Source organism: Molossus molossus, unplaced genomic scaffold (assembly GCF_014108415.1).
Source record: "Molossus molossus isolate mMolMol1 unplaced genomic scaffold, mMolMol1.p scaffold_m16_p_2, whole genome shotgun sequence".
In the NCBI taxonomy this organism is placed as follows: Eukaryota; Metazoa; Chordata; class Mammalia; order Chiroptera; family Molossidae; genus Molossus; species Molossus molossus.
In genome coordinates this window covers 46,848,393-46,920,481 of record NW_023425355.1, presented here as the reverse complement: position 1 = coordinate 46,920,481, position 72,089 = coordinate 46,848,393, and positions in this window count along the sequence as shown.

Genomic DNA, 72,089 nt, shown 5'->3' with positions numbered 1-72,089 from the left:
TCTTATAGACACTTTTTTCAGGATGGACTGAAGCCTTTCCCACCAAGTCAGAGATGGCTCAGAGCGTCGCTAGAGAATTAATTTTGGAAATAGTTCCCCAATTCGGCCTTCCCTTAGCAATGTGGTCTGACAATGACCTGGCATTTATCGCCCAAATTACAAAAACAGTAGCTAAAATCTTAAACATAACTTGGAAACCCCACTGTATATGTAGACCATAGAGCTCAGGACAGGTAGAAAGGATGAATCAAACATTAAAAGAAACCTTCACTGAACTAAAACTAGAGACAGGAGAAAATTGGGTGAGTCTCCTTCCTTTTGCCTTGCTAAGAACTAGATGTTCTCCTTATATTCAGGGTCTGTATTCCTATGAAATAATATATGGGAGACTTCCACCTCTCCTCTCCAAGACAGGGGAGGAGACATTAGCTGAATTGAATAATCATTCTCTTCTTAAGTCCTTACAGGCTCTGCAACTCGTCCAATGGAGAAATCATCAGATAATAAAGGATTCTCTTCCTAAGACTTCTCTTCTAGATAATCAGACCCCCACAATATTCAACCAGGAGATTGGATCTGGGTCAAGAAAATTCAACCTTCTTCTCTCGAACCCAGATGAACTGGACCATTGCCAGTGATCCTCACCACTCCAACGGCTTTTAAGGTGGAAGGCTGCTGATTCTGGATTCACCATACTCAAGTAAAGAAGGCACACCCTGACCAGATACCAGAGAGATGGACCATACATCCTACAGAGGATCCCTTAAAGGTAAAACTCTCTTGATCCTGATTATCCTGATTGGGACCACTGTAATTCAAGGAAATCCCCACCAGCCAACCCAACATATTTGGACCCTCACCTGAACCACTGATAGACAAAACATCTCTACCTACCCCACTTATGGAGCTCCCCAATTTTGATTTGTTATGCGAAACCTCTTTGGACTAAAATGGAATATTAAACATAGGGACATATAGGGGTTACAGCCTAGGATAATGATACTATCTTCTTAGAAAAAGGGATATGACATTCTCAGCACTATACTTACCCTGCTGAGGGGAGCCCAGACTACCAGAGGCAAGATGAATATCACTGTGCTTCTTGGGGATGTGAAACCTTAGCCCCCTGTACCTCCCAGGACCCAGATATTCAATTTCTATGTCAAATTTAGCCCCCACCAGAAAAATGTACAACACAAGGGACTTGCAGCCCTGTCATAATAACTGTAAAAATTGAGATAACCCCATTTGGCTGACAGGAAGGACTTGGGGCCTACACCTATATACAACAGGAAGAGATTCCAGTACTACTCTTACTATTCCAAAGACTACCATTTAGCATGTTACTAAGCCAATAGGCCCTAACTTGGTTCTTAACCCTATTTTGGACACTCTTGAAGCAGTCTACAGATTTGAAAACCAGACTAACCTCAATGCCACCTTAGATTGTTAGTTCTGTCTAGGTCCATTTCCTCTTTATTATGTAGGGATTGGGACAAATGGATCCATAGGTTCCTCTATGAATCAGATTAGAAATATTTTCATCAAAAATATCATGCAGGACATGAGTCTTTGTTGCTGGGGACAGGAACCAAAACTAACTTTGGGAGACTTTCAAGGACAGGGAATTTGTCTCATATCCAAGGGTTACTGGTTGCATAACTCAGCATATTGACACTCTTGTCTAGGAATAGTATCTGTTGAAGAACCCAAGAACTCCAATGAGGGCCCCTTTTTCTTGGAAGCCCCTGGAGGCACTTGGTTTGCTTATACTACTCGTCTCACCCCTTGCATCAACCCTCACACTATGACTAAAGTTAGCCTCTGTATACTAACCCATATTATTCCACAGGTTTATTTCTACCCCACAGAAGGAGGATACAAACATTTTGGATTACAGATGCAGCAAACCAAAAGAGCCCCTATCCTTGTGCCCCTCCTAGTAGGCATAGGGTTGACAGGCTTCACTGTGGTAGGGATTGCTGCTCTTATAACTGGTGACAAACTTCACAACTCTAAGTTATCAAATAGATCTAGATGTACAAGATCTGGAAAAGTCAGTCTCCCATTTAGAAAATTTATTAAATTTCTTGGCAGAGATAGTCCTCCAGAACCAGCAAGGACTCAACATACTCTTTCTAAAACAAGGGAGATTATTCCTGGCCCTAGGGGAAACCTGCTGTTTCTATGCCAATCATTTTGGCATTATCAAAGACAGCCTATCTATGGTGAGACAAAGACTGAAAGAGAGAGAGGAACAACAAAAAAATGGTGACAACTGGTTTGAGGGATTATATAACTGGTCCCCATGGCTAACTACTCTCTTATCTGCTGCTGCAGGTCCCCTAAGACTGTTTTTTAGACCTTGTATAATAAATTGCTTCACTGCATATGTTAGAAAAATAATCCAGGCTGTGAAACTTATAGTCTTATGGGCCCATTATCAACATATCTGTACTGAAAATGATGAGGAAACAATGATTTTATTTCTCAAAAAAAAAAAAAAAAACATTGTGGAATATGCTGGCATATTTATAACCCCATAATTAATAATTGGTAAATTATTGTGCTGACTTGTTTATAGCTCCACAATCAATGATTGGGAAAGTCACTGTGTGCCCTCTAGCTGAAACTGTTTTGTAAAGACCCCATGAACCAAGAAATTGTCGGGAGCTGGCTACATGTTTGATAGAGTCCACAGAGCCTAGAGGTCTTGAGTCAGAGACTTGACCTTTCCCACAATCTCAAAGAATTGGGTTTGCATTAAGTTTGTGTATCTTGAGGCTGAGTGTGACCCAATGTATCTTAAAATACCTGAAATACCTGAGTGTTCCTGTTATCCATAAGGCAAACTAATTTTATACAGCATTGCTGTGGCCCTGGGCATTGTATCAAGGAGATCCTATTCTCTGTAAGGTATAAAAGGCATGTAATAAAGCATATAGGGGTTGATTCCGAAGACTTTGTCACAGGGGTGTTTGGAATCAGATGCCTGCCGGCTAATAAATGGCTCTTATTTGGGCTTCAATTCTCTAGTGGTCTTTCTTTGACTCTGTCATGCCACAACATTTGGATGCCCCAGGGCTGGTCTCTGACAACTTGGGATCAGTCGCTGTCTGGCTTTGCTTTCTGTTTGGCTTAAATTTGGCTCTGGTGGTATCTTGGTTCTCTGGCACCACAACAGTTTTTGAAGCCAAAAATTATAAAAACTTTTCTTTCTGATTCTGGAATTCTGATATGAGGTCTTGGTGTGGGGCTGGAGCCCCGCACTCCTCAGAAAAACCTCTGTAGGTGAGATATCCCTCCTGATTTTTAACCACTACAAGTGCCTGTGGAGCAAGCTTGTTTCATGTCTCTGTCCCTCCTACCAGTCTAGTATCAACATGGCCTCTTTAAAAAATTTCTTTAGGTGTAAAAAAAAGGTGGCAAAGTGAATGGAAGCTACACTGACTATCTCCCAGAACAAACTGGAATTACAACTAAAATAAAGTAATCTGGAATAACCAACTGAAAAGCAGCTGGAGAGAACCCTTTTCACCAAGGATGTAAAGAGCAGCCTAAATCAAGACTGGTAGAAGGTGCAGGGGTGCGAGAAGGCTGGGCTTCAATATCCAGCAGCTGAGGGTTATCTTAGATGTGAGAAGTTTCCTATGAGAAGTCTGGTATTTAAACCCCTAGCTGGCTTTTAAGCACAGTGATGAAACAGCAAGAGGCACCCACATACCTCCTGGCTATGAAAAAACACCAGAGCAGAGGTTCTACCTGACAGGAAGAGACACCCACCTGAAGGGCCAGTACACTAAATTACAGCTACAGCCACTCACCTTGTGCTCCTGAAGAGGAAGAGCAGACTGGACTGGAGTTGCAGGAGGAAAGTTGGGGGTTCATGGCATGGGGGAGGGAGCTGAGAAGGAGGCCATCAGAATCCCTATGCTGAGTTATTCCCCCATGTTACAGAAAACATTTTTCTCAGGCAGTCTTTTCCCACAAAAAGTAGCCTTAGCTCTGGGAGGGAGCAACTGCCCCACCCTTTGGAATTTGACCCTGCCCAGCTGGGAGATAAAAACCCTGAGGCTCATTAACTATCAGAAACTACCAGCCATCCCACAGGTGGATGAGTCTCTGGGCGCATTGAGCCTTGAGCTCAATTCACAGTCATTGGTTTTTGTGGCACTGGGGACTGAGCTGTGAAAGTTGAGGCCTGGTTTCCTGTGCTGACCCATTAACCCATCCTGCAGAAATCATTCTTCTCAGGTAGAGTTCTCACATTAAAGCAGCTATTGCTTGGGGGGGGGGGGAGGATGACAACTCCCCCATCGATTGGAATTTAACCCCACCCAGACTGGAGGAGTCAGTACCTAGCACATAACTGTAACCTGAGGCTTATTAACTGTCAGAGATTATTAACCAATTTGTAAGTGATGATGAATCTCTAGGTGATTTAAACTGTTGTAACCCAAGAGAATCAACCTCACTTGGACACAAAGTAATTTTGAATATTGGGAGCTTTATTACTTGTGCAGGGACTGCAACCAACCTTCGCAGAGGAGAACTGCAGCACCCCGTAGCAGACTTTCAGCCCTTTTATAATTAGGGTTAAACAAACACTAATTAGTAAATTTGTGACAGAGAGTTAGCCAGGTGTAGTACATATATTCTTATAAAGGAAGCTTCAGTTTCTCCTTAATTACAGCTGAAGAATGTTACTTTTCAAATTTCCAGTGGAGGTCAAACTCTGGTTAATTTCTCATGAGGCTAAAGCCGCCTATAACTGCCCACCCTTTGGAATTTGACCCTGCCCAGCTGGGAGACAAAAAGCCTGAAGCTCATTAACTGTCAGAAACTACCAGCCATCCCACAGGTGGATGAATCTCTGGGTGCATTGAGCCTTGAGATCAGCTCACAGTCATTGGTTTTTGTGGCTCTGGGGACTGAGCTGTGAAAGTTGAGGCCTGGTTTCCTGTGCTGACCCATTAACCCATCCTGCAGAAATCATTCTTCTCAGGTAGAGTTCTCACATTAAAGCAGCTATTGCTTGGGGGGGGGGGATGACAACTCCCCCATCGATTGGAATTTAACCCCACCCAGACTGGAGGAGTCAGTACCTAGCACATGGCTGTAACCTGAGGCTCATTAACTGTCAGTGATGATGAGTCTCTAGGTGATTTAAACCTTGGGCCCACTTCATGGTCATTGGGCTACAAGGCTCTGGGGTCAGAGCTGTAAAGGCAGCTGCCTGGGCCCCTGTGCTGAGTCATAATTAAAATGCCAAAAATTAAAGACAAAGAGAAAATTTTGGCAGCAAAAGAAAAGCAACAGTTTACCTACAAAGGAGCTTCCATGAGTCTATCAGCTGATTCTCAACAGAAACACTACAGGCCAGAAGAAATGTCATGAAGTATTCAAGGTAATGAGAAACAAGAATCTGATCCAAGACTACTCTATCCAGCAAGGTTAACATTCAAAATAGAAGGTGATACAAAGAGCTTCCCAGATGAAAAAAGTCTAAGGGAATATATTAGCACCAAACTGTTATAACCCAGTAATTCTCCATCCACTAGAAGAAGGAACCATTCCTGGGTTCCTTGAACCCAAGTTGTTTTTGCAAAAATTCTTGAAGAGGAAGGTATGCATCAGCCATGACGACAAGGGTATTGACCATGAGTTTAACTAATCAGGAGATGCCAGACGGGACAATGAGACGTTCAAGGCTGGGATCTAATAAATGTTAAGAAATATAAAATAAACAACTTGTGCAGCTACTAACTGCTGATATCTGCTTCTGTAGACGTAGCTTGCTTGCTCTGTTTAACTCTTGAGTAACCCCTGTCCTATATAAGCAACCCTCCCCCTGAGCTCGGGGCTGCAGTTCTCCTTGGTGTAGGTTGGCTGCAGTCCCTGCGCAGGTAATAAAGCTCCTAATATTCAAAATTACTTGGTGTCTGAGTGAGGTTGACTCTCCTGGATTACAACACAAACAAGCATTGCAAGACAAGCTAAAGGGACTGCTATAATAAGCAGAAGAAATAGGGAGAGAAACATAGTCATAATAAATAAAAATGACAATAAATAAGTGCATATCAATAATAACCTTAAATGTAAATGGAATGAATGCTCCCATAAAAAGACACAGAGTAGCTTAATGGATAAAAAAGCATGACTCAACAGAGATTCCAAAATGGCGGCAGAATAAATGGAAGCTACACAGATCATCTCCCAGGATCAAACTGGAATTACAACTAAAATAAAGACAAATCATTGAGAAAAAGCAACAGAAAAGCAGCTGGAGAGGACCCATATAACCAGGGACAGAAAAATAAAGACACTGGCTCGAGCCTGGTAGGTCTGCCGAGGCACAACAGGGTGGGCTGGGAGCCCACAGACAGCAGTTGTTTTAGCTCTGAGCAGCTCCCTCAGGGTTAAAATCCCAAGCAGGCTTCCCAGCAGAGAGGGCTGGGACACAGCACTAAATTATCCACAGCCATTCACCTTGGGTTCTAGCAGAGGGAGGGTGGACTAAACTGAAACTGTGTGGGGACACTCTGGATTTGAGGGGTGCTTAGAATCTTTGCTGAATCATGGCCATCTTGCTCAGGGAGCCTCTTCCAGGAGCTCTGGGGAAAAGCAGCAGCCTCTCTCTTGGAGAATTAACCCCACCCAGATGGGCAAGAGAAATAAAAACTGAGGCTCATTAACAACCAGCATCTGCCCCACCCTCTGGAAATCCTCTTACATTGAACACCAGAGGAAGTTTTTTATTCAGCTAAGGGCTACAACCCAAGGCTCAACTGAGACTAATAGCCTTCAGGAAAAAAGCTAGAGGATAACTGTACCTTTCCTGGGCTTGCAAATCTACCCAGGAAAGTAAAACTTGGTAGTGGTGTTTAACATGGATCCTCCTGAGAAGACAAGGTGTATAAAACCCCCTGCCCCTGTCCCTGTCAGACACAGATGGCCCCCTTATCTCTCAGTGCAATGACCCCCGCCCCTGGCTTCTGTGAGAAAGCAAGCCAGGTTCAGCCCCTTAGGCAATACGGCGACCCCGCCCTTGGCTTTTGTAATTCCCATACATCTGCCAATAGCTTAAACTACAGTGGAACTAGACAACCCCCAAATGCCTGGAGGCTCATCCTGTATAAAAGTAGCTGGAACCTAGGCTTGGGGCTCAGCTTTTGGATGTGAATTCCCTGAGACAATACTGGTGCACATTAAACAGTCCTTTTCTAAACCTCTGAGTCCATTGAGTCTGTCTCTTCCCACTGACTGAATTTCTGCCACAACATTTGGTGCATTGGCCAGGAAGCCGACAGCCACTCTGGCCCTTTGAACCACTATTGTTGGAAGCTGGCAGGAAGAAGCCACTAACTTTGGGCCCCTGAGATGGGAAAGAAGGTGCACCACTGGTGATTTCACTGGAACCTGACCCTTGTCAGGCCCGGCTGTAGTCGGTTACCACTCTGCTCCATCAGCCTTCAGGGAGGATTGAAAAATTTGCCATGACATCGGATTGGTAAGTGTCCCTGGGGACCCAGGACCAGGTTCAGACCCACCTCTAAGGTGGAAAGGGAGTTTGATCACCTCTCAAGTGGCATAGACACTGCACAGAATAGGGAATTCCTGGGTGGAAGTTTAAATTCTGTGTAGTTGTGTGTATGAGTGACTGTGCTCCACAACGATTGTTACGGAGCCTGCATGAGTCCCAACCTGCACATTCGTAGTGACCTCATATGATTAAGGGCAGTATCAGGTTCTTGGGGACATTTGTCTCCACTAGAGAACCTGAACTGAGTCAAGGATTTATACCAACTTACCAATGCCAAGAGGCACCAAATCCCCACGAGAGGAGCAACCAAGCAGATGAAATGAGAGTTTCCTCCTTTTTGTCTTGTGACACTGTTCACTGGAAGGTTTGCTTAACAATATTAGATATTATTATGGGTGGAAGTTCCTTTAAACCCACTGTCCTGAAATGTATAATAAAGAATTTTATAGCTCTGGTGGGTTTGTCTCAGGGGTTAGAGCATCAGCCCACAGACCAATGAGTCTTGGGTTAGATTCTGGTCAAGGGCATGTACCTTGGTTGCAGTTCATCCCCAGCCCTGGACAGGTCATGCAGGAGTCAACCAGTCTTATGATAAATAGAAAAGTATCCTTGGGTGAAGAAAAAAAAAGAGAGAGAGAGAGTTTTATAGAGGGTCTTCAGGAGATTATGGGGTTAAATTGACCTCCTGGAAAATTTTGCACCCTCTTTTTATTAGAATGTCCCACCTTTGGAGTCAAATATCCCTCTGAAGGCACCCTTGATGTTCCCACAGTCCAGGTCGTGTATAGGGTAGTTACTAGAGAATCAAGCCATTCAACCAATTTTTCTACATAGACCACTGGTTGGAAATAGCCCACATCAGGCCTCCTTGGGTCTGATTCTGTGTTAACAGTCAGGGACAGTGTAAAGTCCTCATGGCACAAGGTGAAAGAAAGACTTCACAGCAAAATAAGTGTCCTCCTATATTACAAGGGGATTCAGAAGAGACTCCATCACTGCCACAGCCATATGCCTTGCTACCTAAGGATGGGAAACCTCACCTGCCCAACAGCCCACCTCCATCCATTTCACCCCCACCACCAGCCACTGTGCCCCTTGAGCCAGGGACCCTGGAGCCAGTGGGAAGATGTCTCAGGTCAGTTACCCAGGGACTCTAAACCCAGCAACAATGCAGTTACCACTGCAGGAGACAAACGGTCCACAAGAATGGGCTTTGATCAGACCCTACAAGAGGGGGGAGCAGTCCTCCAGATGCATCGCCTCACATGGGTCAACTGTAGCAGATTCTCACAGAAGCCAGAAAGTGGCTCCAGAGCCAGGTGCCAGCTGGACATCTGGACATAGAAGCCTGGGCACGAGAGGCCTTAATTGATAAGGAACCCTCAGGGAGACCTGAAGACACAGAGACATGGGAGGGGGCAGGAGAGAGACAGACAGAGGCACAGAGGTAAAACCAGAGTTTGGGGCAGACAGAGAGAGCCCAGAGAAGCTGTGGGAGACAGAGGCAGGGAGAAACAAAGATTCAGGAGAAGAGTTTGCAGGAGCTGGGACACAAGGCACCTCTCCCAAGCCAAGGGAAAAGTTTTCTCCATCTTGCATGAAGGTCCCCAGCCTCTCTGAAACTCTGCCTCTGACTCAGGTGCTAATCTGAGCCCCAGGCTGCAGAGAGGAGCTTTCCACAAAGTCAGGGTATGAAGGACGTGGTACCCAGCAGCACCCTACCATATTCCAGATAGGCCCACATCCCAGGAGGGGCTGGGTAGGCAGCTGACTGTGGAGAGCCCAAACCCATCTGCTGCTCCCCAATATGACTTTCCCTGGGCTGTTGTGGCTGTTTTAGCTGCTTCTGGCCTTCTTCCTGCCCTCAGCTCAACTGGTGTGGCTCAATGGGTTGAGCATTGTTTCATGGACTGAGAAGTCCTGGTTTGATTCCAGTCAGGGCACATGCCTAGGTTGTGGGCCCAATCCCTGTGGGGAGCATGCATAAGGTGGAAAAATGAGTGCCCCATCTGTCAGTAGAAAAGCTATAAACTTCTGTTCCACCCAGCTGCTACCTGCCAGACTTAGGTTTCAAGATCACCCAAGGCAAATGAATGCTAGGGGCTGAAAGGTAATGGGCAGTCTGCGCTATTCTGGTTCCCACTTTCTATCAACAGATTTGAGAATTCCTGGGAACAGCAGAGTCTGTTGAATATGGGTACCTGGATTTTCAGAACTGGTAAAACCCTTATATGTGGCCCTGAAAGGAAAACAATAGGTGCCCCTTTTCTGGGGCCCCAATCAAGAAAGCATTTACCAAGTTCATGGAGGCACCAGCCTTAGAACTCCTGGACATCCCTGGAAGTACTAACCCAGGAATTTGGGCCTTGGCAAAAACCAGTAGCTTACCTTTCAAAGCAAATTGACCTAGTTGCAGCAGGTTGGCTGGCCCCTCCCCCCCCTCCCAGGAGGAGGAGATAATGTTTCCCAAGAAACTCAGCAGCACCATCCTGCCTGGTTTGGACATCCCTGTTAGGCTCTGGTACTGTTTGCCTGCCTTTTGGGAGACACTGCTGCTAGAGCTGGAGCAAGACCTGGGCATGCAGGTCAAGGGGTTGACAGTGCAGTACCTACCTGGTCCAGGTGCCTGAACTGCTGGGATGGGTGGAGCTGGGCATCTACCAGGGAGCCCTGTTAAGAGTGATGCAGTACTGGGGAACCAAACTCCACATCCAGCCCCTGGAGGGAGACACCACCCCTAACTCTGCAGGGGTCCTGAGGCTCATATCCTATGCAAAAAGAGCCACACCAGTGGCCAGGGCCCCATGTGTGGCATCAAGACTCCTCCTTGGAACCCCAGGCCCAGCCCCCAAAGAGCTAAGTGCTTTGCTTCCCTGAGTAGATTTGTGAACACCCTGGTGGTGGCAGATTACAAGATGGCAACATTTCACAGTGCAGGACTGAAGTGCTACCTGTTCACAGTCATGGCGACCACAGCCAAGACCTTCAAGCATCTGAGCATCCACAACCCTGTCAACTTGGTGGTGACTCAGCTAGTGGATCCAGGGCCATGAAAGGAAGGGCCCCAGGTGAGACCCAGTGCCGCCGAGACCCTGTACAGTTTCTGTTCCAGGCAGTGAGGACTCAACACTCCTGAGGACTTGGATCCAGATTACTTTGCTGTTTACCTGTCATGACCTCTGTGAGGTCTCACCTGTAATTCCCTGGGAATAGCTGACATGGGCAATGTATGTGACTCGGCTTGAAGCTGTGCTCCATGTGTCAGTCTGAACAGGCCAGGGAGCACCTCTCATCATGTCATGGCTCCTGTGATGGCCCACTTGGATCCCTAGGAGTCCTGGTCCCCCTGCAGTACCTGCTTTATCATGGAATTTCTGGCTTAGACAAGCCAGAGGCTTCCCTGCACCTGCCTGTGACTTTCCCCGGCAAAGACTATGACACAGAACTATGGGCCCTGGTGATGGAATTAGAACTCAGCCAGAATAATTGAGCCAACAAATATACTGACTCGTGCTATGCCTTTGGCACTCTACATATACATGGGCTATATACAAGGAAAGAGGGCTCCTTACTGCAGGGGGTGAAGAAATAAAACACCAAGGTGAAATCCTAAAGTTGTTTTCTGGGAACCAAGAAAGTTAGCAGTCATCCACTGCAAGGGACACCAAAAGAAAAGAGGCTCAGTGTCAGAAAAAAACTGTTGGGCAGATGTTGCAGCTAAACAAGTTTCAAGAGAACAAACAGTTCCATCAAAAATCATGCTGGCTACAGAACTACCTACAACCCCAAAATACATGGCCCAGGAAGAAGAAGGGGTACACCAGGATGGGGGCAATATAACAAAGGAAGGATAGTGGATCATCCCAGACCACAGAATCTATGTGCCAGAACAATTAGTCCATTGGCTAGTCCACCAACAACATGAACTAACACATCTGGAAAAAAACACCCGAGAAGCCTCATTAAGCCAGTACTACCTGATTGTTCAACTTCCATCCCTCTGATCCTCAATCTCCCAACGCTGTCTCCTCTCTGCTCAAAACAACACCAGACAAGGCCCCACCAGACCTGGCAGAATCCAGGACTGAAGCCAAGCACCCTTTGAAGATCTAGAGGTAGACTTCTCAGAAACAGGACCCAGCTGAGAAAGTAAATATCTCCTGGTTTTCATCTGTACTTCCTCAGGCTAGGTTGAAGCTTTGCACATGGCCTACCAGCCCCACAGATCAGAGAAAGTAGAACACATGAATTGGACCCTTAAACCAACCTGCCTGGACTGATATACTTCCCTTAACTCTCCTACAAGTACATTGTATCCCTCAGGCAAAGATAGGGTTCTCCCCTTCTGAAATCTTATTCAGGAGACTTCCCCCACGGATTAAATACAAAGGGGATATAAAATAACAGAAATTTGGAAATCCAGAAACAACTACAAGGGCTATAAAAATCCATTCTTGAGGTACATAAGTGGGTAACTGATAGAATATCCATCTCCCTGGGAATAACTACACCCCCACAGACCAGGGGACCAAGTCTGGATAAAGGACTGGAAAAGGGAACCTCTAAAACCAACCTGGAAAGGGCCCTATTTAGTTATACTAACCACTTCCACAGCTCTCAAGGTTGCAGGTCTGAATACTTGGATCCATCACTCACGGATAAAGTAAGCTCACCTGCCATATGACAACCAACCTGCCTAGAGAGTGACTACCAGTCAGAACAATCCTCTGCATGTCACCCTTAAGAGGAAAGGCAAACCTACTGATCAGTCTATGGCAAGCGCCTGAGAAGAATCAAGGGTTGTCACCTGCTGGACTGATCCCAGGACTGGACTATGTGTCCTTAGTAGCCTTACAGGACAAAATAGAAGGGGGTTAAACCTACTGATTGCTGAAAAACGAGAAATATGCCTCTTTTTCAAAAATAGAAACATGCCTCAGCACTTGAAGGAAAAAATACTGAGCATCTTGGGTACTCCTGTTAACTGGTCCTTTCTTAATTTTTATAGCACTCCTGTTTGGCCCTTGTATTCTCAACATGCTAACCCATTTCATTTCCTCTCACGTAGGCCCCCAAGGACTCTCCTCTGGACAGAGAAGAACTCTAGTTGCTGCATGCGTCCTCTTCAACACCCCTATTTCAGCCCAAAGCAGTCAAAGAGATTGTCCCTTTTCCTCACGTAACACTAAGAAAACTCCCTGTCCAAGATGTTCTCCAAGTCTGCTAGGAGCAGCTTGAAAATCAAGATGGGTGCCCTGGCGGGTTTGGCTCAGTGGTTCGAACATCGGCCTGTGGACCAGAGGGTCCTGGATTTGATTCCTGCTAGAAGCACGTACTCGGTTGTGATTTGTCCCCAGCACTGGTTGGGGTCATGTAGGTGGAAGCCACATGATGTTTCTCTCTCTCTCTTCCTCCTTTACTCTTAAAAAAAAAAAAAAAGAATCAGGAGGGGTGAGTGAGAAAGCAAAGCAGATAAGACCCTTGCCCCTGCCAGACACAAATGATTCTATTATCTGAGTGCAAAGACCCCTGCCCCTGGCTTTTGTGAGAAGGCAAACCAAGTGCAGCCCCTTAATGCACCCTTGGCTATTTTAATTCCCATACATCTTCCAACAACTTAAACTACAGCAAAACAAGAAGTCGCTAAATGCCCAGAGGCTCATCATGTATAAAAGCAGCTGAAACCCAGGCTTGGGCTCAGCCTTTGGAGGTGACTACACTAAAACAGAACTGGTGTGCATTAAACAGTCATTTTCTAATCCTTCAAGTGTGTTGCAGTCTGTCTCTTCATGCCGACTGCATTTCTGCCACAACACTCACCCAAATGCAGTAGACGGAACCACAAACAAAAGACCAACACCCACAGAGAAAATTTGAAAGGCTACAAAACACCCTGAGATAGCCAAAATGGTGAAACAAACAAACAAGCAAATCCTGAATGAAAGAACAAGAGAACTCTATGGAAGATAAGATAAATGAAATGCAATTAAGCAGGTTATCAGAGGTAAAATTCAGAGCCATGATCTTGAGGAAGCCCAACAGCATGAGTAAGGAGCTCAACACCATGAGTAAAGATATAGAACCATTGAATCTCAACCAAATAGAAATAAAAATACACCAAGACCAAATGAATAATGACATAACAGAAATAAATAACTCATTAGAAAGAATAACCAGTAGAGTACAAGAACTTGAGAACTGGATCAGTGAATTAGAAGACAGGGTAAAAAAAAAAAAAAAAAAAAATCAACCAATCAGAAAACCAATAAAAAATTAAAAAAAAAACAAAAAAAAAAACAGTAAGAGAACTTAAGAGAACAGTGAGACAACTGTAAATGTAACAACATCTGCATCAAAACAGTTACAGAAGAAAAAGAAAATGAGCAAGGGCTAGAAAATGTATTTAAAGAAATAGTGACAGAAAACTTTCCTAACTAGTTGAAGGAAGAAGGCATTTAAGTTTAAGAAGCTCAGAGAGCCCCAAGTAAAAAGAACCCAAAGAGGCTCAAACCAAGACACATAATACTTAAAAAGCCAAAAATTAAACGAGGAGAGAATCCTAAAGTCAGCAAGTGATAAAACAACCAGTTACATACAAAGGAACCCCCATAAGGCTCTCAACCGACTTCTCAACAGAAACACTACAGGCCAGAAGGGAATGGTATGAAGTAATCAATGTAATAAAAAAAAACAAGGACCTGAATCCAAGACTACTCTATCTAACAAGTCTATAATTCAAAATAGGTCAGATAAAAAGCATCATAGACAAAAAATAAAAAGGTCAAGGACATATATTAGCACCAAAACAACACTGCAAGAAATGATAAAAGGACTGCTATAATTAGTAGTAGAAAGAAGCAGAAAAATATAATCAAAATAAACAAAAATGGCAATAAACATGTACATATCAATAATCACTTTAAATGTAAATGTATTGAATGCTCTGATGAAAAGACACAGAGTAGCTGATTGGATAAGAAAGCATGACTCATCCATATGTTGATTATGAGACACCCATCTCACAAAACAATTCACATAGGTTGAAAGTAAAGACATGAAAAGAAATCATTTAAGGAAACAAACAAACAAAAAAGCTTGGGTAGTAATACTAATATCTGATAAAATAGATTTTAAAATAAAGGCCATAACTAGAGACAAAGAAGGCCACTACATAATATTAAAATGATCTATCCAACAGGAAGATATAACCTTGATAAACATATGTGCACCCAAGATAGGCGCACCAAAATATATAAAAATCTTCTGGAGGACTTCAAAGGAGAAATTGTCAGCAATAAAAACAGCACTGGACTTCAACACCACACTGACATCACTGGATAGATCTTCCAGACAAAAAATTAACAAGGAAACAGAGATTCTAAATGATGCACTAGATCAAATGGATTTAATATCTACAGATAATTATACCCCAAAACTGCAAAATTTACATTATTCTCAAGTGCACACAGGGCATTCTCAAAAACAGACCACATGTTAGGAAACAAACTAAATCTCTATAAGTTCAAGAAGATTAAAATCATCAAACATTTTCTCAGATCATAATGGCATGGAACTAGAAATTAATTGCATCAAGAATATGCAAACACATTTAAACATATGGAAAATAAATGGCATGTAATTAAACAATGAATGGGTTATGAAAGAGATCAAGTAATACATTAAAAACCTCCTGGAAACTAATGACAAAGAACACACAACCACACAATATCTATGGGATGCAGCAAAAGTAGTTCTAAGAGGGAAGTTCATAGCACTACAGGCCTATCTCAAGAAACAAGAAAAAATTCTAATTGACTATTTAACCTCACAACTTAAAGAAATCAAAAGAAAAAAGAAAAAAGAAAAAAAGAAAGCCCCAGATCAAGTATAAGGAAAGAAATACTAAAAATTGAAGCAGAAATAAACTACATAAAGACCAAAAAAAAAAAAAAAAAATTCAAAGAATAAATAAAACAAAGAGCTGGTTCTTCGAAAAGGTAAACATAAACACGATTAATAGATTCTTAGCTAGACTCACCAAGGAACAAAGGCAGAGTATCCAAATACACAAAATAAAAAATAAAAGAAAAGAAGTAACAACTGACACCACAGAAATACAAAGGGTCATTAACAAACACTATGAACAATTATATGACAACAAATTGGACAATCTAAGGCAAAATGGACACATTTCAAGAAACACATAGTCTCCCAAAACTGAACCGGGAAAAGATAGAAAACTTGAACAGATTCATAACAACTAAGGAAATTGAAGATGTAATCAAGACTCTCCCAGCAAACAAAAGCCCAGGACTGGTCAATTTCACGGGGGAATTTTACTGAACATTCTAAGAACTAACACCCATTCTCCTCAAACTATTCCAAAAAATTCAAGAAGGAAGACTTTCAAACTCACTTTATGAGGCCAGCATGATTCTAATTCAAAAGCCAGATAAAGACACTACAAAGAATAAAAACTACAGGCCAATATCACTGATGAACATAGATGCCAAAATCCTGAACAAAATACCAGCAAGTTGGATCCAGCAATACAATAAGAAAATTATTTACCATGACCAAGTGGGATCCATCCCATGGAGGCAAAGCTGGTACAATATTTCCAAATCAATAAATGTGGTACACAATATAAACAAAATAAAAAATAAAAATCATATGATCATAACAATAGACAGTAAAAAAAGCCTTTGACAAAATCCCGCACCCATTTCTGATAAAAATGCTCAGCAATGTGGGAATAAAGGGATCATATGTCGACATAATAAAGACCATATATAAAAAACCTACAGCCAACATAATGCTCAATGGGCAAAAACTAAAGCATATCTCTTCAGAAAAGTAACAAGACAGAGATGCCCACATTCAACACTTTTATTTAACATAATACTGCAAGGTTTAGCCACAGCTATCAGACATGAAAAAAAAAAATAAAAGGAATTCAAATTGGAAAGAAGAAATTGAAACTGTTATTATGTGCAAATGACATGATATGGTAAATATAAACCCTAAATACTCCACCGAAAGTTTGCTAAACTTAATAAATGAACTTTTCAAAGTAGCAAGATACAAAATTAATGTCAAGAAATTGATGGCATTCTTGTACACCAATGATGAACTCACAGAAAGAGAAACTAAAAAAACAATCCCATTTACCATAATGGCAAAATATTGAGATACCTAGGAATAAACTTAACCAAAGAAGTAAAGAACCTCTTCACAGAAAACTACAGAACATTGAAAAAAAAAAAAGAGAGAAAGATAAAAAAGTGGAAGTACATACCTTGTTCATAGATTGGAAGAATTTAACATTATTAAAATGTTTATACTACCCAAAGCAATTTATAGATTCAATGCAAACCCCATTAAAATAACGACGACATAGTCAACAGAACTAGACCAAATACTTCAAAAGTTAATATGGAACCAAATATGACCCCAGATAGTCACAGTAATCTTGAAAAAGGACAAAGTAGGTGGAATCACAATACAAGATATCAGGTTATACTACAAAGCCACTGTAATCAGAACAGCCTGGTACTGGCATACAAACAGGCATATAGAACAATGGAACAGAACACAGAGCATGTTTTTTGTTTTTTGGTTTTTTTTTTTAATCCACCTGGACTCCTGGATATATAAAAGTCCAACCTCAACAAGGACAAAGATGGTCTATAAGAACTGACTGAGAAGAAGATGGTGATGAACTCATATGACCAAACCTGTAAGTTGCACATGAAAATTAACTTCATTAAATTAGTGTTAAAAAGAGCAGAGGAGGGAAAAAAAAATGATGGCGGAGTGAATGGAAGCTACACAGACCATCTCCGAGGACCAAACTGAAATTCCAACAAAAATAAAGACAAATCGTCAGGAAAAAGCAACAGAAAAGCAGCTTGGAGAACCATATAACCTGAGACACTGACTTGATTCTGGTAGGCTTGCGAAGGTGCAATAGGGGGGCCAGGAGCCCACAGATGGCAGCGGCCTTAGCTGTGAGCAGAAGCCTTAGCTAGGAGCAGTGCCCTCGGGTTAAACTCCCAAGCAGCTCCACAGCACAGAGCAAGACAGAGGCTAAAATAGCCACAGACACATACCTTGGGCTCTGGAAGAGGGAGGGCAGACCGGAATGGAACTGTGTGGGGACACTCAGAAATGGGAGGGCACTCAGAGTTTTTGCTGAGTTGCAGCCACTCAGGACAGTGGTCATTTTACACCTTTCCACGGCTCTGGGGAGAAGCTGCAGCCCCTCCCTCAGAGATTCAATCCCACCCAGTGGGCATTGAAATGCAAATTCAGGCCCATTAACAAAGAGCATCAGCCCCACCCTTGGGAAATACCCTTACCCTGAGCATCTGAGGAAGATTTTTATTCTACTGACAACCCAAAACTCTTTAATTAACTGCTACTGATAGCCTCCAGGTAAAAAGCTAGAGGATAATTGTATCATTCCTGGGCAAGCAACTCTAACCAAAAAAGTAACACTTGACAGTGGTGTTTAACATGGGTCCTCCCTGGCTCATCCAAACCCAGGAGAGGGAGCCACACACAGCAGAACACCAACACCCACAGGAAAAATTTGGCAGGCTCCAAAGTCCACTGTGACAGCCAAAATGGTGAAACACAAAAACAAAGGCCAAATGAAACAACAAGAAACCTCTACCAAAGATGAGATAAAAGAGATGCAGATAAGCAAGTTTCCAGAATTAGAATTCAGAGTCATGATATTGAGGAAGCTCAACAGCATGTGTAAGGACATGAGCACCATGAGTAAAGACATAGAAATGTTGAAAATCAACCAGTTGGGAATTAAAACCACCAAGAAGAAAAGAAAAATTACATATCAAAAACAAAGAACACATTGGAAGGTCTAAATAGCAGAGTAGAAGAAACTGTGGACCAGATCAGTGGATTAGAAGACAGGGTAGAAAAAATCAACCAATCAGATAACCAAAATGAAAAAATGATTAAAAAACAGGAAAAAAACTTAAGAGAACTGTGGGACAACTGGAAACATAATAATATTTTTATCATAGGAGTCCCCGAAGAAGAAGAAAATGAGCAAGGGTTAGAGAATATATTTGAAGAAAGAGTGACAGAAAACATTCCTAATTTGGGGAAGGAAGAAGGTATTCAAGTTCAAGAAGCACAGAGAGCTCCAAATAAGAAGAACCCACACAGGCCCACACCAAGACACATAGTAATCAAAATGCCAAAAATTAAAGACAAAGAGAGACTCCTAAAAGCAGCAAGAGATAAGCAACAGGTTACCTACAAAGAAAACCCATAAGGCTCTTAGCTTACTTTTCAACAGAAACACTACAGGCCAGAGGGGAATGGCATGAGGTAATCAATGTCATGAAAAACAAGGATCTGAATCCAAGAATACTCTAGCCAGCAAGGCTGACATTCAAAATAGAAGGTCAAATAAAGAGCTTCCAAGACAATAAAAAAAAAAAAAAAGGCTAAGGGAATACATTAGCACTAAACCAACCCTGCAAGAAATGTTAAAAGGACTGCTGTAATTAGCAGGGGAAATAGGAAGAAAAATATAACCACAGTAAACAAAAATGGCAATAAATAAGTACATATCAATAATCACCTTAAATGTAAATGGATTGAATGCTCTGATAAAAAGACATAGAGTAGCTTATTAGATAAGAAAGCATAAGTCACATATATATGATGTTTACAAGAGACCCACCTCAAAACAAAAGACTCTCATAGGTTGAAAGTGCAGGGATGGAAACATATCTTTCAAGCAAATGAAAAGGAAAAAAAAAAAAAAAAAAAACCTGGGGTAGTAATACTTATAACTGTTAAAATAGATTTCAAAATGAAGGCCATCACTAGAGACAAAGAAGGCCACTACGTAATATTGAAAGGATCTATTTAACAGGAAGATATAACCTTGAAAAATATATATACAACCAATATGGAAGCACCAAAATATATTAAAAATCTTCTGGAAGACTTCAAAGGAGAAATCAATAACAATACAATCGTAACAGGGGACTTTAACACCCCGATGACATCATTGGATAGATCCTCTAGACAAAAAATCAGCAAGGAAACAGAGACTCTGAATGAGGCACTAGACCAAATGGATTTCATAAATAGCTACAGAGAATTACACCCCAAAACTACAGAATTCACATTCTTCTCAAGTGTAAATGGGTCATTCTCAAAGATAGACCACATGTTAGGACACAAACTAAGTCTCTACAAGTTCAAGAAGACTGAAATCATATCAAACATCTACTCAGATCACAGTGGCATAAAAGTAGAAATCGATTGCAACAAGAACATGCAAATACATTTGAACACATGGAGGCTAAATAGCCTGTCATTAAAAAATGAATGGGTCACCAAGGAGATCAAGGAAGGAATTAAAAACTTCCTGGAAACCAATGAAAATAAACACACAAAAACACAAAATCTATGGGATGCAGTGAAAGCAGTTCTGACAGGGAAGTTTATAGCACTACAGGCCTACCTTAGGAAAGAAGAAAAATCTCTAATAGAGTATCTAACCACACAACTTAAAGAAATAGAGAGCAAACAAACAAACAAACAAAAAAAACCAGAGCAAGTTAAAGGAACAAAGTAGTAAAGATCAGAGTAGAAATAAATGACAGTGTTATAATCCAGTAATTCTCCATCCGCTAGAAGAAGGAACCTCTCCTGGGTTCCTAGAACCGAGTTGTTTTTGCAAAAATTGTTGAAGAGGAAGGTATGCATCAGCCATGACCACAAGGGTATTTACCATGAGCTTAACTAATCAGGAGATGCCAGATGGGACAATGAGACATTCAAGGCTGGGATCTAATAAATGTTAAGAAATATAAAATAAACAACTTGTGCAGCTACTAACTGCTACTATCTGCTTCTGTACACATAGCCTGCTTGTTCTGTTTAACTCTTGAGTAACCCCTGTCCTATATAAGCAACCCTCCCCCTGAGCTCAGGGCTGCAGTTCTCCTCTGTGTAGGTTGGCTGCAGTCCTTGCACAGGTAATAAAGCTCCTAATATTCAAAACTACTTTGTGTCTGAGTGAGGTTGATTCTCCTGGGTTGCAACAACAGAATAAAAAAAAAAAAAAAAAAAAAAAACTATTCAAAGGATCAATGAAACAAAGAGCTGGTTTTTGGAAAAGATAAACAAGATTGATGAACCCTTAACTAGACTCACCAAAAAACAAACAGAAAGAACCCAAACAGAGAAAATCAAAAATGAAAGAGAAGTAACAACTGACACCACAGAAATACAAAAGATTGTGAACAACTATGAACAATTATACGGCAACAAATTTGACAATCTAAGCAAAATAGACAAATTTCTAGAAACACATAGTCTCCCAAAGCTGAACTGGAAAGAGATAGAAAACTTGAACAGACCAATAACAACAGAAAAATTAAAGGTGAAATCAAGACTCTCCCAGCAAACATAAGCCCAAGCACGGATGGCTTCACGGGGGAGTTTTACCAAACACTCAAAAAAGAACTAAAACCCATTCTCCTCAAACTATTTCAAAAAATTCAAGAAGAAGGAAGACTTACAAACTCGTATTATGAAGCCAGCATAATTCTAATTCCAAAACCAGAAACAGATATTACAAAAAAAGAAACTACAGACCAATATTCCTGATGAACATAGATGCCAAAATCCTGAACAAAATACTAGCAAATCGGATCCAGCAATATATCAAAAAAAGAAATATTCACCCTAGCCAAGTGTGATTCATCCCAGGAATGCAAGGCCGGTACAATTCTCAAATTAATAAATGTGATACACTACATAAAAAAAAATAAAGAATAAAAACCACATTATCATATCAATAAATGCCGAAAGAGCCTTCGACAAAATCCAGCATAAAAACGCTCAGCAATGTGGGAATAAAGAGATCATATCTCGACATAATGAAGGCCATATATGAAAGACCTACAGCCAACATCATACCCAATGAGCAAAAGCTAAAAGCATTTTCCTTAAGAACAGGAACAAGACAAGGATGCCTACTTTCACCACTCTTATTTAACATAGTACTGGGAGTCTTAGAAACAGAAATCAGACAGGAAGAAAAAATAAAAGGGATCCAAATAGGAAAGGAGGAAGTGAAACTGTCATTATTAACAGATTACATGATACTATACATAGAAAATCCCAAAGACTCCATAAAAAATTTACTAGACTTAATAAAAAAATTTGGCAAAGCAGCAGGATACAAAATTAACATCATGAAATTGATAGCATTCTTATACACCAATGATGAACTCACAAAAAGAGAAACTAAGAAAACAATCCCATTTATCATTGCAGCTAAAAAATTAAGAAACCTAGGAATAAACTTAACCAGAGAAATCAAAGACCTATTTGTAGAAAACAACAGGTCTTTGAAAAAAGAAATAGAGAAAGATATAAAAAGTGGAAGCATATTCCCTGTTCATGGATTGGAAGAATTAACATCATTAAAATATCCATACTACCCAAAGCAATCTATAGATTCAATGCAATCGCCATCAAAATACCACTGACATACTTCACAGAACTAGAACAAATACTTGAAAAGTTCATATGAAACCAAAAAAGACCTCGAATAGCCACAGCAATCTTGAAAACGAAGAACAAAGTTGGAGAGATCACAATTCCAGATTTCAGGTAATACTACAAAGCCACTGTAATCAAAACAGCCTGGTACTGGTACAAGAATAGGCATATAGACTAGTAGAACAGAACAAAGATCCCAGGAATGGACCTAAGGCAAGATGCTCAATTAATATTTGACAAAGGTAAAAAGAGCATACAAAGGAGTAAAGACAGCCTCTTTAATAAATGGTGTTGGCCAATCAGAAAGAATGTATGTACCCCCATCTTTGTAGCAGCACTATTTACAATCGCTAAGATCTGGAAACAGCCCAAGTGCCCATCAGTAGACGAATGGATCAAAAAGCTGTGGTACATATACACAATGGAGTACTACATAGCGGTAAGAAAGAAAGATCTCTTATCCTTTGAGACTACATGGAGGGACCTGGAAAGTATCATCCTAAGTGAAACAAGCCAAACAGAGAAAGACAAATTTCATATGATCTCACTGATTTGTGGAATATAATGAACATAACAGTTGAGGACATTCCCCTAAGGAGTGGGGAGGTGGGAGAGGGATGAACCACAAAACTTATATGCATGTATGCATGAACAGTGGACATGGACAACAATCTGGGGAAGGGGCAGGGAGGGAAGGGGGAGGGGGGAATCAGTGGGGGAAAAAAGGAGAATCATTTGTAACAAAAATTAATCAATAAAAAAAATAAAATAAAAATAAAAAATAAACAATAAAAATAAATAAATAAATGGTGTTGGGAAGATTGGACAACTACATGCAGAAAAAAAAAAAAAAATGAAACTAGACCATCAACTTACCCCATACACAAGAATAATCTCAAAATGGATAAAAGACTTAAATGGGACTCACGATTCCATAAAAATCCTAGAAGAAACTGTAGGGAACAAAATTTCAGACATCATACACAGCACAATTTTCACTGATTCATCACATAAGGCAACAGAAACAAAGGAGAAAATGAACACATGACACTACATAACACTCAAAAGGTTCTGCACAGCAAAAAATACAATCATCAAAATGGAAAGGCAACCCACTGTATGGGAGAGCATAATTGCCAATGACATATCAGATAAGAGTTTAATTTTCAATATATATATAGAGTGTTCATACAACTCAACAAAAGGAAGACAAAGAACCCAATTAAAGAATGGGTAGAGGAACTTAATAGATATCTCTCCAAAAAGGACATACAAATGGCTAAGAGACATATGAAGAAATGCTCAACATCACTAATCATCAGAGAGATGCAAATTAAAATAACAATGAGGTATCACCTCACACCTGTCAGAATGGCTGCCATCAACAAATCATCAAACAACAAGTGTTGGCGATTGTGTGGAGAATAGGGGACTCTAGTACACTGCTGGTGGGAATGCAGACTGGTGCAGCCAGTATGGAAAACAATATTGTGTTACCTCAAAAAATTCAAAATTGAACTGCCATTTGATCCAGTTACCCCACTTCTAGGGATATACATTAAGAAGCCTGAAACACCAATCAGAAAGAATATATGTCTTCCATGTTTTTAGCAGCACTATTTATAATAGCTAAGATCTGGAAACAGCCCAAGTGCCCATCAATAGACGAATGGATAAATAACCGGTGGTACATATACACAATGGAGTACTATGCAGGTGTATAAAAAATATCTTTTATTTTTTGAGACGACATGGAGGGATCTGGAAAGTGTCATCCTAAGCAAATCAAGCCAAACAGAGAAAGACACGTTTCATATGATCTCACTTATTTGTGGAATATAATGAACATATTAGTCTGTGGATTGGGGTAGTCCCAGAGACGTGGAAGTGGGGTCCAGAATGACAATCGCCAGAAGAGGGCGTGGTGGGGGAGAGATAAGCCACAGAACTTATATGCATGTGTGCATGAACAATGCAGATGGACAACAACGCTTGGGACAGGGCAGGGAGTGTTGGGTGGGGGGAATCAGTTGGGGAAAAAGAGAATCATCTGTAACAAAAATAAATTAATTAATTAAATTAAAAAAAGGACACAGAGCATGAAAATTGACTGAAGACATTATACTCAATTAATATTTGACAAAGGTGGCAAAAGCATACAATGCAGTAATGACAGCCCCTTTAATAAATGATGTTGAGTAATAAGGGAAGATGGCAGCAGGCAGGACTGGTGGAAAGGTGATTGTGTGAGAGAGTGAACTAGTGTGTGAAAGAGTGTTAGTGAATGTGAAGCAGGAGGACCAAACTAATTTGGTGCAGAGACACAGAGCAGAAGGTTTCTGTGCTGTGGATGGCAGCAGCCAGCTTACATGGTAAGAGTCTATTCAGGGCGCTTCTCCCTGTGCTGCCAGGAGTTCCCACCATTTTGGAAGATCCTGGGTGTTCTCTGGGTTGAGGCCGTTGGAGTGCCTAGGACCCAGCAACATCAGCTCACCAGTGCACCTTGCACCATCGGACCAGTGGACACTCTGTCAACACAGACCAGTGCACAGTAGTGGAGCTGCCAAGGTGTTAGTTGCAGAAATTGCAGATGGCCAGGAGCCCAGCACCATTCCCCACAGTAGCAGCCTGATCAGAGTCAAGATATACCCCCAGCAACAGAGGCTTTGGAGCAGACATCCATCCCCAGGCAACAGAAGCACAGAACAGCAGTTGACACCAATCCTCCAAAACTACAGCAAAGGCTGAGCAAGAGTTGAGATCCATGGCACAGCAGCACTCCACAGCTGCTGGCGGCAGGACCTGGGGCTGCACAGAGAACTGTGTGACCCGGCGGCCAACAAGAACTGTGGGGAGCCGAGGCTTGAGAGGGCCCAGTGTGATCCAACTGCCCATGGGACCTGTGGGGTCCTGGGGCACCAGAGAGGCCTGCGCGACCCAGCAGCCCACAAGATAGGCATAGAGCCAGCTCTCCAAAGGGACTGTGCTATCCAGTAACCCATGGGACCTGCATGGTGCTGAGGCACCAGAGAGGCCTGTGCAACCCAGCAGCCCACAAGATAGGTTTAGAGCCAGGTCTCCAAAGAGACGGTGCAATCCAGTTACCCACAAGACCTGTGGGGTGCTGAGGCACCAGAGAGGCCTGTGTGAACCAGCAGCCCACAAGACAGGCTTAGAGACAGGTCTCCAAAAGCACTGTGTGATTTAGCTGCCCATGGTACAGGCAGGGAGTGCTGCTCCATCCAACAAGACCTGAGCTATACAGCTATATGTGTCACCAGCTACCAGATGGGAACACGCTACAGAGGGGCCCACATGATCCAGCAGCAGCACCTACCAGGACACACCAATGCCAGACCCCAGAGTCAATTGTCCAGGATCCACAGCAGGCAAGAGGCGACACGCAACAAAGCAGTCTGGGAAACACAGTAGCCTTATTAGATATACTAATCTAAAATTGGATGAGCTACATACACATCCAAACATCCCTCAGTGGGTCTAGAGCTACCAGATTGCTAAAATGGGGAGACAAAGAAACAACACCCAAAGAAAAGAAAAAGAGGAATCACCAAAAAATAATACAGAAAATGGAAGATAGCAACTAGTTAGATACAGAATTCAAAGCAATGATTTTAAGGGTGCTCAAATAATTTGGTGAGAACTACAAGCAACTTAAAAAGAGTTATGAAGAGCTCACTGGGAACTACTTCAGCTTAAAAAATGAGGTAGAACCTACACATAAAGATGTAGAGCTATGCATAAAAATCAAGAGGAAATAAAGAATGACATAGTTGTTATGAAAAATAATTTAGAAGGGTTTAATAGTAGATGAGAAGAAGCTGAAGACTAAAAAAGTGACTTAGAAGACAAGGTATAGAAAAATACTAAAATGAAGCAGCAAATGGAAAAAAATTAAAAAGCAGAAGAAAAGTTTAAGGTAGCTGTGGGACAATACAAAATGTAACAACATTCACATTATAAGGATACTGGAAGGAGAGGAATTAGAGAAATAAATAGAAACCCTGTGTGAAGAAATAATGACAGAATACTTCCCTAAATGAATGAAGAAAAAAGTCACACAAATCCAGGAAACACAGAGTGTCCCAAGCAAGATAAACCCCAGAAGACCCACATCTAGACATATCATAATAAAAATGGCAAACATTAAAGACAATGAGAGAATCTTAAAGGAAGCAAGAGAGACAAATGTTATCTACAAGGGAGCTCCCATTAGACTGTCAGCTGATATCTCAATACAAAGGGTGCAGGCCAGAAGGGAGTGACATGAAGTATACAAAGTAATACAATGCAAGGGTCGGAATCCAAGACTACTCTATCCAACAAGGCTATCATTCAAAATTGAAGGAGAAATAAAGAGCTTCACAGATAAAAAACAAAATACTAAAGGAATTTACCACCACCAAGCCAGCACTGCAAGAAATGATGAGGGACTGTTGTAAGAAGAAAAGAGAGAGAGAGAGAGAGAGAGAGAGAGAGAGAGAGAGAGAGAGAGAGAGAGAGAGGAGCACAGGCATAAAATTAAAATGGCAAATAATAACTATCTATAGATAATTACCTTAAATGTAAATAGCTTAAATGCTCCCATTAAAGTACACAAGGTGACAAGAGCAGTTGGAAGCCGGAGCGCTAGAGAGACTGGTGAAATACAGCTGCCTGCCCACAAGACCTGCAAGGTGCGAGGGGACAAGAGAGGCCTGTGGGACCCAGCAGGGACTGTACAATCTAGTTACCCATGAGACATGCAGGGTGCTGAAACACCAGAGAGGCCTGTGCAATGCAGCAGGGACTGTGTGATCTAGTTACCTGCAGGACCTGGGTGGTACTTAAGCAACAGAGAGGCCTGTGCAACCCAGCAGCCCATAACATAGGCATAGAACCGGGTCCCCCCAAAAAACTGTGCAATCCAGTTGCCCACAAGACTTGCAGGGCTCAGAGGCACAAGAGAGGTCTGTGGGACCCAAATGCGCACAAGATAGGTGTAGAGGATGTGAAAATGGAGGTGGAGTAAATAGAAGCTACACAGAGAATCTTCCAGGACCAAACAGGAATTACAACTAAAATAAAGACAAATCCTCAGAAAAAAGCAAGAGTAAAGCAGGAGTACAGGACCATATAACTAGGGACAATGGTAGGATGTGCAGAGGCGCAAGAGGGTGGCAGGCTGGAAGCCCACAGACAGCAGCTGTCTTAGCTGTGAGCAGGGCCTTGGGGAATAGAGACCAAGCCCGCTCCACAGCACAGAGCCAACACAGAACTCTAAAAGAGCTATAGACACTCAACTGGGGGCTATGACAGAGGAAGAGCAGATGGGCTGCAACTCTGTGAGGACAACCAGGATTGGGAGGGCACTTAGAGTTTTACTGAGTTGCAACCACAAAGTACTGTGGCCAGTGTGCTCCTTCCCAGAGCTGTGGGGAAAAACAGCAGCCCCCTTCAAAAATTCAGCCTTTCCCAGGTAAGGCAAAGGAATGCAATTTGAGGTTCATTAACAACCAGCATCTCTCCCACCCTCCACAAAATCTCTTATGCAGAACACCAGGGTTACATTCCAAGGCAATGAGTAACTGAGGCTACTGGCCACCAGGAAAAAGCTAGAGGAAGACTGAACCTTTCCTGGGATTGCAAAACTATTCAGGAAAGTAAGGCTTGACAGTGGTGTTTAACGTGGGCACACCCAGGTTCATCCAAACCCAGTAGAGGGAGCCAAAAACAGCAGAACACCAACACCCACTGGGAAAATATGGCAGGCTCCAAAACCCACTGAGATAGCTGAATAGTAAAACAAAGAAACAAATCCCATGATCTTGAGGAAGCTCAACAGCATGAGTAAGGACATCAGCACCATGAGTAAAGATATAGAAACATTGAAAACCAAGCAAGTGGAAATGAAGAATAACATAGCAAGAATCAAGAACATATTGGAAGGACTAACCAGCAGAGTAGAGGAAGCTGAGGAGTGGATCAGTGAATTAGAAGACAGGGTAGAAAAAAATCAACCAATCAGACAATCAAAAGAAAAAAAAACCAATTAAAAACCAGGAAGATAGCTTAAGAGAACTGTGGGACAACTGGAAACATAATAACATTTGCATGATAGGAGTCCCCGAAGAGGAAGAAAATGGGCAAGGGTTACAAATTATATTTGAAGAAATAGTGACGGAAAATTTTCCTAATTTGGTGAAGAAAGAAGGCATTCAAGTTTAAGAAGCACAGAGCACCCAAGTAAGAAGAACCCAAACAGGCCCACACAAAGACATATAGTAATCAAAATGACCAAAATTAAACACAATGAGAGAATCCTAAATGCAGCAAGAGAGAAGCAACAGGTTACCTACAAAGAAAACCCAACTATGTTCTCAGCTGACTTCTCAACAGAAACACTAAAGGCAAAATGGGAGTGGTATAAAGTTATCAAGGTCATGAAAAACAAGGATCTGTATCCAAGACTACTTTATTCAGCATGGCTGTCATTCAAAATAGAAGGTTAAATAAAGAGCTTTCCAGACCAAAAAAAAAAAAAAAAAAGGCTAAGGGAATACATTAGCACCAATCCAGCACTGCAAGATATGGTAAAAGAACTGCTGTAATTAGTAAAGAAAATGGGAAGAAAAATATAACCACAGTAAACAAAAATGGCAATAAATAAGTACATATCAATGATCACCTTAAATATGAATGGACTGAATGCTCCAATAAAGAGACACAGAGTAGCTGACTGGATAAGAAAGCATGACTCACATATATGTTGTTTACAAGAAACCCACCTCACGACAAAATACTCACATAGGTTGAAAGTGAAGACATGGAAAAAAATCTTTCAAGAAAATGAAAAGGAAAAAAAAAGCTGGGGTAGCAATACTCATATTTGATAAAATAGATTATAAAATGAAGGCCATAACTAGAGACAAAGAAGACCACTACATGATATTGAACAGATTTATCCAACAGAAAAATATAACCTTGATAAACATATGCACACAATATAGGAGCACCAAAATATATTAAAAATCTTCTGAAGGACTTCAAAGGAGAAATCAGCAGCAATACAATCATAGCAGGTGACTTCAACACCCCGTTGACAGCACTGGATAGATCCTCTACACAAAAAATCAGCAAGAAAACAGAGACTCTAAATGAAGCACTAGACTAAATGGATTTAATAGAAATCTACAAAGAATTACACCCCAAAACTACAAAATTCACATTCTTCTCAAGTGCACATGGGACATTTTCAAAGATAGAGTACAAGTTACAGCACATACTAAATCTCTACAAGTTCAAGAAGACTGAAATCATATCAAGCATCTTCTCAGATCACAATGGCATGAAACTAGAAAGCAATTGCAACAAAAACATGCAAAGATATCTGAACACATGAAGGCTAAATAGCATATTATTTATTTATTTATTTTTTTATCCTCACCCGAGGACATTTTTCCATTTTTTGCACAGATAGAGTGGGAGGGAGAGAGAGGAACAGAGAGAGAGAGAAACATCGATGTGAAAGGGACACATCGAGTGGCTGCCACCCGCACGACCAACCAGGGCCGGGGACAAACTGCAACCGAGGTACATGCCCTTAGCGGGAACCGAACCCGGGACTCTCTGGACCGCAGGCAGACGCTCTAACCGCTGAGCCAAACCGGCCAGGGCGTAAATAGCATATTATTAAACAATGAATGGGTTACCATGGAAATCAAGGAAGAAATTAAAAGCTTTCTGGAAACCAATAAAAATAAACAGCCCAGGCCAGTTTGGCTCAGCGGTTAGAGCGTTGGCCTGTGGTCTGGAGAGACCCGGGTTCAGTTCCCGCTAAGGGCACGTACCTCGGTTGCAGTTTGTCCCCGACCCTGGTTGGGTCGTGTGGGTGGTGACCACTAGATGTGCCCCTTTCACATCAATGTTTCTCTCTCTCTCTCTCTCTCTCTCTCCCTCCCACTCTATCTGAACAAAATATCGAAAAATGTCCTCGGGTGAGGATAAAAAAATAAAATAAAATAAAAAATAAACACACAACAACACAAAATCTATGGAATGCAGCAAAAGCAGTTCTGAGAGGGAACTTCATAGCTCTACAAGCCTATCTGAAGAAACAAGAAAAATTTCTAATCGACTAACCTCACAACCTAAAGAATTAGAAAGCAAAGCAAACAAACAAACAAACAAAAGCCCCATATCAAGTAGAAAGAAAAAAATCATAAAGATCAGAGAAGAAATAAATGACATAGAGACCAAAAACACAATTCAAAGAAACAATGAAAAAAAGAGCTGTTTTTTTAAAAAAGATAAAGAAGATTGCTGGACCCTTAGCTAGACTCACCAAGAAACAAAAGGAGAGAACTCAATTATACAAAATGAGAAATTGAAGAGGAGAAATAACAACTGACACCAGAGAAATAAAAAAGATTGTTAACAGCTACTATGAACAATTATATAGCAACAAATTCAACAATCTAAGCAAAATGGAAAAATTTCTAGAAACACACAGTCTTTCAAAACTGGACCTGGAAGGGATGGAAAACTTGAACAGACCAATAACAACTAAGAAAATTGAAGAGGTAATCAAGACTCTCCCACCAAACAAAAGCCTTGGCATGGATGTGGCTTCATGGGGGAGTTTTATTGAATATTAAAAAAAAAAAACTAACACCCATTCTTTTCAAACTATTTCAAAAAAATTAAGAAGAAGGAAGACTTCCAAACTCATTTTATGAGGCCAGCATAATTCTAATTCCAAAATCAGAAAAAGACACCACAAAGAAAGAAAAGTGCAGACCAATATTCCTGATGAACATAAACACCAATATCCTGAACAAAATACTAGCAAATCGGATCCAGCAATACATCAAACAAATTATTCACCATGACCAAGTGGGATTCACCCCAGGGTTGCAAGGCTGGTACAATATTCACAAATCAATAAATGTTATATACCACATAAACAAAATGAACTATAAAAACCACATTATTATATCAATCGATGCTAAAAAAGCCTTCGACAAAATCCAGCATCCATTTCTGATAAAAACACTCAGCAATGTGGGAATAGAGGGATCATATCTCGACATAATAAAGGCCATATATGAAAGACTTACAGCCAATATTATACTCAATGGGCAAAAACTAAAAGCATTTTTCTTATGAACAGCAACAAGGCAGGGATGCCCACTTTTGCCACTCTTATTTAACATAGTAGTGGAAGTCTTATTCACAGCAATCAGACAGAAAGAAAAAATAAAAGGGATGGAAAGGAGGAATTGACTGTCATTATTCTCTGATGACATGATACTATATGTAGAAAACCCCAAAGACTCCATCAAAAATTTACTTGACTCAACAAATGAATTTGGCAAAGTAGTAGGATACAAAATTAATGTCAAGAAATCTATGGCATTCTTAAATACCAATAATAACTCACAGAAAGAGAAAGTAAAAAGACAATCTCTTTTACCTTGCAGCAAGAAAATTAAGATACCTAGGAATAAACTTAACCATAGATGTAAAGGAGCTATTCACAGAAAACTGCAGGTCATTATAAAAAGTAATAGAGGAAGATATAAAAAAGTTGAAGCATATACCTTTATCATCGATTGGAAGAATTAACATCATTAAATTGTTCATACTAACCAATGCAATCCCCATGAAGTTACTAATAACATTCTTCACAGAACTAGAACAAACACTCCAAAAGTTTATATGGAACTAAAAATGATCCTGAATAGTCACAGCAATCTTGAAAAAGAAGAACAAAGTAGGTGGGATCACATAACAGATTTCAGGTTATATTACAAAGCCACTGTAATCAAAACATCCTGGTACTGGCACAGGCATAGGCAGATAGATCAATGGAACAGAATAGAGAACCCAGAAATGGACCCAAACAATATGCTCAATTAATATGTGACATAGGTTGTGAGAGCATTCAGTGGAGTCAAGACAGTCTCTTCAATAAATGGTGTTGGAAAAACTGGACCACTACTTGCAAAAAAAAATGAAGCTAAGATACCAACTTACATCACACACAAGAATAAACTCAAAATGGATAAAAGACATAAATTTAACTCGTGAATTTATAAAAATTCTAGAAGAAAATATAGGCAACAAAATCTCAGACATTATATGCAGCAGAACACTTAAGGCAAGAGAAACAAAGGTAAAAATAAACACATTGTACTACCTCAACCTAAAAAGCTTCTGCACAGCAAAAGAAACAACTATCAAAACTTAAAGGGTTTTCACTCTATGGGAGACCATAATTGCCAATGATGCATCAGGTAAGGGGTTAATTTCCAAAATATATAGAGTGCTCATACAACTCAACAAAAGGAAGACAAAGAATCCAATTAAAAAATGGGCAGAGGAACTAAATAGACATCTCTCCATAAAGGACAAACAAATAGCCAAGAGACATATAAAGAAATGCTCAACATCACTAATTATCAGAGAGATGCAAATTAAAATATCAATGAGGTATCACCTCACACCTGTCAGAAAGACTGCCATCAACAAATCATCAAACAAGTGTTGGCGAGGGTGTGGACAAAATGGGACTTTAGTGCACTGCAGGTGGGAATGCAGACTGGTGCAGCCACTATGGAAAACACTGTGGTGTTTCCTCAAAAATTAAAAATTGTATTGCCATTTGACCCACTGATTCTACTTCTAGGAATATATCCTAAGAAGACTGAAACACCAATCAGAAAGAATATATGTATCCCTATGTTCATAGCAGCACTATTTACAATAGCTATGATGTGGAAACAGTCTAAGTAGCCTTCAGTAGATGAATGGATAAAAAAGCTTTGGTACCTATATACAATAGAGTACTATGCAGCTGTAAGAAATAATAATCTCTTATGCTTGGAGATGACATGGAGGGACTTTTAGAGAATTATAGTAAGTGAAAAAAGCCTATGGGAGAAAGCCAAGTACCACATGATCTCACATATTTTTTTGAATATAATAATCAAGGTATGCTGAGGAACAAAATAGTTTCAGTGACACAGTAATGAGTATGGCTCAGACCAATAAACCTCAGAGTAGGGGGCCGGGGAGTATGTATGAGATGAACCTAAGATCTTATATACATGTATACATAGCCAATGGACACAAGCAATAATACTGGGGGGGGGGGTAGGAGAGCAATATTGGGAGGAGGATGTCTAGCGGAGAAAAGGAGAAACATCTGTAAGAAAAATAAATTAATAAAAATTGGAAAAAAAAGAAAGCATGACTCATTTATATGTTGTTTACTAGAGACTCGCCTCACAAAAAATGACACTCAGGTTGAAAGTGATGGATGGAAAGTTTTTTTCCAAGCAAAGGAAAATGAGAAAATAAATCTGGGTTAGCAATACTAATGTCTGATAAAATGGACTTCAAAATGAAGGCCATAACAATAGACAAAGAAAGCCACTACATAATATTAAAAGGACCAATCTAACAGAAGGATATAATCTTGGTATATATATGTGCACCCAATAAAGAGCACCAAAATAAATTAAACAACTTCTGGAGGAATTCAAGGGAGAAACTGACAGCAATACAGTCATAGCAGGACACTTTAATATCCCGTTGACATCACTGGATAGATCCTCTAGACAAAAATTTAACAAGGAAACAGAGATCCTCAACAACATACTAGATCAGATGGATTTAATAGATATTTACAGAGATTTACACCCCAAAACTGCAGAATACATATTCTCCTCCAGTGTACGTAGGACATTCTCAAATACAGACCACATGTTAGGACACAAACTACATATCTACAAGTTCGAGAATATTTATATCATATCAAGCATCTTCTCAGATCACAATGGCATGAAACTAGAAATCAATTACAATAAATACACTAAAAAAACATTCAAAAACATGGAGGCTAAGTAGCATGTTATTTAACAACAAATGGGTTACCAAAGAGATCACAAAATTAATTAAAAACTTCCTGAAAATCAATGAAAATGAACACACAACAATGCAAAATGTAGGAGATGCAGCGAAAGTAGTCCTGAGAGTAAAATTCATAGCATTAACAGGCCTATCTCAAGAAATAAAATAAAAAAACTCTAATTGACTATCTAACCCTACAACTTAAAGAACTAGAAAGTAAATAAGAAAAACCCAGAGCAGTAGAAGGAAAGAAATAATAAAGGTGAGAGTGCAATAAATGACATAGAAACTAAAAAACAAAACAAAAGATCTATGAAACAAAAAGCGGATTCTTTGAAAAAATAAACATGATTGATGAACATTTAGCCAGATTCATCAAGAAACATAGAGTGCGGACCCAAATAAACAAAAACAGAAATGAAAGAGAAGTAACAACTGACATCAAAGAAAACAAAAGATTGTTAAAAAATACTATGAACAATTTTATGTCAACAAATTGGACAACCTAGACAAAATTAACAAATTCCTAGAATCACACAGCCACCCAAAACTGTACTGGGAAGAGTCAGAAAACTTGAACAGACTGATAACAACTAAGGAAATTGAAGATATAATCTATAAACTCCCAGCAAACAAAAGCCCGGGTCTGGATGGCTTAACGGGGGAGTTTTACTAAATATTCAAACAAAAATTAACAGTTATTCTCTTTAAACTCTTCTAAAAAATTCAGGAGGAGAGAAGACTCTCAAGTTATTTTTCTGAGGCCAGCATAATCATAATTCCAAAACCAGATAAAGACACTACAAAGAATAAAAACTGCAGGCCAATATCACTGGTGAACATAGGTGTCAAAATCCTCAACACAATATAAGGAAATTGGATCTAGCAATATATTAAAATATATATTTACCATGACTGATTGGGATTCATCCCAGGGATGCAATGTCAGTGCAATATTCATGAATCAATAAATATGATACACCACCTAAATGAAATGAATGATAAAAACAATATGATCATATTAATAGTTGCTAAAAATAAAGCAATTAACAAAGTCCATACTCATAAAAATGCTCAGCAAAGTGAGAATAGAGGGATCATATCTTAACATAATAAAGGCCATATATGAAAAATCTACAGCCAACATCTTACTCAATGGGCAAAACTTAAATAATTTTCCTTAAAAACAGGAACAAGACAGGGAGGCCCATTTTCACCACTCTTATTCAACAACGTACTGGAAGTTTTAGTCATAGTGATTAGGCAAGAAGAAAAAATAAAAGGCATCCAAATTGGAAAGGAAAAAAATTAAACTGTCATTATTCACAGATGACGTGATACTGTATAAAAAACCCTAAAGGCTCCATGAAAAACTATTATTTTAATAATGAATTTAACAAATTAGCAGAATACAAACTTAATATTCAAAAATTGATGGCATTTTTATACACTTATAAGGAACATTCAGAAATGGAAACAAACAAAAAATGATACAACCCCATTTACCATTGCAACAAAAATTGAGGCACCTAGTTATAAACTTAACCAAGGAGGTACAAGACTTGTTCTCAGGAAACTCAGGACATTGAAAAAAGAAATAGAGGGAGATATAAAAAAAAGTGGAAGCATATTGCCATGTTCAATTATTGGAAGAGTCAACATCATTAAAATGTCCCTGCTACCCAAATCTATAGATTCAATGCAATCCCTATTAAAATACCAATCATATAGTACACAAATCTAGAAAAACAATCCAAAAGTTTATATGAGACCAAAAATAAAATAGACTTTGAATAGCCACAGAATTCTTGAAAAAGAAGAACAAAGTTTGAGGGATCACAATACCAAATATCAAGTTATAATACCAAGCCACTGTAATTGAAACAGCATGTTACTGGCACAAGAACAGGCATAAACATCAATGAAACAGAACAGAGAACCCAGAAAGTGACTCAAGAAATTATGCATAATTAGTGATCAACAAAGGAGGCAAGAGTATACAATGGGAAAAAGACAGTCTCTTCCACAAATGGTGTTGAGAAAATTGGATAGGTACATGCAAAAAAAAAAAAAAAAAAATGAAACTAGACCCCAACTTACACCATACACAATAATAAACTCAAAAGACTTAAATGTAACCCATGAAGCCATAAAAAACCCAGAAGAAAATGTAGGCAGAAAATTCTCAGACATCATAACTAGTGGAATTTTCATTGATACATTAGATAGGACAAAATAAACAAAGAAAAAAAAAAAACGAGACTACATCAAACTAAAAAGTTTCTGGATGACAAAAGAAACCAGCATAAAATAAGAAGGGAATCCCCTGATTGAGAGAACATATTTGCCAATGATACATCAAATAAGAGTTTAATATTCAAAATATATAGAGTACTTATACAATTCAACAAAAAGAAGACAAACAAACCAATTAAAAAATGAGCAGAGGAGCTGAATAGATTTTTCTCCAAATAGGATATACAAATGACCAACAGATATATGAAATAATGCTCAACATCACTAATAATCAGAGAGATGCAAATTAAAATGCCTATGAGGTATCATCTCACACCTGCCAGAATGGCTGCCATCAACAAATCTTCAAACAACAAGTGCTGGTGATGATGTGGAGTAAATGGTAGTGTAGTGCACTGCTGGTGGAAATGCAGACTGGCGCAGCCCCTATGAAAAACAGTATGTTATTTCCTCAAAAAATTAAAAATTGAATTGCCATTTGACCCAGTGATTCCAATTCTAGAAATATATCCTAAGAAGCCTGAAACACCAATGAGAAAGACTATATGCACCACTATGTTCATTATAGTGCTATTTACGATAGCTAAGATCTGGATATAACCCAAGTGTCCATCGGTAGATAAAAAGCTGTGGTACATTTACACAATGGAATACTATCCAGCTGTAAGAAAGAAATATCTCACCCTTTGAAAGGACGTGGAGGGACCAGGAATGTATTATGCTGAACGAAATAAGCCAGTCAGAGAAAGAGAAGTACCACCTGATCTCATTTATTTATGGACTATCATGAACAAAATAAGCTGACAATAAAAATAGATCCAAAGATGTGGAAGTAGGGAATAGACTGACAAACCTTACAGGGAAGAGGGTGGGGGGTTGGAAAGAGATAAACCAAAGAACCTATATGCTTATATGCATAACCAACGGACACAGACAATAGTATGGGGAAAGCAGGAGGAGGGTGGGAGCAATGAAGAGGGTAAATGAGGGGAAAAGGGAGGACATTTGTAATACTTTCAACAATAAGAATTAAAAAGTAATAATAATAAATTAAAATAATAAAATTACACATGTGGCTCACATGATATTTGTATTGGTTAAAAAAATATTAAGATTCTCTAAATTGATGTTTAGAGAGGGAGAAACATTGATGTGCGAGCAAGATATCAAATTGGCTACCTCGTGCATGCCCCCTACAAGGGATTGAGCCTGCAACCCAGGTATGTGACCTGATTCGGAATTGAACCAGCAACCTTTTGGTGTAAGGAATGATACCTAAGCAACTGAACCACACTGGCCAGTGCTCAATGTGGCTTCTTTATATCCTTAGTTATAGGACTTCTGTTCACCCAGATTTTAGGTGGTTCTTTATATATATGGTACATCAAGCCATGGTTTATATATTTATGTGCATGTCTGGCATGTGTTCCCTTGGTGAAGGCACTGTGAGAAACATGTTAGCCAATTGGCCTTACTGCATGGAAGGAACATGGTGGAGCTCATGCTTTGGCAAGGCTTGTGACATGTTTGGAATGTAACATCTGCTTGGACTGCTTGCCTGGGGTGTTGACAACAAAGACTACCTCTTCAAGAAGAGGCAGGTCACTCAAACTCTAAACCTAAAGATCTTTCTCTTCTTTACTTTTTAGTATATTCATCGAACAGAGTTTTAGTACATGTCCCTCATCTGTGTCAGGACTGAGGATAGGAAGTCAAAGTAGAGTACTGCCTATACACAGCAAAGGGTAATACTATCTTGTTTGTGGTAGTGGTAATGATAAAGGCTGATGTATTTCATTTGAGATGGATCAGTATATTTTGAGAATTGAAGTCATTCTGAATGATGGTTGTTTTGTAGTTTAGTTGTAATTTTGATGTGGTTATTGGACTATGCGAATACTGCATTTACCTACTCTACAATCTTGACCAGAAACCTAGTTCCTAAGTTTTTATATCAAACTCTTTCACTCTCTCAGGCTCCTCATTTCTAATTTTCAAATGCAATCATGACCTCCCCTTGTATTTTCTTAGAGGAAGAATGTAATAAGAGTAGTCTGTACATGACTTAGGCTTCATGGCCCCTGTGTTACACAACATAAGACAGTATATTATGTGGCAAATTATGTGATATAGCCTCCAACTGCTATAGGAGTCCACAGAAGTGAGGGATTAAGGTGGGCTGAGTGTTTTTGGTAATTTTTTTCATGAGTCAGGGATGCTTTCCTGTTGAAACCACATAGCAACCTTGTAAAGCACGTTCTCATTTATTCCCATTTTACAGAAGATCAGACTGAGGCTCATAAAATTTAAATAAATTTCCTTAGGCCAAAAAGATGGTAAATATTAGATTTAGAATGGAGATTCAAGACTGTCTGACTCCAAAGCCAGGGTATATATTTTTTGAGTATATGATGGTATTTGCCTGAAAGTGGGAGGCAGTAGGTTTTGAGATAGGCCTTGAAAGATGAATAGGATTTTAATAGAAAGAGTTCTAGAAAAAAAGAGAATTCCCAAAAGAGAAAGTAAAATATGCAACAGTGCAGAGATGGGAGTGATAATGATTCTGCTGGTAAGTTACCAGACCAAACTGATTCATCATTTTAATGGAGAGCCTTGGGTTAAGGACAGGAATAAGGTTGAAAAATAGGGCTTTTGGTTCTTGAAAAGTAAGTCATGTAGTTACAATTTGACACCAGAAACCACAGTGAATTTCTTTTTTTTAAAATTTTTTTATCCTCACCCGAGGACTTTTTTGCATTTACCTTCAGATAGAGCAGGAGGGAGAAAGGAAGGAAGAGAGAGAGAGAAACATCGACATGAGAGAGGCACATCGACTGGTTGCCACCCACACGACCTCAACTGGGGCTGGGGACAAACTGCAACAAAGTTACATGCCCTTAGCAGGAACCGAACCCGGGACTCTCAGGTCTGCAGGCCAACACTCTAACCGCTGAGCCAAACTGGCAGGGCCACAGTGAATTTCTTGTTCTCCAATTTAAGAAGTGGGCTATGGCACTGTGAAGAAAATTGAGTCTTTATTTGGTTAAATAAATTACATAAAGCATTAAATTATCCTACACATGTACATGCAGAAAAAGTTGATATATGACCCTTTAGAAATTTTTTGAGGGGTAGGAAATGTCAGATGATTTTGTGAGCTTTTATGAGATGAATAGCCACTACATTGAACTGAAACTCTTCCTAAAAAAAGACTGATATTATTTTTGAGAAATTACATCTATAATTTTGTTCCACTATAGGATTTTTTTGACATTTCATTAATTTATTTTTGTTACAGATGTTTCTCCTTTTTCCCCATTGATACCTTCCTCCCCATCCCACCCACCATCACATTGTTGTCTATGTCCATTGGTTAGATAAACTACTATTGGATTTTAATAAAGAGAAATAATTAACCCTTCTAAGCTATCACTCTTGTAGGATGACCTAGTTTACAGCTAGATTTTAAAACTCAAGAGTGTCTAAAAAGCAGTGGCTCTTAAATTTGAGTTTACATCAGAATCACCTGGAGATTTGTTAAAACACATATCTCTGGGCCCTACCCTACCCTTAGTTGATTTAAGGGAGAAATGAGTGGGTGCTTCGACAGAAAGGTCCTGTGTTTAGCAAATTGATAGGTAGGGACTGGTAACAGAGAACTTACATCATGCATTCTTAGGGAAAGCAATTCATTAAAATGGAAAGCATACAAGGATTTGGAGTCAACCCATCGAATTTCAATTCCACCCCTGCTTTTTACTAGGTGTATAGTTTTGTAAGTTACTGAACATTTCTGAGCTTCAGTGACCTAACCTCTGATACAGATTTAATAATATACAGTTATATTAGGATTGCTGGGAGAATTAAATGCAATAATCCTGCCTGCTTTGATAGGTTAGATATTTGAGAAATATGTACTTTATTGAACAAAAAAAAATGGTACTTAAGTAGTCATTTTGAAGGTGTAAGTGGAATTGTATGGCTTCACCTATGCTGTAACTCCTTAAATGTGAATATTAGTTGACCTGAAAGTGGCTCCTTTGTATCACTTTGAAATCTCTGTAATGTCATAGCAGAGTAAGACTGTTTTCCAGTCAGGATTTATGACTAGGAAATGAGTATTTCTGAAATTCTGCTGCTTCAGGTTAGATTCTTTCAAACTGGAATAATTTTAAAGTATAAGAAAGGTTGCTGTCATCAAGTGTCAAAAGATTAGCTCTTCATTTTATCTGTCATTCCTGCCCATTTTAAGAATAACTTGACATGCCCTGGCCGGTTTGGCTCAGCAGTTAGAGTGTCGGCCTGCAGTCCAGAGAGACCCGGGTTTGGTTCCCGCTAAGGGCACGTGCCTCGGTTGCAGTTTGTCCCCGGCCCTGGTTGGGTTGTGTGGGTGGCAAACCACTCCATGTGGCCCTTTCACATCAATGTTTCTCTCTGTACCGCAGGCAGACGCTCCAACCACTGAGCCAAACCGGCCAGGGCAATGTTTCTCTCTCTCTCTCTCTCTCTCTCTCTCTCTCTCTCTCTCCCCTCCCTCCCACTCTATCTGAACAAAATATGAAAAAATGTACTCGGGTGAGAATAATAAAAAAAAAAGAATAAATTGACAGATGTATCATTGGTAATGATGTTCTCCCATACAGTGGGTTGCCTTTCCATTTTGATGGTTGTTTCTTTTGCGGTGCAGAGGTTTTTTAGTTTGATGTCGTCCCATGTGTTCATTTTCTCCTTTGTTTCTGTTGCCTTAGGTGATGTATCAGTGAAAATTCTGGTGCGTATGATGTCTGAAAGTTTGTTGCCTACATTTTCTTCTAGAATTTTTATGGATTCATGGGTCACATTTAAGTCTTTTATCCATTTTGAGTTTATTTTTGTGTGTGGTGTAAGTTGATGGTCTAGTTTCATTTTTTTTTTTTTTTGCATGTAGCTGTCCAATTTTCCCAACACCATTTATTAAAGAGGCTGTCTTTACTCCACTGTATGCTCTTGCCTCCTTTGTCAAATATTAATTGAGCATATTGCCATCGGTCCATTTCTGGGTTCTCTATTCTGTTCCACGGGTCTGTCTGCTGGTTCTTGTTCCAATACCAAGCTGTTTTGATTAAAGTCGCTTTGTAGTATAACCTGATGTTTGGTATTGTGATCCCACCTACTTTTTCCTTCTTTCTCAAGACTGCTGTGGCTATTCGGGGCCTTTTTTGGTTCCATATGAACTTTTGAAGTATTTGTCCTAGTTCTGTGAAATACATTATTGGTATTTTGATGGGGATTGCATTGAATCTATAGATTGCTTTGGGTAATATGGAATTTTTAATGATGTTAATTCCTCCAATCCATGAACAACGTATGTGCTTCCACTTTTTTATATCTTCCTCTATTTCTTATTTCAATGTCCTGTAGTTTTCTGCAAAAAGGTCCTTTACTTCCTTGGTTAATTTTATTCCTAGGTACCTTAATTTTTTGCCATGATGGTAAATAGGATTGTTTATTCAGTTTCTCTATCTGTGAGTTCATCATTGGTATATAAGAATGCCCTCAGTTTCAAGATGTACATTTTGTATCCTGCTACTTTGCCAAATTCATTTATTAAGTCTAGTAGATAACTGATGGAGTCTTTAGGGTTTTCTATGAATAATATCATGTCCTCTGCAAATAATGACAGTTTCAATTCCTTCTTTCCTCTTGGATCCCTTTTATTTTTTCTTCGTGTCTGATTGCTGTGGCTAAGACTTCCAGTAATGTTAAATAAGAGTGTTCTGTCTTGTTCCTGTTCTTAAGGAAAATGCTTTTCGTTTCTGCCCACTGAGTATGATGTTGGCTGAAGGCCTTTCTTATATGGCCTTAATTATGTCGAGATATGATCCTTCTATTCCCACATTGCTGAGTGTTTTTATCAGAAATGGATGCTGCATTTTGTTGAAGGTTTTTTCAGCATCTATTGATATGATCATGTGGTTTTTATTTTTCATTTTGTTTATGTGGTATATCATATTTATTTATTTGCTAATAATGTACCAGCCTTGCATCCCTGGGATGAATCCCATTTGGTCATGGTGAATAATTTTTTGGTGTATTGCTGGATCCGATTTGCTAGTATTTTGTTCAGGATTTTGGTGTCTATGTTCATCAGGGATATTGGCCTGTAGTTTTCTTTCTTTGTAGTGTCTTTTTCTGGTTTTGGAATTAGAATTATGCTGACTTCATAAAATGAGTTTGGAAGTCTTCCTTCTTCTTGAATTTTTTGAAATAGTTTGAGGAGAATTGGTGTTAGCTTTTTTTTTTTGAATGTTCGGTAAAACTCCCCCGGTAAACCATCTGGGCTTAGGCTTTCGTTTGCTGGGAGAGTTTTGATTACATCTTCAATTTCCTTAGTTGTTATTGGTCTGTTCAAATTTTCTATCTCTTCCCGGTGAAGTTTTGGGAGACTGTGTGTTTCTAGAAATTTGTCCATTTTGCTTAGATTGTCAAATTTGTTGCCATATAATTGTTCAAACTAGTTGTTAATGTTTTTTTGTATTTCTGTAGTGTCAGTTGTTACTACTCCTCTTTCATTTCTGATTTTTTTTGTATTTGGATTATCTCTCTTTGTTTCTTTTTGAGTCTAGCTAAGGGTCCATCAATCTTGTTTATCTTTTCAAAAAACCAGCTCTTTGTTTCATTGGTTCTTTAAATTGTTTTTTTTTTTTTTTTTTTTGGTTTCTATGCCATTTATTTCTGCTCTAATCTTTACTAACTCTTTCCTTCTCCTTGCTCTGAGGTTTTTTTGTTTGTTTCTTTGCTTTCTAATTTTTTAAATTGTGAGGTTAGACAGTCAATTAGAAATTGCTCTTCCTTTTTGATGTAGGCCTATAGTGCTATGAACTTCCCTCTCAGAACTGCTTTTGCTGCATCCCATAGATTTTGTGTTGTTGGGTGTTCATTTTAATTAGTTTTCAGGAAGTTTTTAATTTCTTCCTTGATCTCCTCGGTAACCCATTCATTGTTTAATAGCATGCTGTTTAGCCTCCATATGTTCAAATGTCTTTGCAAGTTTTTGTTGCAATTACTTTCTAGTTTCATGCCATTGTGATCTGAGAAGATGCTTGATATAATTTCAATCTTCTTGAAATTGTAGAGACTTAGTTTGTGTCCTATCATATGGTCTATCTTTGAGAATGTCCCATGTGCACTTGAGAAGAATGTGAATTCTGTAGTTTTGGGGTGTAATTCTCTGTAGATATCTATTAAATCCATTTGGTCTAGTGCTTCATTTAGAGTCTCTGTTTCCTTGCTAATTTTTTGTCTAGAAGATCTATGTGTCAGCAGGGTGTTGAACTCCCCTGCTATGATTGTATTGATGTCAATTTCTCTTTTAAAGTCTCCAGAAGATTTTTAATATATTTTGGTGCTCCTATATTGTGTCATATATGTTTATCAAGGTTATATCTTCCTGTTGGATAGATCCTTTCAATAGTATGTAGTGGTCTTCTTTGTCTCTAGTTATGAATTTCATTTTGAAAACTATTTTATCAGATATGAGTATTGCTACCCCACCTTTTTTTTTTTTTCTTTCCATTTGCTTGAAAGATTTTTTTCCATCTCTTCACTTTCAACCTAGGTGAATCTTCTATTATGATGTGGGTCTCTAGTAAACAACATATAGATGAGTCATTCTTTCTTATCCAATCAGCTACTCTGTGTCTCTTTATGGGAGCATTCAATCCATTTACGTTCAAGGTGATTATTGATATGTACTTATTTATTGCCATTTTTGTTTAGTGTGGTTCTATTTTTCTTCCCATTTGTACTGCTAATTACAGCAGCCCTTTTAACATTTCTTGCAGTGCTGGTTTGGTGCTAATGTATTCCCTTAGCCTTTTTTGGTCTGGGAAGCTCTTTATTTGATCTTCTATTTTGAACGATAGCCTTGCTGGGTAGAGTAGTCTTGGATTCAGATTCTTGTTTTTCATGACTTTGATTACTTCATGCCATTCCCTTCTGGCATGTAGTGTTTCTTGTGAGAAGTCAGCTGAGAGCCTTATGGGGTTTCCTTTGTAGGTAACCTGTTGCTTATCTCTTGCTGCTTTTAGGATTCTCCCTTTGTCTTTAATTTGTGGCATTTTAATTACTATGTGTCTTGGTGTGGTCCTGTTTGGGTTCTTCTTACTTGGGACTCTATGTGCTTCTTGAACTTGAATGCCTTCTTCCTTCACCAAATTAGGGAAGTTTTCTGTCACTATTTTTTTGAATATATTCTCTATCCCTTGCTCATTTTCTTCTTCTTCGGGGACTCCTATGATGTGAATATTATTACGTTTCCAGTTGTCCCATAGTTCTCTTAAGCTGTCTTCCTGTTTTTTAATCGTTTTTTCATTTTGGTTATCTGATTGGTTGATTTTTTCTACCCTGTCTTCTAATTCACTGATCCGGTCCTCAGCTTTCTCTACTCTGCTTTTTAAACCTTCCGATGTGTTTTTCATGTGTGATATGTCATTTTTTAGCTCTTCTTGATGGTTTTTAATTTCCAATTGGCTTATTTTCAGTGTCTATGTCTTTACTCATGCTGTTCAGCTTCCTCAAGATCATGGCTCTGAATTCTAGCTCTGTTAACATGCCTAATTGCTCCATATTGATCTCATCCTCAGTGAAGGTCTCTTGCTCTTTTATTTGGCTTCTGTTTCTGTGTTTCACCATTTTTGCTATCACTGTGGGCTTTGGAGCCTGTCAAGTTTTCCCTGTGGGTGTTGGTGTTCTGCTGTTTGTGGCTCCCTCTCCTGGGTTTTGATGAGCGAGGGAAGACTCACGTTAAACACCACTGTCAATTCTTACTTTCCTGGTTAAAGTTGTCAGCCCAGGAAAAGTACTGTTATCCTCTAGCTTTTTGCCTGGAGGCTAGCAGTCAAGGTTTCTTGATGGGTTTGGGGTTGTCAGTTGATTGAAAAGCTCCCTCAGGTGCTCAGCACAAGGGGAATTCCCAAGGGTGGGGCAGATGCTGGTTGTTAATGAGCTTCTATTAGCACTTCAATGGCCCACAGGGTGTTGTTGGATCTCCGAGGGAGGGGCTGCTGCCTCTCCTCAGAGCTCTGGGAAGGAGCAATATGCCCACTGTCCTGCGGTGGCTGCACTCAGCAAAAGCTCTGAGTGCCCTCCAAATCCCGAGTGTCCCAACACAGTGCCAGTCCAGTCTGCCCTCCCTCTGCCAGAGCCCAAGGTGAGTGGCTGTGGCTGTTTTAGCTTCTGTATCAGCTCTGTGCTGTGGAGCCGCTTGGGAGTGTAACCCGAGGGCGCTGCTCCCAGCTAAGGCCGCTGCCGAGCCGCTGACTGTGGCCTCCCAGCCCCCGTCTCGCACCTTCGCAAGCCTACCAGGATGGAGTCAGTGTCCCTCATTATATGGTCCTCGCAAGCTGCTTTTCTGTTGGTTTTTCCCATCAATTTGTCTGTGTTATAGTTGTAATTCCAGTTTGGTTCTGGGAGACGGTCTGTGTAGCTTCCGTTCACTCCGCTGCATTTTTCCTCTCTTCAGATTTGAGTTTAATAAGTGGTAGAGGCCCTCTTGGTCACACCAGAAGTTTCAACCCAGTTTTCCTTGGTACTACTTGGGAATTATCAGGTACTATCCCAACTAAAAATAATTGTGTACTTTGTTTCTCAGAGAGGAAAAGAACAAGGTGAAAGCAATTTGTAGGCATCTCTGTTTCATCTCTTGCTAGCCCTAATTCCTTTCTACACACTGAGCTCCAGTTACACTGGTCTTCTCTCTTGTTTTCAAACACACTGAACATTTCCTGCTTTGGACACAATGCACTCCTCATTTTTTTTTTTTTTAAATGGCAGACTCTTTAGTACATCTCGATCATTACATTACAGGATCCATCTCATCTGTTGATTATCAACTTAAATGTCCTTGCACATAAAGATTTTTTTTTAAAACCTCTGCTCATTATTCACTTTCTCAGCCCCTTGTTTGTTGCCTGTACAACATTATTCCAATTTTTCATTCTTATTGGCCTTTTTGCTTCTTTTCTTTGTCTATCTCTTCCACTAGAATATGTGATTGAAAAATAGAAAGGTATCTGTCTTATTTGCCACTGCATCCCAAGAAACTACCATAATAGTACACGGAAATTGAGGCTCATTAACAACAAGCATTTCCCATACTTCAGGAAATCCTTTTATGCAGAACACCTGGGAGAGATTTTATTCAACTGAGAACCCAAGCTCGTCAAGTGACCATGACTAATAGCCTCCAGGCAAAAAGCTAGAAAATAACTGAACTATTCCTGGGCTTGCAAATCTACCCAGGTAAGTAACACTTGACAGTGGAGTTTAACATGGGTTCTCCCATGCTCATCCAAACCCAGTAGAGGGAGCCACAAATAGCAGAACACCAACAACCACAAGGAAAATTGTGCAGGCTCAAAAACCCACTGAGATAGCCAAAATGGTAAAACAAAGAAACAAATCCCAAATGAAAAAACAAGAGACCTCTACCAAAGATGAGAGAAATGAAATATACTTAAGCAAGTTATCAGAGGTAGAATGCAGAGCCATGATCCTGAGGAAGCTCAAGAGCATGAATAAGGACATAAAAACCATGAGTAAACACATAGAAACATTGAAAATCAACCAATTGGAAATGGAAAACCACCAAAAAGAAATGACGAATGACATAGAAAACTAAAGAACACATTGGAAGGACTAAACAGCAGAATAGAGGAAGCTGAGGGTCAGATAAGTGAACAAGAAGACAGGGTAGAAAAAAATCAACCAATCAGAAAACCAAAAGGAAAAAAAAACAACTAAAAAACAAAAAGAACACTTAAGAGAACTGTGGGATAACTGGAAACATAATTATATTTGCATCATAGGAGTCCTCAAAGAAGAAGAAAATGAGCAAGGTTAGAGAATACACTTGAAGAAAAAGTGACAGAAAACTTTCCTAATTTGGTGAAGGAAGAAGGTATTCAAGTTCAAGAAGCACAGAGAGTCCCAAGTAAGAAAAACCAAAACAGGCCCACACCAAGACACATAGTGATTAAAATACCCAAAATAAAAGACAAAGAGAGAATCCTAAAGGCAGCAAGAGATAAGCAACAGATTAACTACAAAGAAACCCCATAAGGCTCTCAGCTGACTTCTCAACAGATATGCAACAGTCCATAAGGGAGTGGCATGAAGTAATCAAGGTCATAAAAAATGAGGATCTGAATCCAAGACTACTCTACCCAGCAAGGCTGTCATTCAAAATAGAAGGTCAAATTAAAAGCTTCCCAAACAAAAAAAAAGGCTAAGGGAACACATTAGCAATAAAACAGCACTGCAAGAAATGTTAAAAAAGACTGCTGTAATTAGTAAAAGAAATAGGAAGAAAAATATAACCACAGTAAACAAAAATGGCAACACATAAGTACATATCTATTATCACCTTAAATGTGAATGAATTGAATGCTCCAATAATAAGACACAGTTTAGCAAATTGAATAAGAAAGCATGACATATGTTGTTTATAGGAGACCCACCTCACAACAAAAAACTCACATAGGTTGAAAGTGAAGGAATGGAAAAAATCTTTCAAGCAAATGGAAAAGAAGAAAAAGCTGGGACAGTAGTATTCCTATCTGATAAAATAGATTTCAAAACGAAGGCCATAACTAGAGACAAAGAAGGTCACTACATAATATTCAAAGATCTATCCAACAGGAAGATATAACCTTGGTAAAAATATGTCTACGCAATATAAGAGCAACAAAATATATTAATAATCTTCTGGAGGACTAAAGGAGAAATTGACAGCAATACAATCATAGCAGGGCACATCAACACCCTGCTGACCTCACTGGATAGATCCTCTAGACAGAAAATTAACAAGAAAAAAAAAAAGACTGTAAATGAAGCACTAGACCAAATGGATTTAATAGATATCTACAGAAAATTGCACCCAGAAACTACAGAATTCACATTCCTCTCAAGTGGATATGAGACATTTGTAAAGATAGACCACATATGAGGACACAAACTAAGTCTCTACAAGATCAAGAAGATTGAAATCTTATCAAGCATCTTCTCAGATCACAATGACATGAAACTAGAAATCAATTGCATCAAGAACATGCAAAGACATTTGAACACATGGAGGTTAAATAGCATGTTATTAAACACTAAATGGGTACCGAGGAGATCAAGGAAGAGATTACAAACTTTCTGAAAATCAGTGGAAATGAACACACAACAACACAAAATTTATGGGATGCAATGAAAGCAGTTCTGAGAGGGAAGTTCATAGCACTATAGGCCTACATCAAGAAAAAAGAAAAATTTTTATAGATTATTTAACGTCACAACTTAAAGAACTAGAAAACAAACAAAAAGAAAACCCCAGAGCAAGTAGAAGGAAAGAAATAGTCAAGATCAGAGAAGAAATAAATAACATAGGCACCAAAAAAACAATTCAAAGGATCAATGAAACAAAGAGCTGGTTTTACCAAAAATTTAAACAAGATTGATGGACCATTAGCTAGACTCACCAAGAAACAAAGAGAGATAACCCAAATACACAAAATCAGAAATGAAAGAGGAGAAGTAATAACTGACACCACAGAAATACAAAGGATCATTAACAAATACTATGGACAATTATATGGCAACAAATTGGACAATCTATGCAAAATGGACAAATTTCTAGAAACACATAGTCTTCCAAAACTTGAGTGGGAAGAGACAGAAAACTTGAACAGAACAATAACAACAGAAGAAACTGAAGATGTAATCAAGACTCTCCCAGCAAAGAAAGGCCCAGGACTGGAAAGCTTCATGTGGGAGTTTTGCCAAACATTCAAAGAAGAAATAACACCCATTCTTCTCAAATTATTTCAAAAAATTCAAGAAGAAGAAAGAATTCCACACTAATTTTATGAGGCCAGCATAATTCTAATTCTGAAACCAGTAAAAGACTCTGCAAAGAAAGAAAACTACAGGTCAATATTCCTGATTAACATAGATGCCAAAGTCCTGAACAAAATACCAGCAAATCAGATCCAGCAATACATCCAAAAAATTATTCACTATGACCAAGTGGGATTCATCCCAGGAATGCAAGGCTGGTACAATATTTGCAAATCAATAAATGTGATACACCACATAAATAAAATGAATAAAAACCACATGATCATATCAATAGATGCTGAAAAAGCATTTGACAGAATCCGGCATCCATTTCTGATAAAAATGCTCAGCAATTTGGGAATAGAGGGATCACATCTTGACATAGTGAAGGCCATATATGAAATATATGAATGACCTACAGCCAACATCATAATCAATGGGCAAAAACTAAAAACATCTCTCTTCAGCACAGGAACAAGACAGCGATGCCCACTTTTGCTACTCTTTTTTAACATAGTAGTGGAAGTCTTAGCCAGAGCCATCAGATATGAAGAAAAAATAAAGGGGATCCAAGTTGGAAAGGAGAAAATGAAACTGTCATTCACTGATGACATGATATTATATATAGAAAACCCTAAACAGTCCATCGAAAATCTATTAGACTTAATGAATGAACTTGGCAAGTAGCAGGATACAAAGTTAATGTCAAGAAATCGATGGCATTGTTATACAACAATGATGAACTCACAGAAAGAGAAACTAAAAAAAAAAAAATCCCATTTTTCTTCATGGCAAAAAAAATAAGATACCTAGGAATAAACTTAACCAAAGAAGTAAACAAACTATTTGCAGAAAACTATAGGACATTGAAAAAAGAAATAGAGGAAGATATAAAAAAGTGGAAGCACATACCTTGTTCATGGATTGGAAGAATTAACATCATTAAAATGTCCATATTACCCAAAGCAATCTATAGATTCAATGCAATTTCCATCAAAATACCAACAACATATTCCACAGAACTAGACCAAATACTTTCAAAATTTATTTGGAACCAAAAAGACCCCAGATAGTCACTGCAATCTTGACAAAGAAGGACAAAGTAGGTGGGATAACAATACAGGATATCAGGTCATACTACAAAGCTACTCTAATCAAAACAGCCCGGTTCTGGTAAAAGAACAGGCATTTAGACCAATGGAACAGAACAAAGAACTCAGAAATGGACCCAAGACATTATGCTCAATTAATATTTGACAAAGGAGGCAAGAGCATAGAATGGAGAAAATATAGCCTCTTTAATAAATGATGTTGGGAAAATTAGACAGCTACATTAAAAAAAAAAAAAAAAAGAAACTAGACCATCCACTTACACCATTCTCAAGAATAAACTCAAAATTGATAAAAGACTTAAATGTGACTCATGAATCCATAAAAATCCTAGAAAGTAATCTAGGCAACAAAATTTCAGACATCGCACGCAGCCGAATTTTCACTGATGCATCCCCTAAGGCAACAGAAACAAAGGACAAAATGAACACATGGGACTACATCAAACTAAAAAGCTTTTGCATAGCAAAAGAAACAACCATCAAAATGGAAAGGCATCCCACTGTATGGGAGAGCATAATTGCCAATGGTACATCAAATAAAGGGTTAATTTCCAAATTATATAAAGTACTCACACAACTCAACAAAAGAAAGACAAAAACCCAATTAAAAAATGGGCACAGGACCTAAATAGACACCAAAATAGAGGACCAAACAGGACATACAAATGGCTAAGAGATATATGAAGAAATGCTCAACATCACTAATCATCAGAGAGATGCAAATTAAAACAATAAGGTATTACCTCACACCTGTCAGAATGGTCACCATTAATATATCATCAAACAACAAGTGTTGGCAAGGGTGTGGAGTAAAGGGAACTCTAGTACACTACTGGTTGGAATGCAGATTTGTTCATCCACTACTGTGTTATCTGAAAAAATTGAAAATTGAATTGCCATTTGATCTAGTGATCCCACTTTTAGGAACATACTCTAAGAAGCCTGAAACACCAATTGGAAAGGATAAATGTAGCCCCATGTTCACAGCAGCACTATTTACAGTAGCTAAGATATCGAAAGAGCCCAAATGTCCATCAGTAGATGAATGGATAAAAAAGCTGTAATACATATACACAATGGAATACTATGTAGCTTTAAGAAAGAAATAATTATCTCTTATGCTTTGTGATGTCATGGAGGTACCTGGGGAGTATTATCCTAAACAAAACAAGCGAATCCAAAAAAGACAAATACCACATGATCTTACTTATTTGTGGAATATAATGAACATAACAGTCTGAGGAATAGGGTAGACCCAGGAACATGGAAGTAGGGTACAGACTGAGAACCCTCAGAAGAGGGTGGGGAGGGAAGAGATAAACCACAGAACTTATATGCATGTATGCATAACCAATGGATGTGGACAACAAAGCTGGGGATGGGTTTGGGGGATGGGGAGGAGGGTGTCAATGGGGGGAAAAAAAGAAACATCTGCAACAAAAATAAATTAATAAAATAAATATATTAATAAATAAATAAATAATAAAATAAAATTAAAATTAAATGGTGGGCTGACCGGAGTGGCTCTCTGGTTCAGCATCATCCATGTACCAAGATGTTACTGCTTCTATTCCAGGTCTGGGCACATGCCCAGATTGTGGTTCAAATCCCCAGCGGGGGTTTATAGGAGGTGGCCTATCGATGTTCTCTCTCTCGTTGTTATTTCTATCTCTCTCTCTTTCTCCTTTCTTCTCTCTTTAAAATCAATAAACGAAAAATATTTTTTTCAATTTAAAAATGAAGTGGTCGATTGTAAAAGTTAACTAGAGATTTGGTACATGTACTGTTTTATTCATCATATCCATAAATTAGTAGCTAGTAGTTTTGTGATTTGAAATGAATTGAATAATAATCCAGGAAAATATCCAACAAAATGTTTTTCTTTTTTCGTATATTCCACATGAATATTTAATTCTTACCAGTGTACAATTACATGTAACATCAAAAGGTGTTGTTAACAATTATGATGTTCAGGCTTTTTTAAATGACTTCAGAAACTGAATTACCTGAAGAAAGAGAACAGAGATCCAAAATATTATTTTACTGGTAGCTACTATTTGTGACTCTAATCTCCGCAAGTGTTTAATAAAATACGTGAAAAAAGTAAAACACTCATATTTGACAGGTTTTTTTCAATTTAGATGTTAGTAGGTAGGGGAATCTAAGCTTACTGTATTTTACTGAATCCAGTTAAATTACTTTTGCCTAGCCCTGGCTGGTTTGGCTCAGCAGTTGGAGCATCGCCCCAGGGACCAAAGAGTCCTGGGTTCAACTCTGGTCAAGGGCATGTGCCTCAGTTGCAGTTTGATCCCTTGTCCTGGTCGGAGTTATGCAGATGGCAACCAATCGATGTGTCTCTCTCACAACTCTCTCTCTCTCTCTCTCTCTCTCTCTCTCTCTCTCTCTCTCTCCCTCTCTCCTTCTCTCCCTCTCTCCCTCCCTCCCTCCCATTCTGTCTGAAGATAAATGGAAAAATATCCTCTGGTGAGGAATATATATATATATATATATATATATACATACACACACACATATACATACATACACACACACACACACACATATATATTTCTGCTTGGATATAATGGAGAAACTTCAAATAGAAAAATGTCAGGTCTTATAAAGTAGAGGAGAGAACCAAGATAACATGAGAATACCAAGCTTATCATCAATATTCATTGTCTATGTTTTATATGAATATTGTAGTTATATGTATGTGTTATCTAGAACCTAGACAATTTGTTATTCTTGCACTGCTCTGGCTTTTCAGATCTCTAAGAGGCCGTGGAAGTTGTCCTGTGTTCCCTGGGATGGTGGGCATCTGATTTGTGATCAGGTCGCCTTGGTCTCAGGACTAGAACCTAGACAATTTGGTCAGTTCCCAAACTCAAACTATTTTCTGTGATGAGCTTGCTGCTTAGAACTTGGCACTCTGGAAGGCCAGTGCTATTTCCAAAATATATGTGGGCATGAGTGTACAAGTGTGGTGTGTAGGGGACATTTTGTATTTTCAAAGGGCACTGTTTCCAATATCACAGATAGTTTTAGGACCAACATATCCAATTCTGTATCAGAGCCAGGGTATCCAAATCCAGCATTATGAGTAGACACAACCACATGTGTAGTGCAAATGAGAGGATGTCACTAACTGACTGCTACACATCTCCCAAGTTTAATATAGTCCCTGAGGAGGCATACACTTGAACTGAGTTATCTTATGTCATCTTTTCCCCCAAGGAAATTGTATAGATAGTCCCTGTCTCCACCCCAGACCCAGGCTTTATGCATCAGGCACAGATGATGGAGGAGGACAGGAGCCTAGAAAAGTAACTGGGGACACTGGAGCACCACACAGGGTGGCTCTAGGCATCTGGAGAATTAGAACCTAGAGTGGGTTAGGAAGGATTTGCATAACAGACATCATATGTTTATATATTTATTACAACAATTTTCCAGCACATGGGAGTAAAGGACTTAGGGGAAGCAGTGTATTTTCTGACTCACATAAAAGCATAATGTGAGCTAGCTAATATTAGTTAGAAAGTCAAAAAGACTTGGAAGGAAGCTTAGCAGGGTGTAAAGAGATGGAAAGACCCAGCTTTAAATTCTAGCCTTACCATTTACTAATATGTGTGCTCTTACGAAAGTTATTTAACTCTGATTTTCAGTTTTCTCATCTGTAATATAAAGGCAGTTGGTAATTGCCATGTAGTTATGTAATTATTGGTTTTTGCAAGAAGTCGAGAAAAAGTTTGCATATATTTGCTTTTCTTAAATTGTTCCACAAATGATAATTATATTAGTATTGATTCATTTGCCTCAGGCTGGCTTTAACTTTATAATCCTTGTATATGGCACTAACTTGATTTAAAGGAGATACAATCTTGTGGGAGCAGAAGTGATAACTGACTTACTGCTCCTGCCCCATACTATTATACTATTCTTATGAGGTCAATTTCTTGTTATCCTCCTGATTCTATAGAGCTAGTTTCAGAACATTCTCTGCTGTCCTCATTCAGTCATTACCCTGTAATTGAGACTCATGCCATCTGAATATACCACTTTCTACCTGTCTTTTTTACTTTCTAACTAATATCAGCTAGCTCACATTATGCTTTTATGTGAGTCAGAAAATACACTGCTTCCCCTAAGTCCTTTACTCCCATGTGCTGGAAAATTGTTGTAATAAATATATAAACATATGATGTCTGTTATGCAAGTGGTGCTATGTGGGTTTGTACAGTGTACAACTATATATGGTTGTCCACTATTTTATCAATGTTTGTCTCTACCTCATTTCCATAACCTACAACTACTACTGTACTTTCAAAGTATTATATTGCATATCTTACTCTTAGACTGCAACCTCCTATTGTTATCATTCTTTCTATTAGTCCCAATACAAATGTTTGTACCCATGATACTTTGATGTCCATCTTTTTTTTCTGATCTCTTGTATTAGTTCTCTATTGTTATGTAACAAATTGCCACACATTTAGCAGTTTAAAACAACATCCATTTATTAGCTTTGTTCTCTAGGTCAGAAGATTCAACTGTGTTCTGTTCTGCATCTCACAAAACTGAAATGAGTTACTGGCTGGGCTGGGGCCTTATATGGAGACTCTGGGAAAAAAATCTGCTTTCATACTCACTTCACATTATTGGTCGAATTCCATTCCTTATGGCTGTCAGGCTAAGATCTCATGTTCTTATTTGCTACCAGCTGGGGCTGCTTTCGACTCTGATAGACTGCCTGTATTCTTCAGCTTGTGACCACCTCCATCTTCAAAACCAGCAACAAGTTCCTCCCCCTCTTTCCCTTCTCCAGTCTTGCTGACCTGCCCTTCTGCCACCAGCTTGACAATTTTTTTTTTTACTTTTAAAGGGCTCATATTGAAACCAAGTGGGTATTCAGGTCCAGGTTCATTGTCTCGCAAAATCAAAGAACAAATTCATAGACAAAGGGGCAAGCAAAAGAAAAGTTTTATTTGAAAGACAAATGAACTCCTGACAGCAGGAAGGGGACCCAAGTGGTTTGCCACTGAGGCTCCTTTGTCTAGGGGTACATATATGCCTTGCTAGCCTCGGATTGGTCCTTTCAAAAAAAATTCTGCCTTAGCAACATCGTACACTTTAAAGCTTGTGTTTCCTGCCTAACTGGATTTAACTATATGTTATCTAGCTCTAAATTCACATTACTCTTCTGCAAAAAGCATATGTGGTCATCATTGATTTTTAAAAAGCTCACCCTATCAGGTGAGTCAGGGCAGTTTTGATTAGTGAAGATATATTTTGTCCCATAATATTTCCTAGTTGGAAGTGGATAGGTTCTGATTTAAAAATACACATTGATGATCTATTCCTGACATTTGTACAGAAGCTTTACTCCCAGGGAAGAGACAACTTAGTTGGGTGTGGTTAAGAACAAATAAAGTAGCCCCACATATCTATAGGGACCCTAGTGGCTTCCCTTTTTTTTTTTGACAATTTCAACTTCTCCCAGATTATTAGTAAGGAGAAGAGGAAACATCCTTGGAGCAACTCTATGCTTGCTTTTGGTTTATTTTCTAAATCCACCTTTGGTTTCCTATAACACTTTTTAAGGTAAACTCACTTTCTACAATAGCAATGTAATCTATAGTTTCACAGCAGAACTCATTCAGCAATCCTGTTGCCTTGCTCCCATAAACAAGTAGGTACATTAATCGAAATAGGTCAGAATTACTAGCACCATATTCTTTAACATTAAATAAAATTTATTTGCATACCCATGTTCCCCTCTTGCCTGAAACCAGCCTTTCTGTTTGTTGTTGTTGTTGTTGTTGTTGTTGTTGTTGTTATGTAATTGACCTGTGCTCCTTCCAGGAGTTTCTAATTTGCAAATAAGATTTTTATTTCTATAAGTCAGGAATGTTAATGAAGGCTGGGAGGTTTCTGACTTTGGAGGCACAATTTCCCATGTTGATTTTAGTTTTATTTTGAGGTCTGCAGAGTCCGAATAGTTTCAGATCCACTGTGTACTGGGTTAAAGTGTGTTGCCTGTGTGCTGAGCTCCAAGTCCTCACAAATCTCCCCATGTATCTCAGCCTTCCCTTCCCATGGTCCCATCCCTTACTATCTAACCTGCCTCTCTCTCCTCAATATGTTTAGTAACACCCAGATAACCTTCCTTTTGCCATGTAAGGTCATAATCAAGGGAGTAACACAAGAGGAAATCATGGGGACAAAAATCCTGCCTACTAGATCTCTCATCCCTCAGTTCCTTAACTTCATTTTATAACCAGTCTGGATCCCTCAGCTCATCCATCACTTCAACCACATTTTGCTATCATCCTTTATTTTCTCATTCCAGTATTTTACTGATTCATCCTGGTAACTTAATTGTGGGTCAATACAACAACCCTTCTCATTCCTATCCCTAGGCTGCTGACAAAAGTGGGCATTCATGATAATATACAGTTATAAATTTCGGCGCCGTCACTTTCTGTCTGGATTATTGAAGTAGCTCTTCAACTCAAAACTTAATGCCCTCCAGCCCATTTCTCTCACTGCTGCTAGAGCTATTTTTCTAAAATGTAATTCTGATCATGTCAGTCTATGTTGAGAATCAGGTAATAGCTTTCCATAGCTTTCAGGGCAAAGTCTCAACACCTTATGATGATATCGAAGGACCTTCTGGAGATGACTTCTACCCATCTCTCTAACCTTATCCCTTTCAGCCCCACACAGGGAACCCACCTTAAACTATACCACATTAGTAATTCTATAGTTATCTGTTTATGCCATTCTTTCCCATGCTTCTGTGTCTTAGGACAGCTTTTATGTTTACCCGATAAGCTTCATCCATTGTTTTCTTGTCTCCTACTCATCCCTCAAGACATAGTTCAAATATATGTGTGTGAAGACTTCTCTATACCATTCATTTATTTGCTTTGGGCAAATGTATTCACTGCTTTCACTGGAAACCATTATCTGCCATCAAATCACACTGCATTTATAACTATAAACACTCGAAGGAAGAAGAATACATATTATACACTCTCTTCTTGCTTTTCTTTCTCCAGACTTGGAAAAAGAGGTCAGTACATGATAGGCACTCAATGTGTGTTTGAATAATTTGATTTATTTGAAATAAGAAGATCCAGCCAAATTTGTTTGGGGCTATTAATAAGTTGAACAAAATCTTCAGTGCTCAGTTCACTTAAAGATCTGATTGTGACTAAGACCTAGGCCCTGGCTTGGTAGATCAGTCAGTTAGAGCATTGTCTCGATACACCAATGTTACAGGTTTGATCCCTGCTCTCTCTCTCTCTCTCTCTCTCTCTCTCTCTCCCTACATCCCTCTCTCTCTCCTCCATTTTTTTTTCTCTCTCAAATCAATGAATAAAATAAATTAATTGTGGGTTCAATCCCCAGTCAGGGCACATACAAGAATCAATCAATGAATGCATAAATAAGTGGAACAACAAATCAATGTCTCTCTCTTTCTCTCAAATCAATAAATTAAAAAAAAATTAAAAAGTAAGAGCTAAAGCTACTATAATTTTTAGCCCCATGAAGTTTAAGCTTTTCCTCAAGATTGTATTCATCTTTTTTATTCTAATACCTAGAATGAGTCCTATGTTTATGAGAGGGAAACAGACTAAAAGAGAATATGGTATAATTTTTTTCATATTTTTTGGCCTTTAGTCATAGCTAAAACTTTTAACTAGATAACCATTCTGTCATCTGGTACTTCAAGTTTTATTGAGGAACACTGAGGTAGAATAACTTCTATGGGAAGAATCAACAGAAATTTGGTTTAAATTCTCCTTGACTTTTTGCTTATGCCATTTCTGCCTTCTAATATATATTTTACTAATTAATTTTTTCAGTTTTCTTTATTGTACCAGGATTGTATTTTTTCCTCTCTTTCATATTTTAAAAATAATTTAATGTAAGTATAGAGGAGCTAAATATAAATTATCACTGTTCACTTTAGAAGTAACAATAAATCCTTGTCTTCAAGTGCAGCATATAGCATTGATAGAAACCATGAAGCAAACTAAGGGCTGTATGTGGGAAGTCCAGGGAATTTCACCACCACTAATTCAGTATATTAACTGTGGTTTCTTGGGATGCTATATTTTTCTTGATGCAGTTTGATAAAAAAAAAAGTGTCATATCTGAAAATATAATGCATTTAACTTGTTTATTTCACTCATATTAAATGCTTATATAGTCTGAATAATATCCTCTAATAACAGCATATAGTTGTGATTTCTGTTATACTTTAAAGATAAATAGTCCTTTAAACATCTTTTTGTTGGAGAATATATGTAGTTTTATCATATAAAAATAAAATTAAATCTCAAGTATTAGGTTATATTGCTAACTCAATTATTCAAATTTAAGAAAATAATGATGGGCTTTCTCTTACTTTGTCAATTCCCAAAGAAGTACGTACTTAATTTAGAATGCTTTTCTTCCTTCAGAGTAATTCTTTTTTTGTATTTATGCACAAGAAGCTTCCACTGTTAAAAGTCTCAGTGATCTCTGGTGAGTACATGTTTTCTAGCAGCTTCTAATAGCTCACAGTCTGTCTTTATTGAATTTTTCATAAGCTAATATCTCTGAAATGATTCACCCATAGCTGGAAAATATACTGTTGACATTATCGGAGAGAGGGTTTATTGTGTAACTAATGTTATGAACAACTCTTGTTTGAAAGTAAAGGACTGCTCACCAGCGCTGTGTATTAAGAATACTGTTTAGGCCCTAGCCAGTTTGGTTCAGCGGTTAGAGCATCGGCCTGCAGTCCAGAGAGACCCAGGTTTGGTTCCCACAAGGGCATGTATCTTGGTTTCGGTTTGTCCCCAGCCCTGGTTGGGTCGTGCGGGTGGCAGCCACTCGATGTGTCCTTTTCACGTCGATGTTTCTCTCTCTCTCTCTCTCTCTCTCTCTCTCTCCCTCCCACTCTATCTGAACAAAAAATGAAAAAAATGTCCTCGGGTAAGGATTAAAAAAAAAAAAAAGAATACTGGTTAGAAAATGAATTTAGATAAGGCACAGCAGCAGATCAAGCACTGCACATGAGACTTTCTTTTAAATACATAATAATAATAATTATAAATATAAATATAAAAAGAATAGCACAAAATTAGAAAGTAGAGTTCTTAATGTATTGTTATATTAAAACCTGAGTGATAGATTTTAAAGAAAACATAGAAATTATTTGGTCTGCCTTCTCACTTTACACATAAAATAACTGAGACCCAAAAAGTTGCAGTGACTTGCCTAAGATTTACAGCTAGTTAGTGATACAACAAGGACTATTTTATCTTCCAAGCCTGTATATTTTTTGCTGTTCTATGCTGATTTTCTATATTTGTTTTTCAACCGCAAACATTTTAACAATAGTAAATGATTTAAATAAAATAAAAAATATCACTTTCTTATTGAAAAGGATTGATATTTTTCCATTCAACTTGGATGTACCCCATCTGTAAGAGATAAAGGGATTAGCTAGTAACATGGTTAGTTCTTCAGATAGTCTTGCTACTTCTCAAAAGGAATGATTTGAGAAATGCTTTTTACATGTTTATGGAGTGTGCAACCCTGGTATGTGAGAGAAACCTCTTTTGTAGTGTATGAGAGCTCCTTTGTTACTTTACACTGTAGAACTTTTTCATGGAAGGAAGGGGTGAAGGAGTTTATTATACTGTTTTGAATTTATGTCCTTGGTGGTGATAAAAGAAATTTCATGATGGGATATTAAGAAGTGTTAGGCCTTTTGGGACAATTATTTATCAGGCTATTTCAAGCCTTTCCATGTTTTTTTTTTTTTAAAAAGTGATCAAATGAAAGATGAAATATTGTGCAATGAGTTTGATTAAATCTTGTAAATACTTTTGGTTGCTAGGGCAATGTCTCCTTTTGTCTCTGTCTAATGTGACTTCCTTCTTAGTAGCTTAACTTCTTGCAAGTAGACATTTTTAAAAAGAAACAAAATTCTAGTCTTATGGCAAAATAACAAGCCCTCTCACTCAAACTTATTTTTCTGGAATAAAATTTATATGACAAAGAAACATTGTCTTCACTAGAGGCAAAATGGTTAAGTGGTCTAACTTTAATTTTTGAAGCCTTGTCCTCTTTCGTATTTCAGCCCCACCTCTCTGTCTTCTGGAGGTCCTTTATAATATCCCACTGATCTCCATGGTAAAGACACATCAGTACCACCCATATGCCCCACCCTAATCACAACTTAGTCATCTGTGGCCATTCTTTCAAATACTTGTCACCATTTTCCAAAGGGACAGCTAGCTAATTTTTTTTGTTTTTAACCGATGCTCATTTTTTTACATATTTGCTTCTTGGTTTCATTACATATCCATTTATTTTGCTGTAGCAATACTTGTTCCAAGTTTTTCAACTTAGTACTAATGACATTTTAGGCCACATAATTATTTCCAGTGAGGCTTGTCCTGTGCATTGTAGGGTATTTAGGAGCATCCCTGCTTCTTTTTAAATAAAAATTTTTATTGACGTTAGAGAAGGAGAGGAAGGAAAAGGGAGAGAGAGATAAAAACATCGATGAGAGAGAACATTGATTGGTCGCCTTCTGCATGCCCCCCACTGGGGATGTGGCCCACAACCTGGGAATGTGCCCAGACCAGGAATGAACCGGCAATCTCTTGGTGCATGGGTTGATGCTTATCCACTGAGCCACACCGGCCGGGCACAGCATCCCTGCTTCTAGACACTACCAGCAATCCCCCAGTTTCTAACAATGGAAAATGTCTCCACAAACTGCTGAAAGTCACCTGGGACCTAAATGGCACCTGGTTTAGCATCATTGCTTTAACCTAAGGGGACCACTCTATTTCGGCAATTTCACAGTAGCTGTAAATCAGGGAGTGAGAAGATAAATATGTGAAGACTTGAATATATTTACATATTTGAAAGGTATAAATTTTGGGACTTGTAGTATTACTTAGTTGGCTCCCTACTCTTCCATGCATAGGGTTGGAAAGCTTATACTGCAGTTGCCCACTGGATTTTGTTCAACATTTTAGTTTCATATAATTTTAAGTGTATAGCTCAGTAAATTTTAATGAATATATACTCTCATGTAACTACCATCCAGATCAAGATTGCTTAACATTGCCATTCTCTTATAAAGTCCCCTTTCCAGGCAATGCCCTTGACCCAGGAGGTGACTACTTATCTCAGATTTGTCTTTTCTAGAATTTCCTATAAGTAGAATCACAGTATTTAGCTGCTTATGTCTGGCTTCTTTCACTCAGAATAATGTTTTTGATATCCATGTTTCTGAATATGTAGGTACTTTATTTTTATTGCTGAGTAGCATCCTATTGTATAATACTATTTGCTTATCCATTTATGTGTTGATGGACATTTGAGTAATCTATGGTTTTTCACTATCGTGAACATATCTGCTATGAGCACTCATGTAAAAAATGTTCATGGACATATGCACTCATTTTTCTTGCACCTAGGAGTAGAATTATAATCTTAAAAACATTTTAAGTTGTTAAAAACTGTATTTTAGAACACAGAGAAAGTCATTCTCCAAAATTTAAGCCATTAAATATACCTGTAAAATAGCTAAGATGAGTATTTCAGAAATTGAAAGAAGAAAAAAAATGTGATAGTGTTTAAGAACATGGGTTTTGGGGTCACCAGACTTGCATACCAGCCTTGGCTATGCCACTTAACAGCTATGTGGCCTTGGTAAGTCCACTTAATGTCTCTGTTTCAATAATATCAGCTAGAAAATAGAGATAGTAGTAATTACCTGATCAAATTGTAAGAAATAAATGTGATAATGCAGATAAAACACCTTATGAGAACCTGGCATATGTTGCAATTGTTGCTATTATTATTGAATTATAAAATGTTACAAATGCTATTGTTGTATGGGAAGTATGTCTAATTAGAGATTGTGGTTCAATAATGCAAAACACTAAGAGGGAGGAAAGTTGGGAGACCAAGAGCTGAGTATAAGGAGCAGGGCTGTTAAATGTCCTGTGGAAATAGGAGAAAGGATAACTTAAGAAGAATCCAAGATGAACTGATTCAGATTAGTTGGCAAGGGTAATTAATCTACTGGAAAAAAGAGTTGAGGATAATTTTAGGGGGTTACGTAAGAAAGACTGAGACTGAGCCCAGCTGGTGTGATTCAGTGGATTGAGCATCATCCCATGAACTGAGAGGTCCTGGTTCGATTCCTGGTCAGGGCACATGTCCAGGTTGCAGGCTCGAGCCCCAGTGCAGGGCATGCAGGAGGCAGCTGATCGGTGTTTCTCTCTCACATTAATGTTTCTATTTCTCTCTCCCTTCCTCTCTCACTAAAAAATTAATAAAAACATATTAAAAAGAAAGAAAGAAAAACTGAGACTGAACCACGTCCTCACAACAAAGCAAGATATAGGGAACCTTTCAGGGTAGGATTTAGAACTTGGAATTGAATCTCAATATTTTTGGATCCCAGACTCCTTTGTGAATCTTCTGAAAATTAGAAACACTTTCTCTATAAATATACACATGTATATCAGCATGCAAAATTTTGTCTATAATGTTAGAGAATTTGAAGACCTTCCTAAAGCCCAGACCTAGACCTTCTAGGAATCTACAAACCTTTGTCAAAAGGGACATCTTAGCACCAGAATACAGGGGTTTTGTATGGCTTGAAACTGAGGAGAAGATCTGGAGTATATGCATCACTTTGGTAACCAAAGGGATAAAAGAACCTGTTCTATATTAAAGTAGGAATAGAAGAGTAAAAGTTAATTAGAAGGGCAAGACAATGAATGTCACAAAGATTAGACTATCAGATGAGCTAGCATTTGTCTGGCCTTCCTGAATAGTGAAGCAGAGAGTGTGTAGAAGACACAGATCCATGTTATGTGTGTGCTTAGCCAAGTTCATTAAGTAATGTGAAGCTATCTTTCTGGAATTTACCAGATATGGGAGTTTTTAACACAGATAGAATACTAAAGACCTTTACAGTTCATAACGTTCAACTCTATCATTTTACATATGAGGGAGCTGAATTAGAACAGAGTTTGCCTAAACGCATATGGCTACTTAAGTAGATGAGAGACTAAAATCTTGGCTTTGTGCCTGCCAATCCAGATGTTTTTCAATATTCTGCATTGTCTTGGTTTCTTCTTGTGGTTTATAAAGTACCTAGAAAAATTAGAAAATATTTTAGTACCCCATATCTTGGAGCTTGAAGCCTTGGAAGAATTTTAACCAGAGAGTAACTGATTGGATTTATAGTTTAGCAAGATGGTTGATGTTTCATGGTTTAGCTGTCTGTTTTCTCTAAGAATCCTTTTGTTGTGATGCTAGGGTTAGAGAATAGCATGAATCTTTTTTTTCTAATCTAAGAGATTTAAACATTTTATACTCTGAAGAATATTTCTTGACCTCATAATGTATCTAAATATGTAACAGGAAACCATGTTGACATCTTTTTAAAAACTTATTTTATTTATTTTTGTTACAGATGTTTCTCCTTTTTTCCCCCTATTGACACCCTCCACACAATCCCTGCTCCTAGCATTATTGTCTTTCTCCTTATTTATGCATACATGCATATAAATTCTGTGGATTATCTCTTCCCTCCCCCCAATCCACCTCTTCTGAGGTTTGTAAATCTGCACCCCCCTTCCATGTCTCTGGGTCAATTTTGTACCTCAATTTGTTTTGTTCATTATATTCCACAAATAAGTGAGATCATGGGTTACTTGTCTTTCTCTCACTGGCTTATTTTACTTAGGATAATACTCTCCAGGTCCCTCCATATCATCTCAAAGGATGAGAGATATTTCTTTCTTACATCTGCATAGTACTCCATTGTGTATATGTACCACAGCTTTGTTATCTATTTGTCTACTGATGGACATTTGGACTGTTTCCAGATCTTAGCTATTGTAGAGAGTGCTGCTACAAACATGGGGTACATATATTCTTTCTGATTGGTGTTTCAGGTTTCTGATGGTAGATTCCTATAAGTGGAATCAATGTATTAAATGGCAGTTAAATTTCTAATTTTTGAGGAAACACCATATTGTTTTCCATAGTGGCTGCACCAGTCTGCATTCCCACCAGCAGTGTACTAGAGTCCCATTTTCTCCACACCCTCGCCAACACTTCTTGTTTGATGATTTGTTGATGGTGGCCATTCTGACAGGTGTGAGGTGATACCTCATTGTTGTTTTAATTTGCATCTCTCTGATGATTAGTGATGTTGCGCATTTCTTCATGTGTCTCTTGGACATTTGTATGTCCTGTTTGGAGAGGTGTCTATTTAGGTCTTCTGCCCATTTTTTAATTGGATTCGTTGTCTTCCTTTTGTTGAGTTGTATGAGCACTCTATATATATTGGAAATTAACCCCTTATCTGATATATAATTGGCAATGATGTTCTCCCATACAGTGGGTTGCCTTTCCATTTTGATGATTGTATCTTTTGATGTGCAGAAGCTTTTTACTTTGATGTAGTCCCATGTGTTCATTTTGTCCTTTGTTTCTGTTACCTTAGATGATGTATAACTAAAAATTCTGCTGCGTATAATGTCCGAAATTTTGTTGCCTACATTTTCTTGCAGAATTTTTATGGATTCACTGGTCACATTTAAGTTTTTTATCCATTTTGAGTTTATTTTTATGTATGGTGTAAGTTGATGGTCTAGTTTCATTTTTTTTTTTTTTTTGCATGTAGCTGTCCAATTTTCCCAACACCATTTATTAAAGAGGCTGTTTTTACTCCATGGTGTGCTCTTGCTTTCATGTCAAATATTAATTGAGCACAATGTCTTGGATCCATTTCTGGGTCTCTGTTCTCTTCCACTGGTCTATATGTCTGTTCTTGTACCAATACCAGGCAGTTTTGATTACATTAGCTTTCTAGTATACCCTGATATCTGGTATTATGATCCCACCTTCTCTGTCCTTCATTTTCATAATTGCTGTGGCTATTCGGGTTTTTTGTTTTTGTTTTTGGTTCCATATGAACTTTTGAATTATTTGTTCTAGTTCTGTAAAATATGCCATTAGTATTTTGATGGCGATTGCATTGAATCTATAGATTTCTTTGGGTAATATGAACATTTTAATGATGTTAATTCTTCCAATCCATGCACAAGGTATGTGCTTCCACTTTTTTATATCTTCCTCTATTTCTTTTTGCAATGTCCTGTAGTTTCCTGCTAATAGGTCCTTTAACTCTTTGGTTAAGTTTATTCTTATGTATCTTAATGTTTTGCTGCGATGGTAAATTTGATTGTTTTTTCAGTTTCTCTTTCTGTGAGTTCATCATTGGTGTATAAGAATGTCATCGATTTCTTGATGTTAATTTTGTATCCTGCTATTTGCCAAATTCATTTATTAAGTCTAGTAGATTTTTGATGGAGTCTTTAGGGTCTTCTAAGTATAATATCATGTCATCTGCAAATAATGACAGTTTCACTTCCTCCTTTCCAATGTGGATCCCTTTTATTTTTTTCTTCATGTCTGATTGCTGTGGCTAAGACGTCCAGTAATGTCAAATAAGAGTGGTGAAAGTGGGCATCCTTGGCTTGTTCTTGTTCTTAAGGGAAATGCTTTTAGTTTTTGTCCATTGAGTAGGACGTTGGTAGTAGGTCTTTTATATATGGTCTTTATTATGTTGAGATATGATCCCTCTATTCCCACATTGATGAACCTTTTTATCAGAAATCAATGCTGGATTTTTTTTGAATGCTTTTTCAGCATCTATTAATATGATCATTTGGTTTTTATTCTTCATTTTACTTATGTGGTGTATCACATTTATTAATTTGCAAATATTGTACCAGCCTTGCATCCCTGGGATGAATCCCACTTGGTCATGGTGAATAATTTTTTTGATGTATTTCTGGATCCGATTTTCTAATATTTTGTTCAGGATTTTGGCGTCTATGTTCATCAGGGATATTGGCCTGTAGTTTTCTTTCTTTGTAGTGTCTTCTTCTAATTTTAGAAATAGAATTATGCTGGCCTCATAGAACGAGTTTGGAAGTCTTCCTTCTTCTTGAATGTTTTGAAATAGTTTGAGGAGAATGAGTGTTAGTTCTTTTTTGAATGATCGGTAAAACTCCCCCATGAAGCCATCTGGGCCTGGGGTTGTTTTTGCTGGCAGAGGCTTGATTACCTTCTTAATTTTTGTAATTGTTATTGGTCAGTTCAAGTTTTCTCTCTCTTCCTGTTTCAGTATTGGGAGACTATGTGTTTCTAGAAATTTGTCCATTTTGCTTAGATTGTGGAATTTTTGCCATGTAATTGTTTACAGCAGTTGTTAATGATGTGTTGTCAGTTGTTATTTCTCCTCTTACATTTCTGATTTTTTGTATTTGGGTTCTCTCTCTTTGTTTCTTGGTGAGTCTAGCTAAGGGTTCATCAATCGTTTTTATATTTTAAAAAACCAGCTCTTTGTTTCATTGATCATTTCAATTGTTTTTTTTGTTTGTTTGTTTTTTTGGTCTCCATGTCATTTATCTCTGCTCTGATCTTTCCTATTTCCTTCCTTCTACTTGCTCTGCGGTTTTCTTTTTGTTTGCTTTTTAGTTCTTTAAGTTGTGAGGTTAGAGACTCTATTAGAATTTATTTTATGTATTTATTTATTTAGTTTTCTTTATTGAATTAAGGAGAGAAAGTTAGAGAAAGAGAGAGATAGAAATATTCATGAGAAAGAACATCAACTGTTCGCCTCCTACATGCCCCCCTGTGGGGATTTAGCCCACATCCTGGGCATGTGTCCTGACTGGGAATTGAACCGGTGACTTGTAGGTGCATGGGTCAATGCTCAACCACTGAGCAACACTGGCCGGGTTTTTTTGTTTCTTGAGGTAGGACTGTAGTGCTAAAAACTTCCCTCTCAGAACTGCTTTTGCTGCGTTCCATAGATTTTGTGTTGTGTGTTTATTTTCATTGGTTTCCAGGAAGTTTTTAATTTCTTCCTTGTTCTCCTCAGTAACCCATTCATTGTTTAATAACATGCTATTTAATGTGTTCAAATGTGTTTGCATGTTCTTGTTGTAATTGATTTCTAGTTTCATGCCATTGTGATCTGAGAAGATGCTTGATATGATTTCAATCTTCTTGAACTTGTGGAGAATTAATTTGTGTCCTAACATGTCGTTTATCTTTGACAATGTCCCATGTGCACTTGAGAAGAATGTAAAATTCTGCAGTTTTGAGGTGTAATTCTGTGTAGATATCTATTAAATCCATTTTGTCTAGTGCTTCATTTAGAGTTTCTGTTTACTTCCTAATTTTTTTCATCGAGGATTTATGTCAGTGGGGTGTTGAAGTCTCCTGCTATGATTGTATTGCTGTCGATTTCTCCTTTGAAGTCCTCCAGAAGATTTTAAATACATTTTGGTGATTCTATATTGGGTGCATATACGTTTATCAAAGTTATATCTACCTGTTGGATAGATCCTTTCAATATTATGTAGTGGCCTTCTTTGTCTCTAGTTATGGTCTTCATTTTGAAATCTATTTGTTAGATATGAGTATTGCTACCCCAGCTTTTTTTCTTTTCGTTTTCTGGGAAGATTTTTTTCCATCCCTTCACTTTTAACCTATGTGAGTCTTTTGCTGTGAGGTGGGTCTCTTGTAAACAACATATAGAGGAGTCATGCTTTCTTATCCAATCAAATACTCTGTTTCTTTTCATTGGAGCATTAAATCCACTTACATTTAAGGTGATTATTGATATTTTCTTATTTTTGTTTAGTGTGGTTATATTTTTCTTCCTATTTCTTCTACTAATTACAGCAGTCCTTTTAACATTTCTTCCAGTGCCAATTTGATGCTAATATATTCTCTTAGACTCTTTTGGTCTGAGAAGCTCTTTATTTCATCTTCTATTTTGAATGATAGCTTTGCTGGATAGATAAGTTTTGAGTTCAGATTCTTGTTTTTTATGATCTTGACTGTATTATGTCACTCCCTTCTGACCTGTAGTATTTCTGTTGAGAAGTCAGCTGAGAGCCTTATGGGGGTTCCTTTGTAGGTAACCTGTTGCTTATCTCTTTCTGCTTCTAGGAGTCTCTCTTTGTCTTTAATTTTTGGCAGTTTGATTACTATGTGTCTTGGTGTGGGCCTGTTTGGGTTCTTCTTGCTTGGGGCTCTCTGTGCTTTTTGAAATTGAATGCCTTCTTTCTTCACCAAATTAGGGAAATTGTCTGTCACTGTTTCTTCAAATATATTCTCTAACACTCGTTCATTTTCTTCTTGTCCGGGCGCTTCTATGATGCGAATATTATTACGTTTTCAGTTATCCCACAGTTCTCTTAAGCTGTCTTCCTGTTTTTTAGGGTTTTTTTTTTGTTTTTGTTTTCTTTTGTTTTCTGATTGGTTGATTTTTTTCTACCCTATCTTCTAATTTACTGATCTGGTCCTCAGCTTCCTCTACTCTGCTCTTTAGACCTTCCAATGTTTTCTTTATTTCTGATATGTCATTCTTCATTTCTTTTTGGTAGTTTTTAATTTCCACTTGGTTGAATTTCAACATTTCTATGTCTTTACTCATGGTGTTGATGTCTTTACTCATGCTCTTGAGCTTCCTCAAGATCATGGCTCTGAATTCTAGTTCTGTTAACTTGCTTAACTGTATTTCATTTATCTCATCTTTAGTAGATGTCTCTTGTTCTTTCATTTGGCATTTGTTTATTTTTTTCACCATTTTGTCTATCACAGTGGGTTTTGAAGCCTGCCAAATTTTCCCTGTTTTTTTTTTTTTTTTTTGGAATTCTGCTGTTTGTGGCTCCCACTCCTGGGTTTGGATGAGCATAGGAGGATTCATGTCAAACCCCACTGTCAAGTCTTACTTTCCTGGGTAAAGTTGCAAGCCCAGGAATGAATCAGTTATCTTCTAGCTCTTTGCCTGGAGGCTATTAGTTATGGTTACTTGGAGAGCCTTAGTTTCTCAGTTGAATGGAAAACTTTCTGATGTGCTCAGCTTAAGGGGATTTCCTGAGTGTAGGGCAGATTCTTGTTGTTTATAAGTCTCAATTTTCAGTTTAATGGCCACCAGGTGAGGTTAAGTCTCTGAGGGAGGGGCCACTGCTTCTCCCCAGAGCCTTGGGAAGGAGTAAGATGTCCACCATCCTGCATGGCTTCAACTCAGCAAAAGCTCTGAGTGCCTTCCAAATCCCAAGTGTCCCCACACATTTCCAGTCCAGTCCACCCTCCCTCTGCCAGAGCCCAAGGTGAGAGGCTGTGGCTATTTTAGCATCTGTCCTGGCTCTGCACTGTGGAGTCAGTTGGGAGTTTAACCCGAGGGTGCTGCTCACAGTTAAGCCTGTTGATGTCCATGGGCTCCCAGCCCCCCTCTCGTGCCTCCAGATTCCTACCCGGATGGAGTCAGTGTCTCTGGTTATATGGTCCTTACAAGCTGCTTCTCTTTTGCTTTTTCCAAACTATTTGTCTTTATTTTCATTGTAATTCCAGTTTGGTTCTGGGAGATGGTCTGTGTAGCTTCCATTCACTCCACCACCATTTTGGAATCTCCCAAATTAATTAATTAAAAAATAAAATAAAATAAAAATAGAGAAAAGAAAAAGGAAACTGCCATTTGACCTAGTAACACCACTTCTTGGAATGTATCCTAAGATGCCTGAAACACCAATCAGAAAGAATATATGCACCCCTATGGTCAGCAGTGCTATTTGCAATGTCTAAGATTTGGAAATAGCCATGTGCCTATAAGTAGATGAGTGGATAAAAAAAGAAACATGGTACATATACACAATGGAATACTATGCAGCTGTAAGTAAGAGAGATTTCTTACCCTTTGAGATGACATAGAGGGACCTGGAGAGTATTATGCTATATGAAATAAGCCAATCAGAGAAAGACAAGTACTACATGATCTCACTAATTTGTGGAACATAATGAACAAAATAAGCTGTCGACCAAGAGAGATCCAGAATCATGGAGGTAGGGAACATACTGACAAACTCAGAGGGATATGGGTGTGTGAGGAAAGAAAATATATAAACCAAAGAACTTATTTGTATATATGCACAACCAATCAACATGAGCACTGGGCTGGGGAAGGCAGGAGGGGTGTTGGAGTGGGAAGGAGGGGGTCAATGGAGAAAAGGGGGGACATCTCTATTACTTTCAACATTGAAAAATAAATAAATACATGAAAGAAATATATTACAGATAATCAAACACAGAGAAAAAAATCTCGAAAGAAGCCACAGAAAACCATACTTATTTAGGAACAAAGATAAGTATTACAACCAACTTCTCTTCAGAAACCTACAAACAAAAAGAGATTTAAGTAAAATATTAAAAATGTTGAGAAAAAACAAACCCACCAACATACATTCTGTATCCTATGACATTATCTTTTAAAAGTGAATAAGAAATCCTCTTTCGGAGAAACAGAAATTGAGAGAATATGTTCCTAGTAGTCCTCCCTTGAAAGAAATGTTAAAATAAGTTCAGAAAAAAGAAAAAAATAATATAGGTCAGAAACTCAAATGTAAAGAAAGAAAGGAAGAGTATCCAATAAGGAATAAATGAAGGTAAAAAAAGCCATATTTTTCTTATTACTAATTGATCTAACAGATAATAGTTTATTAAAAATAGTAGCAATGAATTATTTGATTATGTATGATTATAATATGATTATGTATAATTATTTGATTATACACACACACACACAGGGTGTCCCAAAAAATGTATACAGCTATCTGTAGATTTACATTAATGTGATCTTATATATAAGTAAAATGATTGACAGCAGTGATACAAGGGTTGGGAGAAAGAAATTAGAATTATTTTGTTATTAGAAGGTACTTTTACTTCTCATGAAGTGCTATAATGTTACTTGAAACTGGACTTGGATTAGTGGTAAATGTATACTGCAAACTCCACAGCTACCACTATATAAAGTAAAACAAGTAATACATGCCAAAAAAGAAGAGAAAATAAAATAATGTAAAATACCCAGTTAAAACCAGAAAAGGGAGAAAATGGGTAGAAGACAAAACTAGTAACAAAGAACAAGAGCAACAAGTACAAATAGTAATATGGTACATGTTAATCCAACTATATTAATAATCATTTTAAATATCAATGGTCTATATGTACCAAATAAAAGACAGATTTTCAGAGAGGATAAAAAACACACCCTATTTGTTTTCTACAAGAAATCCAATTTAAATATAGAGACACACAGATTGAAAGTGAATAGATGGAAAAAATATACCACACTAACACTAATAAAAAGAAAACAGGAATAATCATATTAATTTTAGACAGAGCTGATTTCAAAATAAGGAAGGTTATAAGGGATAAAGAAGGGCATTAAATAATGATGAAGGGATCAGTTCTCCAGGAAGACATTACATTCTTAATATGTACGTGCCTAACAACAGAGTGTCAAACTACATGTGGCAAAACTGGTAGAACTGCAAGAAGAAATAAATGAATCCACTATCATATTGCAAAGTTAAACACCCATTTCTCAGAAATAGACAGAATCAGCAGGCAGAAAATTAGTAAGGATATAGTTGAACTCAGCAAAACCATTAATTAACTGGATATTACTGACATCTATAGACTACTTCATCAAACAGCAGCAGAATACACTTTTGTCTCAAGATTATATGGAACATTCACCAAGATAGACCATGTTCTGGGCCATAAGACACACTTGACAAATATAAAATAATATAAACTATACAATATATTCTCTCAGACCACAATGGAATTAAACTAGAAATCAATAATAGAAAGATACCTAGAAAATCCCAAAGTAAAAGAAAATTAAACAGCACACTTCTAGATAT